Genomic DNA, 71,413 nt, shown 5'->3' on the forward strand with positions numbered 1-71,413 from the left:
AGGATGTTCATGAACGCTCCACACCTTGCTACTTAATTCATTAGTGGACTGCTCACAACTTTATGTATTAGGCCATCTTTATTTCAACTGGGGAAACAACAAGGGGTCCTCTTCTTTTTTCGGAAACCTTTCGCTTTTTATCTCTTTGCTTTTGGACATGTTTATTCGCCCATCTCACCTTTATTCTCATGTGACATGTAGAATAAACATGCTTCTTGCTAGTCTCAAAAACTTTTATTTCAAGAGGGTTTCAATTTCCCTTGCCACTTGCTCTAATTTATGCATTTGATTATATTTGAGTTATTTCTGTCAGTTGAACATTTAAGGGACTAGCACATGTAGTTGCATTCCTCCTCTAATCAATTAATACTAGTTATGTGGAAGACTTATGATCATCTCATTGGTGGTTATGCCCTACTACTTATATATAGATCATCATCTCATTCATTTCCCAACTACAGTCATGACACCAAACATCAAGATATCTAAAGCTCATCGTAAAAGAGTCTTCCCTTATTCAAAGAGGAATCGAAGAGTTCAGCCTTATTCAAATACAAATAACAAGCTAATATCGACTTATAGAAAGTAAAAACATGAAAGCAAAGATACAAAGTACTCTAGGATCTCCCCTAACCTTTTTATGCTTCATCCTTGGTGTCCTTGCAAGCGGCAGATCCTTGTCGTCGTCCCATGCTCGGTGCACACCATGAGATCTCCGCATGCCCCACGTCCTAGCGCGCCTCCGCCCTGTATGGTTCTGGGCTCTGCCACTATCTTGTCCCGATGGGGATCTGCCACGCGATGGCGCTGCCGCCTCGGGAGATTTTAAGTGCGTCAGGCCCAAGGGTAGCTAGAGTAGAAGCTCGGCAGTGAGGCATACCTGGTCCTCGCACTGACCGCGGCAACAACACAATAAGTTTCACTGGCTGATTCTTTTTCACTAGCTCCCACTATTTTTTAGTATTTTTTTGTGAGATGTCAGCAGTTTAGTGTTGTGTAATTATTATGCAGGAACTTTTTTGGTAGTAAATGAGATGCTAATTGACCAGATTCACATGGCAATTCTAGGAATCTACGGCCCATGGACACTCCCAAATGTATAGATGGCAATCAAATTATTATTTGCCGTTGAAACTCAAAATTTAGATTAGTTGCAATGGCAACTAATTTATTTATTTTTGCCATGGCAAAAAAATAGGACACATAATATGTTCCCTTTTGAAACTTAAAATATGGTTCCAGGTCTCAACTTCCGCATCATTTTGTCAAATTAAACCATGTTTTCGTTGCTATGGAAAGCTAGTCCAAGAGAATCAACTTTAGTTTGCCGTGACACAGGGTATGCATTTGTGCCATATCATTTTGCCTACAAATCAACCATTTTTTCTGTGGCAAAACATGGCACGTATGGCCCCGATGCAGCGACTCATCATATCTTTTTATCTCATGGCAAAATATATTTTTTGTATGATGGAAAATTTACTTCATGCACCAGGGCAATTTCATATATAATATCATGCAAATTTAATTCTTCCACCATGGCAAATTCTTTATCCGTATTATGGAATACCACTTCATGGGACCATGGAAGTTTTACTAAAGAATCATTTCTATATTGTGTATTTACTTTATCTAATACGACAAACTTCAAAAATCCTTTTCTGAGCCCGGGCTCTGCACCACTGTTGAATAAAAAAAATACTAGAAAAATTCAAAAAAATCTATTTTTTTTCTCATGGTAGACAACTTGATGCATGAGGTCCGCCCCAATTTTGAAATCATTTGGGCAACTAAGCAACTCTCGGCAAAAAAGACAAATTCAGGGTCTGTAAAATAGTTTACTGTTCATATATTGTTTTGACCCGATTTATCTCTTTTGCAAAGAGCTACTTAGATGTCTAAATGAGCTAAAATTTAGAGCGAACCTCACGCAATAAATTGTCTACCATGGGAAAAAAATGGATTTTTTTGTATTTTTCTAGTATTTTTTCTGAATTTTTTCTGGCCCCGTGCAGATGAGCCTGGGCACCGAATCGCTGCACTCGAAAACTTACTTTATGGACCATAGCAAACTTGATGTACGAACCATTTAATTCTAATTTAAATAGGATGGCAAATTTCTTGTGTCATATCATGCAAAATCATTTTACATACTCCCTCCGTCCACGAATAAGTGTACGTTTGACAATAAAAAAATCCCACAAAAGAGTATACTTAGATATTTCCACTGCACTTTAAAATAGAAAAAAAATGCTTCCCTCTCACCACACGGAAATCAAGACCAATAACATTCAACATATGGTCTCCTCACTTTCTACATGCACTTAGCACATTGGTGGTGAGGTAATTAAGAAGATAGATTGTGGCTTGCACCTTTTCAATGCATTTTTTTACTCCACTCCATAATACTCGTGGACGGAGGGAGTACATGGCATTCTTTTCCTTGTACAAAGCTTGATAATTAGAATAAAAATGCAACGGGAAAATTCCAATATACAGTTGCCATGGCAAAATAATCATATTTTTTAATATGTCCCTACAACTTATGTTTCGTTGAGCATTTCATGGCAAAAAAGTTGTGTGGATTGGTTGTATGGCAAATTTTTCGAAAAAGTGTGTCTCATACATCATAATAAAATCTCAAAACATTTTTTCTGGAATACTCAAACAACAAATGTATGAACAATTGACCTTCATACCTTTTTTTTACTTATTCAAAACATTCCAAACGTACTCTTTTATCGCTGTGGCAAATATTACCTTTATTGCCATGGCAATTTTACTTTTAATATACACAACAAATTAACTTTTACTTTAACATGGCAAAACAATTTCCTTCTTCAAAACATGGAAAATTTATTCTTTTATCGCCATGACAATTTTACTTTTATTTGGCATGTCAGATTTTAATTTATTTGTCATGATAATTTTTTATTATTTTCCATGGAAATTTTACTTTTATCGCTATGGCAATTTTATATATTGCCATGGCAATTTTACTTTAACATAAATGGCAAACTAACATTTTATTTTGCCATAGAATTTTTTATTTTTTATGGAAGTTTTTCTTTTTATTGTCATGGCAAATTACTTTTATCGACATAGCAATTTTACTTTAACATACACGAAAAATTAAAAAAAAATTGCCATGGCAAATTTTTTACATTCATTGTTCATGGGAATTTTTGCTTTCATGGGACCACGTTATATTTACTTTTTCATGGGACCACGAAACATGGCAATTACTAATAAACTATATATAGTAAGCTTTTTTTGTGTTTCACATGATTGCAATTTGAACCACATTTTTTATGTCTTTATGCATATAGTAAAGATACCTTGACAAATATAAGCCATATTTTTGCCACCATGTACGGATGCAAATTGCCTAGACTTCTTCTTTGGGGCCTTTGCAAAAAGAAAATCATGCCATGTTAATTATCATGTGCTTTTGGGACAATTTGGACCCTCCCGTCGCGATCGGGCAGCTCTGATTTAGGATAGATTTTAGGGGACGTCCTATGTGCCGCATTTTGCGGCGAATAGCCAATGCAATGCACAGAAGGGCGTGCGGCTGGACCGACCCACCGAGCGAGGAGGGTCTATATCGGTAAAAATCGCAAAAACTAAAGTGAGGCAGCCAAGAATCAAACCCATGAACGTCGCTTTCCTGTACAAGTGCAGCTAGCCACCAGAGCAAGTCACTGCATATTTAAGACTTACTACTGCAGGATATCCCCCCTTGAATGTTATTTTCTGTACGTGCAGTGTAGCATATAGATTTTAATCGAACACATGTTAGAAAACATAAAAATAATTTCTAGGATATGCAAACAAAATTTGAAATTTTAAACAGATTTTGAAAAAATTGAGAACATTTAAAAAAACAAGAACAAATTTGTGAAGGTGATTTGAAAAAATATACTTTTTCTGAAAACAATTTTGAGATTCTTGTTCCTTCTGAAAACACAAACAATTTAAAAAAACGTGAACAAATTTCGTAATTCCAGACATATTTCAAAAACAGGAAGAAATGGTGGATTTTTTTTGAAATCCTGAACTTTTTCTAAAATGCGAACAATTTTTGAAAGATCTGAACAGTTTTCCCAATACGTGGATTTTTTTCTCGAGCAGGTCAATTTTTGTCAAGTTTTTAAATTGTTTTGAAAAAATGAACAATTTTTAAAATTATGACTCATTATCAAAAAATGAACATTTTTTGAATTTGGGAATAAATTTTAAAACCATGATCAGTTTTTTAATTTGAGAACAAATTTTGTAATCACGAACATATTCTTAAAATCCGAACATTTTTAGAAAAAATTGTTTTTTGCTTTATACTTTTCTGAAAGGAAACAAAAAAGAGAAGAAAAAAGGAAAAATAAAACCAAAAAAAGGGGGGAAAATGAACATTTTTTAAAAAGGGAACGTTTTCGAAATCGCAGAACATTTTGTTTAAATTGCGATTTTTATTGAATTTATGAACAATTTTGGAAAACACCGCCATTTTTTTTAAATGAACGTTTTTTAAAAGTGGGAACAATTTTTTTAAGTTTACGAACAATTTTAGAAACATGAATTTTTTTCGAAAGAAACTTGAAAAGTAAAAATGAAACGGAATAAAGAAACAGAAAAGAGAAAATAAAGCAGAAAAATAAACGGAAAAATGTAAAAAAGAAAAACCAAAAGGAAAGAAAAAACCGGTTCGATCGCTATCTCTTATGCGAAGCCTCGACAGCGTGATGCAAAGAGCGTCAAATAGGATATTCCGATTTTAGGTGGGTGTGTGGGCTATGTTAGAGCTTAGGATAGAGAAAAATGAAAAGGCCCGGTTAGACGTTTTGTTTAGAAAAAACATCCGCACCATTAATCCGGCTATAGTGTCTTACTAGTTTAACGGTTCGAATGTAAAACGACCTCTAAATCAGATGAAAATTGACAGACAATATAAAAAAAGATGAAACTCATGGGCACTAGCACCCATGGTTTATTGATATAGGAGAAGCATCCCTTGTGAGAAACTAGAAATTCGTCCCCGACGTGGCTCGAACCCTGGTTGCTGGAGACGCCACTACGCTCCCTTGCCACTAGGCTACAGCCTAGTTCTCAAATTGACAGACAATATAGTTATAATATAATGTGACCTCTCGCAAACTTCTGACTCGTTAATAATCCCCACTTATATAAAATAATTTTAAAACTAACTCATGGTCGCGTGTCCGTTTGGTCTAATAAATTTGCACACAAAGTCAGATCACACGCGACTTTTACGGCACAACGACCGCTCATACCCTGCACCCAGCGTGCTAGGGTTTCTCCTACCTCCCATCGGCCCCCGCGCCGGTCTACCTCGTCTCCAATGATCTTAGGACCATGGAGGCGCAATGGATTTCTGGCCCTTACCGGCAGGAGAATTTTGTTTTTTTAGTTTTGCTAGGGTTTGTGTCCTACTCACAGATCTGACGTGGCAACAGTTCTCTGTAGATGGAATAAGGTCCTCCCCGTCTATCCCCAGCTCCAATGGTGTTTCTAGCATCATTGGAGGGCGTGTGAAAGTTTGTCTCTGGCGGATCTCACCGGCTTCGGTCGGTGTTTGTCTTTGATAGATCCACGTAGATCCGATTTTCGTTCGTCTGTGTTCGTATGTCTACATGTTGGGTTCTTTCGGTCTATGCTTCTCTTCATCAACGATGGGTGTTGTTCTGGTGCGCTGGTCCTATGGGGCCTTAACATGATGACTTTCTGACTGCCTACTACAACAAGGTTTGCCCGGCTCCTATGAGGGAGGGGCGATGACGACGGCGTGCCTTCGGCTCACTCTAGTGTTTGTAGTCGTCACTAGGTGATCTACGGATCTGAATGTATTTTTAATTCTGATTGTTCTTTATACTACCTTGACAGTCGATGAATATATCGAAAATTTCTACCGCGAAAACAAAACAGAGACAAAGGATAAAGTTCTCCTCTTCTGGAGAAGCAACATACACAAACGGAAATAAGTTTTATAAAAACACCCAGATAATTCCGGCACGACGACAAACGAATTGCCGGTGCAACGCCAATGATATCATGATGAATGTGATGATTAAATAACCGTGATATAATAATGATTATATCACAGAAAGAATATAGAGAGCTGGTCTCAGGTTGTTACATGTCCTATCCCGTCCAATGAACGTCTCTTCAGCATTGAACAGGCGGGGACACCGGGGGAGCGGCGCGGACGACGCTCTTGGTCGGCGAGCCGCTTGAATGTCGGCGCCAGCGAGAGGTCACGTCCGCTCTGGGCTAGCGTTAATGCGAAGTGACCTCTATAGAACGGCATGAATGTGAGCAGCTCGCTTCGGACGAAAAATGGCACGAGCGAGGGTGGGTTTTTTTATTGGCCAGAGCAATCAAAAGCGTGCATGGAAGTGATCCGGACGCCCGCATAGGCCCCGGTTGCTTCCGGTTTGCGGAGAAAAGACGTCCGCGTCGTAGATGCCTTCAATCACACCGTCTTCAAAATTGGTCGGGCTTTTTTCTTTTGAGGAGAAGGCCATCATAGCTAGCTTTATTAAAAATCAAACAACGCTTACATCGTCCGCTAAAAGTTCAAGGATAAACCCTCGAGACAGTCCAACCACATATTCGATGGATCAACACGACCATTTTGCGCTAGCACATGAGCAACCATATTGGCATCACTCAAAATCGGTCGGTTTAGGGGCCTTTGATCCGGTTTTGCTACTTCAGGTTCAGGGTTATTAAACGGACGATTCCCTCTCTCGTTGTCGGGGGTGATTGGTGAATCCTAGCCGTGCGATCATGCCGAGATATTTCTTCTACAGCGCCGTCCGGCTAAACCCGACCATCCGCTGCGCCGCCAATTTGGGAGTAGCAGGCAAAGGCCTACAGCAGGCGTAGAACCCTCTCCAGGTCTCGGCTCTCCGCCGTCGCCATGGGCAGCGCCTCCAAGCTGCTATCCTCCCTCTTGCTCACCTCCTCCCCGCTCCGTCTCCGGCCCTCCGCCGCCGCCTTCGCGCTCATCCTCTCCTCGCGCACCGCGGCATCCCGCCAACAACACCTGCCCTCCTCCCCCTCTCCCCTCCGCACGCTCTCCACCTCGGGCGCCGCCGCCGCCTCACCCCTTCCCTACAGCTCCAGCTCCAGCTCCGCCTCGTCAACCCCACCGCTCCACGCCCCTTTCCCGGAATGGTCCCGCCTGGTCGACCGCCTCGCGGCCGCCGGCTACGCCGCCCGCGCCCCCTCCCCCGCCGATGAGCTCGCCGTCGCCTCCGGCAGCGGCCTGTCGGCCGAGGCGGAGTCCGCTGTGTCCTCCTGCCTGGCCTTCGCGCGCGACCGGCCCGACCTTCTCAGGTGAAGTGAATCGCTTGGCCATCTGGCCGGCTGTTCTTTTTTTCCTCAAGTTGCTGATTGATTGGATGTGACCGCAGGTCGCTCCCAACGAAGGACGTCGAGGTTGTGGTGTCTAACGTTGCACCGGCCCTGTTCAAGGGAGGTGAGGAATCTGCGCAGCGGCTGCAGCAATACCTCGCGGGTGAAGAGGACAATGTGAGTTCTTATCCGTTTTGCAAGTTGGCCACGTCACGCTTGTTGAGTGGATATCTAGTACTCCGTTCCATAATTATTGTCAGACTTGTTTGCACTAAAACGACGACAAGAATTATGGAATGGAGGGAGTAGGTTACAGTAGATTTTACATATGTGTGATCATCAGTCAACTAGATAATTATTTTGGTTAGCTCAAGTCACCGCATATGTTGCTCTACCGGATTGTAGCCATATATTATTGTGAACGATACAGTAGAAAATATAATTAAGAAGGAAAGACCAAACATACCATTCAGTTCAGGGACAATCCTCTGTATAATTCCCATAAAATTTTGAGCATCTCAGTTTCCCATTTTCTCCCTGCACCTTTGTTGCATCCCTTGTTGCTTTTATGATGGGTGATGTTGAATGCCTGATAAGAATGCTGTATTTTCTTCAGTTCCGATTTCACCAGGGTTACAACTGTGGTTACATGACATTTTACAGAAAGTAATACAAGGATACAGTCAGTATATATGTAGTTAAGAGGAAAACATCCATCACACCTTAGCCTTACTGAATGCAACTTGCAGTCTAGCAAGCTGTGAACAACAGAGCTTAACTAGCAAATGCATACAACTTAATGCGTGACTTGTACTGTTAAAGACATCCAGAGGGGCACAGAGCTCAACTAAGAACTTATATAACTACGAAGTCACAAAACATAACTTGCGCCAGGTGGAGGCATGAAGGCGTGGCGGCTGGTGTGGAGGTTGCGTCATCGGAAGGAAGCGGTGGTGGCGATTAGGAGCCTCGGTGCTGTGGAGGAAGCTGGAGCTCTCATAGAACAAATTCAAATCCTTCCTTTTTGGATAGGGATTAAGTCAGAGAGATTTCTCATATATATATATATATATATATATAGGGAAAATCCATCCTACCACCCGGTGGTAGTTACCCCACATGTCTCATATACTAGCATGTGGTACTATATATACTATTTTTTTATTTTAAATATGTTTATATACTATATTTAAGATATTTCAAAACAAGTTACATGAAAAAATTGCATATGAGCCCATAGTTTTTGTTATATTTGTGAAATACGTACATATTTGTACGTAAAAAAGAGCATACTCAAAAAATGGTACATACTACCTAAAAAAGTGAGTTAGTTGACTTGGGCTTTGGTTTGAGATGTTCTGTGGTAGAAGCATTCCCATTTATTTCATTTCTTGAAATCGAATTCGAAAAGGGGGATTCTTGGGATAAGCCATAAGCATATCCTGTACGGGAACAACAGATTTCTTAAGTATTCTTGCAACAGGTTTCAGTTGCCAATTCACAAATGTTGACCCCACATTATGAAATGTGACAAAACTGTATTGATCAAGACACTAAAGATGTGATAACTTTTGCCAGGCAATTCAATCAGTCAGAGCGGTAACTGTGGACATTGTTCGGTACTTGCTAAGTTACACATACAGTTCGTCAAACAACTATTTAGAAGACAAAGAACTCACTGATTCAGCTGTTAGAAATATCTTGGCTGAGCTAGTTAATTCTAGTGGACTTCCCCACACCTCCAGTTTTGTGGAGTCAACAGTTGAGAGTCAACCTGAGCGATTCTCTAGGCATCCAGGGCAAAATGTTGAGATGAAACGTGGTGACTGGATTTGCACAAGGTATGTTATGGATATTTTTATTTACCAATTGAACAACATCGCCTTACTTTAAAGTGCCAACTAATTTCTACATCTTCTCTTCCTAGATGTGATACAGCTAAAATATACACACTCATTTTCTGTGCTGTAGCAGAATCTTGCACAAGCATGCATCTATGTAACAAATCATTTTTCGTTTTTGAACAATGCTGTTGTTGTCTCATAATCTTTTCACACTTGGCCTGTTTTACCTCTGTGTAAGTTTCCTCATCTATATTTTTAACCAACATTTAACTAACCATGACCAGTTATGTGCTATTCTCATAATTTTGTACAAAGAGGCACAAAACTCGCATCTGTAAAATAAATTCGCAACTACTTGTATTGTCGGAGACATTTGAAATTATTTGCTACTGGTTTGTTTACTACTCCCTCCGTCCCATAATGTAAGACGTTTTTTGACACTACACTACATTATGGGACGGAGGGAGTACTTATTTGAAATATTTTACCCATGTTCATATTTTTTGTAATGTTGACTCTAAATATGCTCTGCAACCTACAGATGTAGCTTTATGAACTTTGCAAGAAATGCGAGGTGCCTTGAGTGCAATGAGCATCGGCCAAAGAAGATGTTGACTGGCAGAGAGTGGGAATGCCCTCAGTAAGCTTCGACATGCTAACTTCATTTTTGTGATTTGAAATTATTTATGTTTCGAGATGGCTGACTTCGTATTGTCCTTTCGCCAAGGTGTGAATTCTATAATTATGGGAGGAACATGTCATGCTTAAGATGTGCTTGCAAAAGACCAGCGACAACTGCATCTGCTGGTGCTGGTTTAGGCGGTGTAGCAGAGCTTCTTAATGTAACTAATGCTGGTAGATCTGAAATTGAGAGAAAACTCGCTCAAAGTGATGAGAAGGCAGAAAGGTGGTTGAGCAAAGTATCTCAACTTGACGATTCTGCTGATTTAAGTAGTCTGGCAGCTGATGAGGATTTTCCTGAGATTATGCCTATGAGGAAGGGAGTCAATAAATTTGTAGTTAGCACACGCAAGACACCATTGGAGAGAAGATTGGCAAGTGCACAGTACAGCAGTAACAATAGCCCTCAAGCAACAGCATCCGACTCCAAGATTAGTCAAACTTTAGACAGGATACTTGGGCGTTCGGCATCTACTTCTGCCCCAAACAATCAGTCTGATAATGGGGGTGTAACTGCTGAGACTCCCAGGAAATTAACAGGCCATCTTGGTGATATCGACCCCGTTCCTTTTGTGCCATTATCTGCTGATCTGTTTACCAAGCCACAGAATGCAAAGACTAATGAACAGGCAGATAGGGACAGTCAAATAAATAAGGAAACTGGTAGTTCCGCACCCGATATCACACAGGCATCAACTGAGAGGAGAGATGTCGATAAGTCATTAGATACTGCTGAGAAATGGTCCAAGAAAGTCGCAGAACTCGATAGTGTAAATGACCTTTCAAGTGCTATTTCTGATGAAGACTTTCCTGATATTATGCCAATGAGGAAGGGTGAGAATCGGTTTGTTATTAGTAAGAAAAAAGACCGCTTGCTGACATCACCACAGTACCAGAGGCGCAGTGTGCTTGAGCAGGCTGACAATTCTGATTTCGTCCCGTTTGTTCCATTTCCTCCTGATTATTTTGCCAAGAAAGATGCGCCAGCAGAGAGTACTCCAGATACAGGAATAGTGTCAGAAAGTTCTCCATCAACTGATAAGCTGCCAGAAACAAATGCTTCATCAAGACATTCGGGAAATAGCCAAAACACCTCGCAGGTGATTGGCCCTCAGGGAAGTAGCATCATGAATAATGAGAACTCGAATAGGAATTACTCTCAGCAGAGCTCGAGTCCAGGTGGTTATACACGTGGTGGAAGCAGCAGCCAGCAGTATCAACAACAACCTTATGGGGTGGGTGATAGATCTGCTGGTACACCAAATTCAGGCGCCTGGAATCCAAACTACTCCCAGGGGACGTCTACTGATGTCAGAGGAGGATCTAGCAACTATCAGCATCAACAGCAACCCCATGAGGTCGGTGATCGATCTCGGGGAACTTCAAATACTGGTGCTTTGAACACAAACTACTCCCCCGGGAGGTTTAATGATGGCAGAGGTGGAGCTAGCAACTATCAGCATCAACAGCAACCTCATGAGGCGGGTGGTCGATCTAGTGGAACTTCAAATACTGGCGCTTGGAACACAAACTACTCCCAGTCCCAGGGGAGTTTTAATGATGGCAGAGGTGGATCTAACAACTATCAGCATAAACAGCAACCTCGTGAGGTGGACGATCGATCTAGTGGAACTTCAAATACTGGTTCTTGGAACACAAACTACTCCCAGTCCCAGGGGAGTTTTAATGATGGCAGAGGTGGATCTAACAACTATCAGCATCAACAGCAACCTCGTGAGGTGGGCGATCGATCTAGTGGAACTTCAAATACTGGTTCTTGGAACACAAACTACTCCCAGTCCCAGGGGAGGTTTAGTGATGGCAGAGGTGGATCTAGCAGCTATCAGTATCAGACACAACCTCATCAGGCAGGTGGTCAATCCAGTGGCTCTTCGAACACTCTGAACACAAACTACTCTCAGGGGAGCTTCAACGAGGGTCGAGATACATCTACTTACAATCAGGGAAGCTATTCTGCACAACCATCTTATTCGCCCGGCTATAGTAATCACAGCAACAGCAATTCTTGGAGCAGCAACAACAACCAAAATTGGAGTGGTTCACATCCTGATAGTAGGGTTTCTACTACTGGCATTGATTCCACTAACCCTAATCAAGGAACAGGCTACTCAAGCTACGGAGGTGGAGGTTATACTGGAAAGAGCTTAGAAGGCTCTGCTGTGAAGGACCCCGATCCCCTGGACATGTCCGAGGAAGCCAAGGCTGAGAGATGGTTCAGGAGGGCAGCGCAGATAAAGGACATCTCCGAGCTTGCCAACATTCCCGACGAGGACTTCCCCGAGATAATGCCAATGAGGAAGGGGGTGAACAGATTCGTGGTGAGCAAGAGGAAGACGCCATTGGAGAGGAGATTGACTTCTCCTCAGTACAGAAGGAACCTACCGATCGTAAGCTCCGAGCCTGACAAAGATGGTAGCTGAAAGCAGGCATATCTATTCTGATGAAAGAGCGAAGAGTTTACACAAGGATATATACTTTTACTTCTGATCGTGATAATAAGCAGCAAGGCGAAGAAATCCACGCGGAGGAAACAGCTGAACACCCAGAACATTTTTTCTTATATCCAAAAGTTTTGTTCTCGACCAGTAGGGATTTGCTGTTTAATTTGTTACGTGTATCAGTTGTATACATTTGTTGTTGTACCTGAAACCGTGAGTGCAATCATCAAATAATTTGCGCGTCGTTCTCCATGTAGTCATCTTGCTTTGAAGATCAAAGCCTTGAGTGAGGCTCGGGTGTTTATTTCTCAAAAACTTTATCGTAGTCAGAATAGAGTAACAGATGGCTGGTGAGATACAGCCGCACTGAATGTGCCACAGGGCTACCAGTGGCGACTGGCGAAGATGGGGGGCCCTAATATCTGGGATTTAGTGCATATTTGCTAATGAACAGTGAAAAATAGTGATTGTTTGATGCGAAAAATCAGTTTTTTCAGTGGTTTGGCCCTCCCTGATCAGTTTTAACCGCACTGATACAATTTTTCTGACTCCACCTCGTGGACGTATTCTTGTCTCTTAACAATAAATCTGTTACCCCTCAAAAAAAACAATAAATCTGTTATCATGAAATAAAACTTCTTTACCCCCGAAAAAAAACACACGAGGAGGCGTCACCCCTCGAAAAAAAAAAGAACAGGAGGCGTCGCCCAGAAAAGACGTTTTTTTAGGGATCGCCCAGAAAAGACGCGGCACGAGAAATGAGAAAGGGGCTACAAAACGAAAAACCCGGTCCAGCAACAGTGGGCTCCAATCAGCAACCCTACTCGAGCGGCCCATTAGCCCAACAACCCCGCGCCCACCCCACCCCACCCCTCGCGAGGTCATCAAAACCCTACCCGCGGCACACATCTCCCCCCACTTCCCCCCATCCGCCGCCGCCGCGCCTCCTCCTCGCCCAAGGTATCCCTCCCATCCTCTCCTCCCTCTCCTCCGACCCATCTCCCCCGTCCTCCTAGGTCAATCCGTCCGGCCGCCGCCCCTCCTTCCGCCGCGCCGCTCCTCCGCCAGTTCTTCTTCCGTTTCGTTTCGCAAGGTCTGGTTGGTTTGGATCCGATGATAGGCGGCCGCGTCTCTCGATTCGTAGCCTAGGTCACCGGCAGTAGCTTTGTTCCTAGGGTTTCGCCGTCGCGGGTGTCCGAGATGCGTTCGTTTTCCGTGAGTCCAATCTTTAGTCGCGGTGGAGCGCGCAATGGGGTTTGTTGTTCCGTGATCTGGACGCGTCCATTAGTTTCATTGGTTGAGTGAGTATCTGCCTGCTGTTCGTGAGATCTTGCACAGGTACTGGGGCACCCGACACAGATTTGCTGTTGTAGTTTCCGGCGGCCTAATCTTTACTGTGCAAGATGTGCATGGGTACGCAGTATGCAGCAGTTGCTTCTTTGTGTTTGTGCTGCCGGTGACCCAATAATCACCCAGCCTTTTACGCTTCAGGTGTTTTGTTATTCTATGTTTGTGTAAAGTAGGATCCAGAGCACAAGTACTGAGGCACGGTAGCCGTTCTGGTTGCTCAGTTGCCATTTATTTGTTGTGCAAGAGAGACATGGGAACCCGCTTTGCAGCAGAGATGGACCTCTACTTTCTGCCGCCAGTAGTCGCCCAACATCACCCATTTGATTCTTGTGCGGGATGCACATCTGACATTGTTTGTGTCAAGAGTTTCTTCTATGAGTACAGCTAACTCATGGGCCTAAGGTCGTAAGAGATTCAACTTCTCGTGACCAGTAGGTTCGCTCGTTTGGACCAGAGCACAAGTACTGAGGCATGGTAGCCGTTCTGGTTGCACAGTTGCCATATTTTTATTGTGCAAGAGAAACAGGGAACCCGCTTTGCAGCAGAGATTTACTCCACTTTCTGCAGCCAGTAGTCGCCCGATACCACACACTTTAGTATGAAAGATGAACATGGGTACACAATTTACACTCTGGTTATGAGGTTTTGATGATCGTGCTTTGTGGTCATTCTATGCTAAAGAGCCTGCTTTGTTGTTGATTGTTCTTTTGTGTTACTTGCTTTATGTACTTATTAAGTGTTGCTCATGTTTGTTCTCATCTCATTTTTAGGTAGGAGCTTGTGAAAGTTCTCTAAGGCTGAGAAGATGGTTCTGAAGTAAGCTATATGTTTTTGCAAATTAGCTTGTCTTCTTTTTAGTTTGATAGCACTGTGCTCAAATTGTTGTTTCATTTGTTCTACAGGACCGAGCTCTGCCGTTTTAGCGGCCAGAAGATTTACCCTGGGAAGGGTATCAGGTTCATTCGTTCGGATTCGCAGGTAAACTTTGTTATGTTAAGGTCACTTATATTGTTGTTGAATGGTCTAGGTCATCAGTATTAAGCCTAGAAGTTTTTTATGTTGATTCTTCTTCAAACAGGAACAACCGACTAATGATTCAGATATTTTGTGCTGCAGGTTTTCCTCTTTGCCAACTCAAAATGCAAGCGCTACTTCCACAACCGCCTGAAGCCTGCAAAGCTTTGCTGGACAGCAATGTACAGGAAGCAGCACAAGAAGGTATCACATTTTGGCTGCTAAGTTATTCATTTTTAGACCATCATTGTCCAGCATGCAGTTCTGTATTATCCTTTTTTATGCCGAAGAAATGTTGCTAGAATTAGCTCGCATGAACTTGGTTATTTTGTAATTTGCATTTCACCTGTCATTAATTTGAGGGCAAATTCCTCCCTACAGTTTGATATGCTTGTGCGTTGGTATTTATAACAAACAATTAGATCACATTTGTTATGTTATTTATAGATCACTGCTTCTGTTAGCATGCCTGTATTCATGCGTGCCATTCCTTCTGTAATCTTAAGCCTCATGATATGTGACTTCTTGTGTTTGCTGCAACAAAGGATTATTTTTTGTTTTTGGGTACTGATTTGTCCTGTCATGCATATTTACTGGGATGTGCTTTGATGTGTCAATAGGACATCCATGCTGAGGCTGCCAAGAAGAGGCGCCGCACCACCAAGAAGCCGTACTCACGGTCGATTGTTGGTGCCACTCTGGAAGTTATCCAGAAGAAGAGGGCTGAGAAGCCTGAAGTCCGTGATGCTGCCCGAGAAGCTGCTCTCCGGTAACATATTCAATCTCTTTATTGCTGTTCCTGCATTGTGTCTACTCCTAAATCTTCTGTTGCAAAAACTGATATCTTTGGATATTCTAGCAGCTGTTGATATTATTGTTTGCTTTTCAATCATCTTACCCTTGATTCATCATTTTGCAGTGAGATCAAGGAGCGCATCAAGAAGACCAAGGATGAGAAGAAGGCCAAGAAGGCAGAGGTGACCAAGTCCCAGAAGTCACAGGGGGGCAAGGGCGCCGTGCAGAAGGGTTCCAAGGGCCCAAAGATTGGCGGTGGCGGCGGGAAGCGTTGAAAGTCGATTACGCCATAGACATAGAATTGTGCTGCCTAGCCTTGTTTCCTATCCTACTATCATAGACCTTTGTCAAGTTATTACCCCGCCATCTTGAATTTGCACCTTATCTGTGAGGCTGAATGGTGTTAACGTTTTGGATTGTCTCGATGAGTTTATTTATAATGAATGGTACTTATGTTGGTTCTTGTCACTTGGCTAGTTTTCTCATTGCAGCGGGCGCTTGCTCATTATTCGAAGTTCCTAGTCTCCCGTCCTAATTCAATAGCTTTTAAGTCTTGCTGTATATACTTAGAAAATCAAAACAATGAGATTTATAGGAGCAAGAGCATCGAATGGTTTCACCTGCATGGCACATTGTGAATAGAAGTGAGGCGGTGATTTCGTCGCTCCCCTTCCTCTCCTATCATCGTATTGGCATCGTGAGGGGGAGGGGAGCTCCGGTCTCTCTCGTCCAGGCATGTTTTAGTCTTATAGAGGTTTTCGAGCACTTGTCCAGGCATGTTTTTAGAGTGGTTTTCGAGTTTCCTCTGCCGATGTCATGGTGCTCATACGAATTTGAGGAAGATGGTGGAGAATACGACCGCCTGTTGAAGGGCGGGTTGGCGTTGACCCTGAAGCTGGCGTTGAAGAGGCTCGGACTCCGATTGGTGTTTCTTATCGGGCTAGATCCAGCCTTTAGCTCATTAACGGACTCCGATTGATGTTCCTTATCGGGCTAGATCCAGCCTTAGCGCATTAACGGCTCCTGGCTAGGGATGCTTTCCTTCTCTGGCAACGGCGGTATGCAGTTTTCTGTTGTTTATATGCATATATCAATGTTGTTTGTATGCATATCATCTATGTATCCTTAAATAAAAGTAATGTGTGCCTACGGGCGTGCATCCTTTCTTCTGGCTTTGCATTATTCACATCGTTATGACAAAATTGGCTACAGAATAATTAACATCATTCTCTCGGTCCATGGACCCGAGCATCACTCTATAGCTAGCGGGGTCAGCAGTCCACGACACTGCAAGCGGGCGGTTTCCTCACACGACTATCTTCCATCCGCTGCCTGACCTCCATGGCGTCGCCCCATCTATCAGCCCCCGCATACGCATTGCTCATCAGCGTGTAGTCCCCGCTGTTCCCGTCGTCCAGCTCCCTGAGCCTCTCGGCGGCCACCTCGGCGATCCCCAAATCACCGTGCGTTCTGGCCGCCCCCAGCAGTATCCTGTAGACGACGGGCTCAGGAGCGACGGGCATCTCGGCGATGAACCTCAGCGCCTTGGTCAGCCGACCGGCACGCCCCAGGAGGTCGACGACGACGCCATAGTGCTTCATCCGCGGCTCCACGCCGTGGACCGACCTCATGCTCTCGAAGTGGCCGAGCCCCTCCTCGACGAGCTTCTTGTTGGCGCAGGCGATCAGCACGCCGAGGATGGTGACCTCGTTCGGCCTGAACCCTTCGGCGATCATGGCGTGGAAGGCGCCCAGGGCTTCCTCCTCGGCGCCGTTGTTCGCCAGCCCCATTATGATCGAGTTCCATGATAGGGTGTCCTTCTCTTTCATTTCTCTGAAGACCTGCAGAGCCTCCTTGGTGCTTCCGCATTTCGCGTACATGTCGATCAGAGAATTGTGCAGGATGGTGTCGGCTTCGATCCCGTGTCGCCTCACGTAGTCGTGGATCCACTTGCCGAGATCGAGAGCGCCTAGGTGCGCGCAGGCGGAGAGTACACTTGCAAGCACGATCGCGTCCGGTTTCACCTTGGCTCTCTGCATCTTCCTGAAGAGCTCCAAAGCATTAGAGAACTGACTAGCTTGTGAATAGCCAGATATCATAGAGCTCCACGAGATCAGATCTTTGCCAGGAATTTCCTCGAATAACCTTCTTGCCGAAACCAGATCTCCAGCTTTTGAATATGCGGTGATCATTGCGTTCAGTGTCACGGCGTTCCTATCCTTCATGTTAAAGAAAACCTTTTCTGCTGATCGGAGCTGACCACGCCTGCCATAGTAATCTATCAGAGTATTGCCCAAGTAAATATCCACCTCTATGCAGTAATCCTCTATGTATCTAACCAAGCAATCCGCCATGCTCCAATCTCCTAGACGAGTGCACGCAGAAACAACCTTGACCATAGTGACCTTATCAGCTCTCACTCCTGCATCGTGCATCAACTTGAATAACTTCAAAACCTCTTTCAATCTATTGCACCGGCTATATCCACATATCAAAGAGTTCCAGGACACCACATCCTTAACTGGCATCTCATTGAAAACAGATCTTGCACAGCACAAATCACCACAGGCAGCATACAGATGAATCAGCGAATTGGAAACAAAGATATCTGAAAGAAGCCCGAACTTCAGTACATGGCTGTGCATCTGTTTCCCTTCATTAAGAGCACCAACCCTTGCACAAGCCTTCACTACGAACGGAAACGTCAGGTTGTCCGGCTCCATGCCTTTTCCTCGAGCCTTGTTGTAGAAAGCGATTGCATCTTCTGGTGCATCGCTTTGAGCAAGCCCCCTGAGTATGATATTCCAAAGGTAAGTTGTTGGCGCTTCAATCTGCCCATATACTTTATGAGCAAGAACCAAATCTGGTTGTAGGATAGCATAGAATCTGAGAATCTTAGACATTGCATATTGGCAATTGTACAGCCCAGAAACAATGAGATGGCCATGAAGCTTCTTTATGGCTTCCATCATTACAATGCTGAAAGAAAACTGGATTTTTTCATGAACTGTGGATCAGTGAGGGGAAATGCAGTACAGCACATGTCACTCAACACCTCTGCTTCCTGCAAGGGATTACCAATATTAGTAAAGAAGCAACAAAAAGTAATACTGTGAACTAGTACAAAAGCGACAAACAATAACACCGTGAATTAGTCTTTTTGAAAGTGGAATAAATGAGCACACTGTCGATGCTTATTAACAACATATATAAAAAATAGCGAGCATTGGATAACGAGATGGTGGTGTTTAAATACAAGGTATACAAAGGTCATATGATTCAACAATCATTCAGCAGCCAAGAAGAAATAAACTGACTTAGTTCTTTTAACTTTGCATGAAAGATAATAGATAAAAGGTAAAAGAACACAATAAACCCACCATAAAGTAGGAAGGCTATTTGGTATAATGCAGGGAGACAATTCTAATGATGGAACATAAACTCTTAAAACTATGTGGAGCTTCTTCCCAATAATTTGGTTCCGACTTACTGACTCTCGCCAACCAAAGCAAGCCCAGGAACCTTAACAGTATTCATCTCATCTACTAGCTTCCGTGCTCTTTCAGCATCACTAAACCTTCCAAGCTCAGTGAGCATATTGGATACCACCACAAAATCACCTCCAGATTCTCTTTCGATGTCTAGTATCTTCTTCATTGCCCTCTCCCCCATCTCCACTTCCCCATACTTGCTGCAACAACCCAGCAGTGTCCTCCACACGACTGAATTAACCTCTATTGGCAGACCACTTATTACTTGCTCGGCCTCATATAACCGTCCAGCCCTCCCTAGCATGTCTATGATACACCCAAAATGCTTGATCTCTGGAGTTAGACTGTATTCAGACACCATGCTTTTGAAAAACTGTACTCCTTGCTCGACCAGCCCACCATGGCTGCAAGCATTGAGAACGCTCAAGAAGGTGACTCTGTTAGGCCTGATTCCAGCTCTTCTCATCTCTGCAAACAGTTCAACAGCCTCAGTTGACAACCCGTGCATTGTGAAACCTGAAATTATTGATGTCCATGACACCAAGTTTCTCCTATCCAGCATTTCATGGAAAACCTTCAGTGAGTTCTGTACAGACCCAACCTTGGCATACAAGTCTATGAGCGAATTACCAACTCGGATATCCAACACAAGAAGACCCTTCTTCTCACAGTAGCCGTGCAAGGCCTCACCCAAAAGAATCCTTCCAATATTAGATACCGCAGGTACAACCGCTAACACAGTTATCTCGCTTGGATCAACACCTTCTGCCATCATGCGGCGAAAGAGAGCAATGGCCTCTACCGAGCGACAGGAGCGCGTGTACCCATCAATCATCCCGGTCCACGAGACAACATTCCTACAGGGCATCCGCTCAAAAAGCAGCCTCGCGTACTCAACCTCGCCCCGCGCAGCAAACCCGGTGATCACCACGTTCCAAGTAACCGCATTCTTGGCCGGCATCTCGTCGAACGTGATCCGAGCATCCGCCAGGCACCCGCACACGACATAGGCATTGACGAGGGCGGTGTGCACGTAGGCGTGGAACTCGAACCCCTTCCGGACAGCAAGCCCGTGCAGCTGCACGGCAGCCCGCGGCCACGCCAGGGCCGCGCAGGCCCCGAGGGCGTGCACGAAGGCGTAGGTGTTGTCGGCCGCGTGCCGCCGCGCGTCCCTGAAGAGGCTCAGTGCCTCCTGCGGGAGAGGGCCGCGGGAGTAGGCCTTGAGGAGCGCGTGCCACGGCGTGGGACGGCGGTCGAACACCTGGCGGGCAACGAGCTGGGCGTGGATCTGGAGGAGCGGGCGCCTCTCCGCCTGGTATCTCAGGAGGAGGGCCACCAGGCCCCGGACGTGGGCGGCGGCGGCGTCGTGGGAGGGCGCGCATCCCTGCCTCCAGAGGTCAGCCGGGAACCGCGCCATGAGGGGCTCCGTCTCCTCCAGACCTACTACCCAACGCCTCTCTCGTCTGCTTAGAATTATTATGTCATGGTGCAATGGAGAGAGATAGAGAGAGAGGGAGAGGCATACCCTTGTCTAGCGAGAAGGTGGAGCAGTGGAGGAGGCTGGACTCGAAATCGTCCGAGGCTTTCTCCCTCCCGCGCCGGCGTCCAAGACAAAAAGATTGTGTTTTGCTTGCCCTTGCCGGGCGTACTACGTTGCTCTCTTGTCCTCACTCCTCGCTCCTCCTCCATGTTGCGTAGGGTTCTCGCGGGAGCGATCGTGCGCCTCTCCGGCCCCGGATTCTCCAACCCGCCACCGAGGAGTCGGCCTGTCCTTCTGCCCATTGCCCCGCGCCTTTCCACCGCGCGGGAGCCGGCCGGCGGCGAGAGCGAGGGGGAGGAGGACGACCCGTTCTCCTTCCCGGACCAGCAGCAGCTCCCGCCCGACGTGGCGCGGGGCGTGGACGCCGTCGTCGCGGCGGCCGAGGGCGCCCACCTGGACGCCGCGCGCGCCGGGGCCCTCCTGGAGCAATGCGGCGCCGCGGCCTCCGAGACGCTCGTGGTGGCCGCGCTCTCGCGCCTCCGCAACAGCTGGGCCGCCGCGCACGCCGCGTTCCGGTGGGCGGCCGCGCGGGCGCGGCAGCAGCCCGGGTACGCCCCCGGGCGCCACGCGTGCCACTCCATGCTCGCCATCCTCGCCAGGCACCGCCGCTTCGACGACGCGCGCGCCCTGCTCGACGAAATGCGCCGCAGGTCGCTCGCGTCGCCGAGGGCGGTGCTCCTCCTAATCCGGCGATACTGCGCCGCGCGAGACGTTGCTAGCGCGATCGCCGCGTTCCGCGCGCTCCCGAGCTTCGGCATTGAGCTTGGGGTCGCCCAGTTTTCCATGGCCTCCTCAGCGCCCTCTGCCGGTACAAGAACGTCAAGGACGCGGAGCACCTGCTTCTGTCCAGCGACAAGGAGTTCCCGTTCGAGACCAAGGGCTTCAACATCGTGCTCAACGGCTGGTGCAACATGGTCTGCAGCGTGCGGGAGACCAAGAGGTTTTGGACCGTCATGGAGCTCAGGGGCGTCGCGAGGGACGTTGTGTCCTATGGGAGTATGATCTCGTGCTTCTCAAAGGCTGGGAGCTTGGATTCGGTCATGAAGCTCTTTAACCGCATGAAAGAGGCCGGCATTGTGCCAGACCGGAAGGTGTACAATGCAGTTGTGCACGCGCTCGCCAAGGGGCGGTGTGTGGATGAGGCAAGAGCGCTCGTCCGGAGCATGGAGGAGAAGGGGGTTGCACCAGACACGGCCACTTACAACTCCCTCATTCAGCCTCTTTGCAAGGCTCGTCAGATCCAGGAGGCAAGAGAGATGTTTAATGAGATGGTAGGAAGGGGGCTGTTGGCATCAGTGAGGACATTCCATGCATTGTTCGATGTTGCTACGAGCCCCACTGAGGTCTTTGATCTCTTGGATAAGATGAAGGCACTACATTGTGAGCCAGAGATGGACACTTATATTATGTTGATCCGGAAGTTCTGCAGGTGGAAGCAGCACGACAGTGTGGAGAAACTGTGGAACGCAATGCCTGCAAATGGGCTGACCCCTGATCGGAGTGCGTACATTGTGTTCATACATGGATTGTTCCTGAATGGGAAGTTAGAGGAGGCTGCAAAGTATTATTAGGAGATGAAAGCCAAGGGATTTTCACCAGAGGAGAAGACTGAATCAATGATACAGGCGTGGCGTTCAGGCAGAGAGCTTGCCAAGGCGTCAGCTTCTGTCGGTTCAAGACGTGGTGCAGTGTCTCTCAAAGTAACTCGTAGAGAGTGGTAAAGACGAAGACCACTTGGAAGTGGTCTATAAAGAGGGACACGGGTGTTGTTTTGGAGTAACTGGTAGAAACTTTGGAGAGAGATTATTTGGTTATTCAGAAAGATGAGTCTGATTACCCTCAAGTGATCTTCATCTACTTTGTTCTGGCCGGTTTGGTCAAGGAAGCCACGCGCGCAAGGGCCTTGCTTTCGTTAAGAGTTATTGTCAGCGATGACCTCAGCTGAGGGTATGCTGTTTGGTTTCCTTTGTTCCAGTCTGTAATCAAACTTTGTTCCTTCTAACAAGAAGGCGCAGAGCTCCTGCCGTATTTGAAAAGAGTATGTTTACCCAGTTATTTTCGTTCTCACTAGATTGCTTGGCTGTAGATCGGAAGTAGAAAGTGCAACCTAGGGTTTATTCTGTTTAGACTTGGATAGGCATCACTTTGCTGTAACCCTTCTTTTGTAGCTCATAGTTTGTACTGGGTACATGTTTGATGATTGGTTCACAACATATAATGAGTGTCCACCATATTCATACTGGTCCGACTCCTATACTTTCGCATTATAATATGTGCAGAGATTTTACAAAATAATGAGAGCTCATTTCATATGGTTTGATACTAAATACACATTTTCAATATGTAGTTGTATTCAATATTAGCAGTTTCATTTTCATGCTTACAACAATTCCCTTAGTGCACTGGCATATTTATTCACATATAACCATTTAGTGACCGCTCATCCCATTGCAGAATCGGCCGCCGTGTGAAGTTTTAGGTTATATAATTTTCTTCTTGACAAACATATTGTTCTCTTTCTGCCAGCCAGCCATTGCAACCTTTCTGATAGCATTAATTCAGTGCATGTGCACACTAAATAGTCCAGCTACAAGAGCACATTGGATCGAAGCTGGAGCGGGTTGCTGCCAGCCTGCTTGTAATCAATGAATCTGTTGATTCTGAGGTGAGCGTTTACCAGACTTCCAGTTATATCTGATCAGTTAGGTGTTATTTTCTCTGGTATCCTGTGGCTTCAGTTAGGCCTAGTAGCTGTAGGTGATTCGATCATACCGACGATAATATGGTACGCGTCAAAAATTTATCTTCGCATGTGATGTTTCAAGACCTTTCTGTAATATCCTGTAGGATATCCCTGCTAACAGCAAGTAGCTTGTTCTGTCAGTTGTCACTACATATATCCTGATCTCTGTTATGCAAGTCCAGTCTCCAAAAGATGGTGTTGATGCAAAGTTGCTTTAAATTTTGTTGATAAGACGATGACAGGTAATGGATACAGTTATGGTGAAAACAACTTACTTTGGCTGTACAAGATACAGCCAACTGAGCCATGCTTGTCATACTAGTGTCCACTGTCAATTTCATGGCGTCTTATAGCTGCTAGCCTGCAAGTGTCGCTAACTCATATGACTCATGATGCAGACTAACATAGTGCATGATCACGTCCCAACTTTAACCGATAGCTGCGTGGTCGACAACCAGTTGCAGTCTGCCTGTTCATGTATGCACTGAATGTTACCATTATACTGTTAATATCTGAACCTTCGGATAAACACCAAATATTTTTTTTAAACAATTGGAAGTGGTGAAAAATGAAATATCAGCTGTGAAATAATCATATATTACCTCTGTCTAACACTAAAACTGTCTAGATACATCCGTATCTAGACAAATCCAAGACAAGTAATACGGGACGGAGGGAGTATATGTTTCAGATTTGTTTCAGATTGATCAAAGGTCAGAAGAACAAGTTTGGTGTTTAGACTTGAGAATTTGAGATTATTATGAGAACAAAATCACATGTTTGTTCAGAATACCAAATTTATAGATCGAAACCAAAGAATAAATACTGCTACAAGCCTACCACCACATCTTCAGAATCATGCCTGGGAAATCTCTATCTCTTTCTAGTTCAACAAAGTAAGTATATTTGTCTAATCACTTCTATTTCCAATAATTTACACCATATCTTTCTGGTTCCATCTCAGAATGGTGGCAAGATTGTTTGCCACATCGGCCTCATCATCTGCGGTGAGCTCATCGACTGTAAGTAGCCGCTGCCGTCCTGCCCAGGCATCGTCGCCGGGTTCACCATCTGCCCCATGTTCATATAGCAAGTCTGCAGGTCGTCCATGCTCAGGCCGGTGAACCAGTCGCTGTCCTCCTTCACCGTCACCATGCCGCCTCTCGGCTGCCCCTGCGCCATGTCCGTGAAGACGCGCTGCTGCAGGCCGGAGGCGCTGTCGATCTCCGAGGAGTCGTGCGTCTGGAAGCTGTCGGACATGGCGTCGGTCGCCAGCGCGTCCATGACCTCCCCGTTTGGCCCGGCCTCCACAGCCATGTCCTGCTCCACCTTGACCTTCTCCCAGTTGTTCTTCTTGTTGTACAGCCGGCACAGCACCCATTCGTCCAGCTGCAATAGCCGCACATCACATAGAGAGAAGGATCAGTATTCAGTATCGATCGATGAATCAGTATTGTTGGTGAGCAAACTGCGAACTGGAAGACGTTGGGGTTACCTTGAGGGATCCCTTCTTGCCGGGTGCGCGGTCGGCTTCGGCGATGCGGTACTCGTGCATGATCCAGTCGGTCTTGACGCCCCTGGGCGCCCTGCCGGAGTAGAAGACGAGCGCCTTCTTGATGCCGACCGTCCTGCCGCCGCTCTCCTTGGGCGCCACGGGCTTGTCGGCGCCGGTGGCCTTCCAGTAGCCGGTGCCGGCGGAGCGGTTGGGGCGCGAGCCGTTGGGGTACTTGCGGTCGCGTGGCGTGAAGAAGTACCACTCCCTGCTCCCGAACAGCGCCCTCTCTGCACGAACGAACCCGCGGCCAAGGTCAGCGCGGCACAGCACACATTGAACCACCAAGAAGGAGGAAGAAGGAGAAGAGAAAACAGGGGAGGGGAGAGAGAGGAAGAAGAGAAGGCGCACCGGGCAGATCCCAGGGGTTGAACTTGTAGAGATCGACCTCGGCGATGATGGGCACGGGCTGCGGCTGGCCCGCCACCTTCCTGCAGAGGTAGTGCACGACGAGCTCGTCGTCCGTGGGGTGGAAGCGGAAGCCCGGCGGCAGGTTGAGCTCCGCCTCCGCGTCCCTCCGCCCGCTGCTCCCCTCCGCCGCCGTCGGCTCGGCCTTCACCATTGCCGTCATCATCCTCCCCCTCCTCGCGTTCGCTCGCCCGCTCCACCACCTTGGAGAAAAGAAAACCCCGGCCGCGCCCGCCCGGTGCTGGAAGAGAAGAAGAAGAGAAGAGAAAGGCGGCTGCAGGTTGTGATACCGCCTCCTGGGACCTGGAGCCTTCTCTTTTGTTGATGGCTCGTTTCCTTGGCGACCAAGTACGTTTGTAGGGCGGGGCGCCCGGGTCGGCTATATACGGGCCCCCGCCCGCGCCACGTGGGCCGGGGCGGGCCCGCGCGTGTCCCCGAGCTGCTCGTGGGCTTCCGTTGTTTGGATGAGGAGGACGGCCGTGCGCTGCTGCGCGGAAGTTTCCCGCGGCGACAAGAGTTTGACCCTCCCGGCGGCTGGGCTGAAAGGGACGGAAGAGTCAAATGCGCGACAGCCGGGAGGGATTTTCCGGCGGGAAAATATATCCCCGCGACCACCTCGGCGGCTCGTCGAATGGCCGCGCGTCTAGGTGCGTCGGCAGGCGCGGGCTGCTCCTCTCTGTTCTGGACCTCTCATCCGCATTGCACCACGTGCGGATTGCGCTTCTTGGCTATCTGTGAGCTGCGGCAGCCACGTACCATGTCGTAATACGTGGAGGAAGGTATGAGGACATGAGCTTACGACCCGCGCATGCATGCATGAAGGTTTTCCATCGCGCCTTGGATTTTTCTCCGGGGAAAACTTTTAAAAGGTTTAGGGATCACGCTAGCTAAAATGCTAGTACGAGTAGATGACCCTTCAAAGATGACATTGTTTAGTTTCAGCATATAAACGTGGACATATGACCACGTCAAGTCCTATCCCCTATAAAAGAAAAAAAAACGTGGATATGAACCATCCTCTACCACGGGCTGCTTAAACATGAGCGAATGCAAGCGCGCCTATTATGTTTAATTAAGTGATTATTAAGCCATTGGATGTACATCTGATTCAGATTTTTTTAAAGATCTTATATATTTGTGAATGGAGAAAGAACATGATATTCACGGCATGACATTTGTATCTCATCTACTAGTATGGATCATCACGGTGCTACTGACCAGCACAGTTAATTCCCATGCGGCCAGAGGCGGAGCTAGCATCGGATTACACCTAGGGCTAAGTACCTTGAATGATGCACTTTGATGATTTTTTCATACTTTTTAAGAAGAAATTATAAGGGTCATTGTTCCTAGGCCTAGGGCTATAGCCCTACTTGCCATAGGCCTGTCTCCGTCCCCGATGCGGCCACAGAAGGATATGCTTGGAACATTATTTATCTTCACAATTCATAATTCCCATGCCGATCGACAGAACAGAAGGATATGCTCGGAACAACACAACATTTAAACAATTCAAGTTCCTCAAAAGGAAAATTTAAACAATTCGAGAGGATAATACTCAAGCTTGGCCTGTTCATACCGAAGCATACATAGGAGTACCTAGTACCGCCATTTGTTTACCTAGTCAGGGACACCTAGAGAGACAGAGTAGGTGTATCTCCTCTTGTCTGTAGTACAGTAAAATAAAGAAACCTGGCCCCAATCTGCACGTGCCTCCCTCCTCCTGGATGGCCACCTACGTGCACTGAATCTGAACCTTACCCGGGTGCGCCTCCAGCCGCGACGGCGGGGTGGGGTGGCGAGCAAATCCTCGACCCGGCCGGCGGAGGTGCGGTTGGTCGGCCAGCCGTACAGCAGATGAAAGAAAAAGGATAGCGCCTTGTCGACGGCCGAGGTTTCTCATTCCCCCGGCGGTGGACTACGGTATGAAATTCCAGCCGAAAAGGACGGACGGGCGGGCGGGCGGGCAGCCAGTTCCGGGGAAAGCGATGGACTTTTTGTCGTGGCTGACAGTGAGCTTACGTTTTCCCATGGGCGAGAACTGGGTTGGGCTGGGGATTTTCTTCGACTTAATAACTGACAGATTGTTATGTTAATTTGCTGTCAGGTTACCGCACTTGGTATCGCACAGCTGGTGACTGCCGGGATTAGCTGTGGTCCGGTGAGTAGTATATATGTCGCGTTGCATACATCACTGGCCGTGTCTCAGCTATCGGAATGACAGGGAGCACTCGAGATATTATCCGCCGATACTTTGGTGGGCCCTTGATGGATTTCTGTGGAAGCTTTGTTTCTGTTTTGTTCCGTAAACTATTGCGAAATTTGAAATTAAGACATGTGGGAGGAGGTGTGTGGGCAAGTTAACAGGATTTCGGCATCGTAGTTGATTTTACATGTGGTGTGCTTTTAGAAAATGATGACAATTGGGTGCGTTTGGATCCCGTGCTAGTTTACCTCGCTAGGGAAGGCTGGCCTTTCTGACGGAGGCTAGCCGAGTTGGCTCGCTCACTGAACAAAAGAGAAGTCTGGAAATCACAGGTAACGAGGCAAGCTAGCTCAGGAACCAAATTCATCACTTCCTTGTTGTGCCGGGCTAAGCGAGTGCTTGACGGATAACCAAACGCTCCCTAAGTTACCACCATCTTGCCAAACAGGGGAGTATCCAAACTCCACACCACAGCCAACAGTGTCAATGTTGGGGCTATAAAGCCCAGTCCCGCCCTAGGAGTGACGGTTCTGTAATTGATAAAGTCATGATCAGAGGCGGATTCGGTAGGACATTCTCTCTCTCTCTCTCTCTCTCTCTCTCTCTCTCTCTTGCGAGTAAGACTTGTATTATTCAAGGATCCAGGGAATTACAATCCAGCTTACACAAGTCATTCTCGACTATTTTCTCTAGCTAGGGTTGATCCAGTCTTTCCAATTCAGTGTCCTAGTGTTTTCTTTGTTGTCCAACTCCATCACCATGCGCTTGTGTCCTTGTTTGCGATCGTGACCCTCGGTACCATCTCTCGGGATCGGGGTGTTCACCAACGTAAGCCTTTGGCGTGTGCTAAGGCATGTGGCCGTACACCACCCCACCTAGGTCGTCTATGAGCGTTCCATGGAGAATGTGATTGTCACATGCGGAGAAGAAGGTCGTAGGAAGGATTGTCATTGCAGACCAATCTATGGTTAGATCGTTAGGAGAACAGTGGTATTCCAAGCCCACCAGGTTCAAGTCCTAGGCTTGAGATTGGTACTCGCATTATTTTTGGATTTAGGATGTGTTTGGTTGTTGTCCTGGATCAAATGTGCCTGGCCTGGCGTCTGCCTGAGACCTGCCTGTAGTTTCTTTGGTTGGCATCCTCAATTGTTGAACGCCAGCCTGGCCCAGAGAAATGTCGGTTGTCATTAGCCTGGGCAAAAACTGGAGAATGTAGTTAGCTTGGTCCAGGCATCCAGAATGGGATGCCTAGGCTGTTGGTGTGCTAATCTTGCTTTTGAAAAAAAAACTAGGAGAGACAGATAGTACAGTGGGCTGATGTAACATATTTAATACTCATCAACCAAACACCATGGTACGTAGATTGCCTGGCTAAGCAGAAAACAACGATACCCCAGGCGCATTCCAGGCACACGATTTTGCCAGGCATGGTGTCGACGACATCAACCAAACACATCCTTATTTCAGGCTTTCGACGATGTTCGTTCAATGGGAGGAGACGTTCCCGCTGACCGCTAGGCGCCTGTTGTGATTTCGTAAAATCTGAAGATGCTATGCCGGCTCAGTCTCTCGAAGATGGTCATAGAGGTAGGGTGTGCGTGCGTGCGTTCATAGGGGTGAGTATATGCATGTGTATGTGAGCGACTTCGATTGTATTGTGTTCAAAAAAAGAAAAGATTGTCATTTATGAAATGAGACTCAAGGATAAGGAAGATATTCATTGTCAATCATCTCAAACACAAAGATTACTGGAGCTTACAAAGTCACATGTGATAATCAGAAGACTCCAAGCGAGAACAACCCCAAGGAGGTATCTAGTGAAGAATTTGGTCTTATAAACCACAACTTCAACAAAATGTACTCCAAAAACAAGTTCAAGACCAACGACCGTAATTACTCAAGATCAAGGAATGAGCAAACGAGGTCTAGCCTAAAGGAGAGGCATTGTAATAGTTGTGGACAATCCATACTCTTCATTGCCAATTGTCGTGAATCTACCAAGAAGAATGTATATGAAAGTGCAACAATCCCTAGGTGGTTTTGGTAATTCCTAACAACATATAGCTCACTGAGCTAATACTATTTCAAGACAAATATTTGAGGAAAGCTCAATGAATGGCATGGCATAGATGAGGAAAGTGGACCCCTCAAAATACTAAGGATAAAAGGATTTGCTCAAGCTCAAAAGCTCAAGACTCTACATTTTATATTTTAGTGATCCAAGATCACATTGAGTCTATAGGAAAAGCCAATACTATCAAGGAGGGATGAGGTGTTGCTTAATGAGTTTCTTGCTCCATAGTGCTTAGTGATATGCTCCAAAACCCTCAACTACTTTCTCATATCCACATATGACCCAAACCAAAAGTCAAACTCGGCCCCACCGATTATTTCTATCCGGCGCCACCGAGTTTAGATGTCATAGCCACTGCCACAAACCCTAGGCAAATCGGTCTCACCGATAGGGATCTCGGTCTCACCGAGATGGGATTGTAATCTCTCTATTTCCCTTCGTAACGTTTCGGTCTAACCGAAGTGAGCGATCGGTCCCACCGAGATTGCAATGTAAACTCTTTGTTTCCTTTTTGTAACATTTCGGTCTCACCGAAATGAGCGAATCGGTCCCACCGAGTTTACCTGACCAACTCTCTGGTTAGCTTATTACCAAAATCGGTCCCACCGAGTTTGTGTAATTGGTCTCACCGAGATTAGTTATGCCCTAACCCTAACCATATCGGTCCTACCGCGTCGCATATCGGTCCCACCGAAAACCCTAATGGTCACTAGGTTTACTAAATCGGTCTGACCGAGTTTGTTGATTCGGTCCCACCGAGATTGGTAAATCGTGTGTAACGATTAGATTTTGTGTGAAGGCTATATATACCCCTCCACCTCCTCTTCATTCGGAGAGAGAGCAATCAGAACAAACCTACACTTCCAACTTACCATTTCTGAGACAGAACCACCTACTCATGTGTTGAGGCCAAGATATTCCATTCCTACCATATGAATCTTGATCTCTAGCCTTCCCCAAGTTGCTTTCCACTCAAATCTTCTTTCCACCAGATCCAAATCTTGTGAGAGAGAGTTGAGTGTTGGGGAGACTATCATTTGAAGCACAAGATCAAGGAGTTCATCATCAACACACCATTTGTTACTTCTTGGAGAGTGGTGTCTCCTAGATTGGCTAGGTGTCACTTGGGAGCCTCCGACAAGATTGTGGACTTGAACCAAGGAGTTTGTAAGAGCAAGGAGATTGCCTACTTCGTGAAGATCTATCGCTAGTGAGGCAAGTCCTTCGTGGGCGACGGCCATGGTGGGATAGACAAGGTTGCTTCTTCGTGGACCCTTCTTGGGTGGAGCCCTCCGTGGACTCGCATAACTGTTACCCTTCGTGGGTTGAAGTCTCCATCAACGTGGATGTACGATAGCACCACCTATCGGAACCACGACAAAAACATCAGTGCCTCCAATTGTGTTTGAATTCTCCAAACCCCTACCCTTTACATTCTTGCAAATTGCATGCTTTACTTTCCGCTGCTCATATACTCTTTGCATGCTTGCTTAAATTGTGTGAAGATTGCTTGACTTGTGTTAAGATAGCTAAAATCTGCCAAAGACTAAAATTGGGAAAATGTTAAGTTTTTAATTGGTCAAGTAGTCTAATCACCCCCCTCTAGATATACTTCAAGATCCTACAAGTGGTATCAGAGCTTTGGTCTCCATTTGCTTTGATTTCCATAGCTTTTGGTGGTCATAGCCTTGGTTTCACAACCTAGGAGAGTATGGCGTCTAGCAAGGGAAATTATCACCGTAGAGGTCCTTACTTTGATGGTACTAATTTTGCTAGTTGGAAGCATAAGATGAAAATGCATATTCTCGGACATAACCCCGCCGTTTGGGCTATTGTGTGTATTGGCTTGCAAGTTGAATTCTTTGATGGGAGAGAACCGAACCGTGAAGCTAGCGTGGATGAGTTGAAGATGCTACAATACAACGCTCAAGCTTGTGATATCCTCTTCAACGGATTGTGCCCCGAAGAATTCAACAAAATCAGCCATCTTGAGAATGCAAAGGAAATCTGGGATACTTTGATTGATATGCACGAAGGTACTGACTCCGTCAAAGAATCCAAATTGGATGTGCTCCAAAGTCAAGTTGACAAGTTCAAAATGAAGGATGGTGAAGGTGTCGCTGAAATGTACTCTAGGCTTGCTCTTATCACAAATGAGATTGTGGGCTTAGGAAGTGAAGAGATGACTGACAGATTCATCATCAAGAAGATCCTAAGAGCATTGGATGGAAAATATGATACCGTGTGCACATTGATCCAAATGATGCCCAATTACAAGTGAAAGAATCGATATGGTTGACTAGAGGGGGGGGGGGGTGAATAGGCAACTAACAACTTTTAAGCTTTTCTTTAACAATTTAAACCTTGCGACAAAATAGGTTGTCTAGATATGCAACTAAGTGGACAACCTATATGATGCAATGACAACTAGCACACAAGCAAGCAATATATACAACACAAGTAAGCTTGCAAAAGTAAAGGCACGAAATAACCAAGAGTGGAGCCGGTGAAGACGAGGATGTGTTACCGAAGTTCCTTCCTTTTAAAGGGAAGTACGTCTCCGTTAGAGCGGTGTGGAGGCACAATGCTCCCCAAGAAGCCACTAGGGCCACCGTAATCTCCTCACGCCCTCACACAATGCGAGATGTCGTGATTCCACTATTGGTGCCCTTGAAGGCGGCGACTGAACCTTTACAAACAAGGTTGGGGCAATCTCCACAACACTTGGAGGCTTCCAACAACACCACGAAGCTTCACCACAATGGAGTATGGCTTCGAGGTGACCTCAACTGTCTAGGGTGCTCAAACACCCAAGAGTAACAAGATCCGCTAGGGATTAGTGGGGGGAATCGAATATCTCTTGGTGGAAGTGTAGATCGGGCCCTTGTCACCCAATCCCGAGCAAATCAACAAGTTTGATTGGCTAGGGAGAGAGATCGGGCCAAAATGGAGCTTGGAGCAACAATGGAGCTTAGAGGTGGAAGAGGTAGTCAACTAGAGGTAGGAGAGACCCCTTTTATAGTCATGGAAAAGATCCAACCATTATCCACATGTTCAGCCTGCGACATGCGGTACTACCGCTCCAGGAGCGCGGTACTACCGCAAGGCCACGCGGTACTACCGTGGAGGACCACGGTACTTCCGCGGCAGCAGCAAAGGCCGGGACTTGCCTGACTGAGTGCAGTACTACCGCTTGCGCGGTAATACCGCTCCCCCTTGCGGTACTACCGCAAGGCAGGAAAGTCAAAGCCTACGAAGAGCGCGGATGAAATAAAATACATCCGTGCCTACTTCCGCTGAAAATGAAACAGTGCAAAAAATCCGACGCGGTACTATCGCGCACGAGGCGCGGTACTACCGTTGAGGCGCGGATGTAAAAAATTACATCCGCTCCTACTACCGTGACGCAGCGGTACTAGGTATGAGGGCCACAGTACTACGACTCCAGGGGAGCGGTACTACCGTGGCCTCCCGCGGTACTACCGCGCAGGACGTGCGGTACTGCCGTGTGGGCGCGGATGTAAAAAATTACATCCGCCCCTACTACCGTACCGGAGCAGCACTAGGCCTGGGAGCCACGGTACTAAGGCTCCAGAGGAGCAGTACTACCGTGACCCCCAGCGGTACTACCGCAGGTGCTTGCGGTACTACCGCTCCATAGAGCAGTACTACCGCAAGTACAATAGTAGCCGTCAGATTAAGCACAACTAGGATAGCGGAGAGACGCTCCAAAGTGCAAAGGAAAGGAAGGACATGTGTACGTGTTGATTCCACCTGAACCTTTCCGACGCGGACCCCCTCTTAATAGTACGACTCTCCTACGACTCAAATCCACCAAAGAGAAACGTAGAACAACGCCGTCTTCAATAGTCTTTGAGGGGCACCGAATTGTCTCGTGCCTAGTGATGAAGCGTCTGAGAAACTCAAGGCACACGATTAGTCCGCAAAAGAATTGTCATCAACCACCAAAACACCTAAGGGATAAATATGCCCTTACAATCTCCCCCTTTTTGGTGGATTGATGACAATACGGGATTTGCACATAGATGAGATAATATAGGGCAAAGGCAAACCCCACCTCTCTAGAATATAGACGGGCTCCCCTAGATGTGTGCAATCTAGATAGATGCTTTGGACTGCATAGCACACACGCTAGGATCAACACTCCCCCTATATTTTAGAGACAAAGGCACGATGACTAACATCTAAGCAGATCATAGCATAAAGGTAGCACAGTATATCACGAGCTTGCTAAGATAGATAGAGTGCATATGTCTTACACCATATGATGTAAAGCAACCCAAAGCAACTGAAACGAGGTTCAAACGAGGTTCAAACGAGAAAGCAACAAACACACCGAACACAAACGACGACACATGACTCGCAAATCCCTACACTCTCTCCCCCTTTGGCATCGAGACGCCAAAAAGGCAGAGAGGACACCTACACACAAGGGGTGGCTCAAGCAGGGAACTCATCCCAACCCTCTCCGTCGGACTCCTCGGCAGCAGGGATGGTCTCCTCGACGTCCTCCTCAGAATCAGTCCACCTGTAGCCTTGCTTCTCCATCCACTCGGCCTCTGGAGTGATGCGATCCTCAGAACCGCCAGACACATCCTCACCATAGAGCTGCAAGATCTTCTTGTCCCGGCGACGACTCTCCTTGGATGCCACGTGAGTCCTGTACTGGCCCTTAGCTTGCATGCAGAAAAGAGTCTTCATCTTGTCCTTCAGCTTCTTGGCCCATGAGGGCATAGAGGAACTATGGGAAGGCCTGGCAGCACGGTCCTCAGCAACATCCTCTGCGCCAACATCCTCCCCATCAACAGCAGCCCTAGCAGCAGACGCCTCAGCACGAGTAGTAGTGTTGGCCCAGTTGGACTTGACACGGAGACAGATGGGATCATGACGAATCCAGTCTGGAGCAAGGAACTCCTCACCAGGGAACATCTTCTCCCAAGTCTTCGAGATCAGCAGAAACAGATAGGGCCCATAGATAGGCACCTTGCGGTTGAACACTGCAAACCGAAGCTCACACCACATGATGTGTGAGACATCAAGTGGCTGAGTCTGCGACACACGAGCCTCCTCGCATAGGAGCATCATATCCACCATATAGGCATGAACCTTGTCCTTGTCACCAATGCGAGGGAACAAAGAGTTGGGGAAGATGCGATACATGATATCCAGAAAGGAGTTGAGAACCCACCCTATCTTGTCATTGGGAAGCGCCTTCTCAACATAGAGTGGCTAAAGCTTGTCCTTGTTAGCAGACTCAGGATTAGCATGGGGGTGAACACCCACGGGAGTGTCGAGCCCGTCATCAGGAACATGTAGCAAATCCATGAACTCCTTCCAGGTAGCAGTCAACTTACGTCCATTGGTCATCCAGGTCATCCTCCGCTCCTCATCAGGGTGAAAGTAAACTGAGGCAAAGAACTGACAAACAAGCTCAGGGTCATAGTCGAGGTGAAAGGAGATCACATGTTCAATACCAAACTGCTCCACCAAATCCAGAGCTTCTCCAAAGTACTGACGGAACTTGTCCTTCATCAGGTGATGCATTTCTATCCATTTGACATCCACGTAGGTATTCTGCTTGTTCTTGATGACATCCAGATAAGTGAGAGTCTGTTGCTTGTTCCAAAACAGTTCACAACCTCTAACAGTAGCACGAGGATGCACATACGGGTTGAGCTTCCTGAGACGGACGAACTCAGATAGGGGAATCTCGTCCATGCCCTTGCTGGGTTCCTTGTGCTTACTAGCGGATGTCTTGACATGGCGCTTGGGGGCAGAGGAGTCCTCTGGTGCTTCACCTGGATTGCGCAGACGCTTGGAACCAGTGTCACGACTAGGATTGGAACGGCGAGAGCCACCACCTGAGACACAAACGCAAAAACACCCATGACAAGCAAAAATGATCAATGCAAAGACCATGGCAAAGCACAAGAAACACATAAAAAGTATACTTAAAAGTTGCCATGAGATAGAGGTGAACCACGGTAGTACTACCACCTGCGGTACTAAAATTTTAGTACCGCTCCAAGTCGCGGTAGTAACGTGCGAGGTCACGGTAGTACCGTGGTGGGAGCGGTAGTAAAACTTTAGTGCTGCAACGAGTGCGGTAGTACCGCGCCAGACGGGCGGTAGTACCGGACAAGCGGTAGTACCGCACCACGTCAGATCCAAACGACGGTTTGAATCTGAAACGAACCGCAAAACCACAACGGTGCTACGGTGATCAAATCTAGCACATGACAAAAGACAAGTATAATTCCTACGCAATACTACGCTCCTTCATCCTACTCTTGCATAGATTTAGCCTAAGAATCTCTAGAACACACAAGTCTCCCCCAAAAACCTAGAGACAACGAACACAACAAAAACGAGAAGGAGTTGGGGAAAGACCTTGGTACATAGCAAGAGCACGTGGTGGGGAACGATCCCACCGGACGGAATCACGAGAGGGCAGCCGGAGGCGGAGATCCGGCAACGGACGCCGGCCCCATTCTTGAGCGAGGGAGAGAGAGAGAGACGAGGTGGGGAACTGGCGAATGGGTATGTGGGAGTTAGAACTCCCCCTGTCCGTCCTTATCCCCACGTGTCTATGATGTCGCGGTAGTACCGCATGTCATCGCGGTAGTACCGCTTGGGCGGAAGTACCGCACCGAAGCGGTAGTACCGCTCTCCCAGGCGGCAGTAAAAAATTACTGCCGCGTGGGGGCGGTAGTACCGTGCTCCCCTCACGCGGTAGTACCGTAGCTGGCTACGGTAGTACCGTGAGCTCAAGAAAAAGCAGGTTTCAAACAAAAGAAGAAGGTCTTTGCAAGGAAACTTTTAGCACAAAGGACACCACAAGAACACGCACAACCCAAAGGCAGAAAGACAACAAGAAGCAACCACGCAACACAACCTCTCAAAAGTAGAGGGCGGTGGCCGGAGCCACCTATGTTTGAGTTAGTTGGTATGGCACCGCGAAGAATTATCCTTGGGCCCATGACCAAAACTCGTCTTTGAAGCACAAGTACCATCAAAAATGGCTAATGTGAAAGAGTTGATCGATTTATGCATAATGGGGGGAGGGAGAGTTCATTGAGAGAACAACACTCCCCCTACGTCCATGCCTGCACCTAAACTAGACAACAAGTTGAGTGTGGTGGGGGGTGCAAGGGTTCAAGTCACATTGCTCGAATCAATGATATTTAGCTCATGCCTTAACTCGCGAAATCTTGCTTCATCCAAGGGCTTCGTGAAAATATCTGCAAGGTTATCATGAGTGTTGACATACTTGAGCTCGATCTTCCCTCGCCTAATGTGATCCCGGATGAAGTGATACCAAATCTCAATATGCTTCGTCTTGAAGTGTTGCACCAGGTTGAGAGAAATCTTGATGGCACTTTCATTATCACACCAAAGAGGCACTTTGTCACAAATGACACCATACTCCTTTAAAGTTTGCCTCATCCATAAAAGTTGTGCACAACAACTACCGGCCGCCACATATTCCGCTTCGGTGGACGAGAGAGACACACAACTTTGCTTCTTGGAAGACCAACTCACCAAAGAGCAACCAAGAAATTGGCACCCTCCGGAAGTGGACTTCCTATCCACCTTGTCTCCCGCCCAATCAGAATCCGTAAATCCTTCAAGCTTGAAGTTAGCTCCTCTTGGGTACCATAGGCCAAAGTTTAGGGTATGAGCCAAATATCGAAATATTCGCTTGACCGCCACAAAGTGGCTTTCCTTTGGTGTGGCTTGGAGCCGTGCACACATTCCCACACTCAACATGATATCCGGTCTAGATGCACAAAGGTAAAGCAAGGAACCAATCATAGAGTGCTTTACCATTGGGATCAATGTCAAGTTGGCACTTGGTGGGCATCGGAGTAGAGGCCGGCTTGGCATCACTTAGCTTGAATCTCTTAAGCATGTCTTGAGTGTATTTGGCTTGGTTGATGAAGGTACCTTATCTTCTTTGTTTGATATCAAAACCAAGGAAGAACTTCAACTCTCCCGTCGAAGACATCTTGAACTTAGAGGTCATGAGAGCGGCAAATTCTTCATTGAAAGCATTGTTAGGGGAACCAAAGATAATGTCATCAACATATAGTTGGCACACAAACAACTCCCCTTTGACCTTCTTAGTAAAAAGAGTGGGATCGATTTGCCCAACTTCAAATCCACGATCTTGTAACAACTCGGTAAGGTGGTCATACCACGCACGTGGGGCTTGTTTAAGGCCATAGAGTGCCTTATCGAGTTGATACACATGATCCGAGAAGTAAGGATCCTCGAACCCGGGGGGTTGCTTGACATAAACCAACTCATTAATAGGACCATTAAGAAAAGCACTTTTCACATCCATTTGTTGTAACTTAAAGTTGTGATGGGAAGCATAAGCAATCAACAAACGAATGGATTCAAGGCGAGCAACAGGAGCAAAGGTTTCACCATAGTCGATACCCTCGACTTGGGAGTAGCCTTGTGCTACCAATCTTGCCTTGTTGCGAATGATGTTCCCATGAGCATCTTGCTTGTTATTGAAAATACACTTGGTTCCAATGACGTTATGGTTCCCCGAAGGCCTTGGCACCAACCTCCACACCTTGTTGTACTCGAAGTTGTTGAGTTCTTCATGCATGGCATTGAGCCAATCCGAGTCTTGAGCGCCTCATAGACCTTTTGGGGTTCAACACAAGAGACAAACGCGTGATGTTCACAATAGTTTGCTAATTGTCTACGAGTGCTTACCCCCTTTCTTAGGCTTCCAACCACATTCTCCATGAGATGGCCTTTGTTGGTGAGTTTGGAAGCAATCTTCGTGGCACGACGCTCTAATTCCTCCTCGGATGTGGAAGGAGGAGGATTAACTTGATCATCTTGAGCACCATCTTGAGCTTGTTCTTGATCTTGAGCTTGCTCATGATCTTGAACTTGCTCGAGGGGGAGAACTTGACCTTGGGAATCATTTGGAGGTTCACCACCATCTTGAGTTTGATCTTGCCCTTGGTCTTGTTCCCGAGGTTGAGGGCCTACACTTTGTTCTTCGGAAGCGTGTGGGTCTTGAGTAGGTGAAGGCTCCACTTGAGTGGAGCATTGTCCTTCTCCTTCGGCCACAAGGGGTTCCTCAATGGGTAGAATATGAACAATACCCATTCTTATTATGGCTTGGGGAGGAATTTCATCACCTACATCACAAGTACCACTTTGCTCCACTTGGGAGCCATTATTTTCGTCAAACTCCACATTACACGTCTCCTCAATGAGTCTGGTGGACTTGTTGAGAACACGGTAAGCATGAGAGTTTGTAGCATAACCAACAAATATGCCCTCATAAGCTCTAGCCTCAAATTTAGACAAACGAACACCTTTCTTGAGAATAAAACACTTACACCCAAACACCCGGAAGTACTTGAGATTGGGCTTGTTTCCGGTGAGTATCTCATAAGGAGTCTTGTTCAAGCCTTTGCGAAGATAGAGCCGATTGGATGCATGACATGCAGTGTTGATGGCTTCGGCCCAAAAGTTGTCTGGAGACTTGAACTCCGCCATCATGGTCCTTGCCGCATCCATCAATGTCCGGTTCTTCCTCTTCGCAATACCATTTTGTTGAGGGGTATATGGTGCAGAATATTGATGCTTGATCCCCTCATCACTAAGAAACTCATCCAAGGTGTAGTTCTTGAACTCGGTGCCATTGTCACTTCTTATTGTCAAGATCTCTGCATTATGTTGATGTTGAGCTTCATTTGCAAAGTCGATGACGGTTTGTTGAGTCTTACTCTTCCTCTTGAAGAAGTATACCCAAGTGTATCTTGAATAATCATCCACAATCACCAAGCAATACTTTCTACCCCGAAGACTATCAAATGATGGAGGCCCAAAGAGGTCCATGTGCAGGAGCTCCAAGGGTCTCTTCGAGTAGATGATAGTCGTGGGAGGGTGAGCCGTCTCATGAAGCTTTCCTTCGATACAAGCACTGCAAGCACGATCTTTGGCAAAACTAACATTTGTTAGTCCATGGACATGGTCCCCCTTGATAATACTTTGCAAAGATCTCATATTGACGTGGTCTAAACGGCGATGCCAAAGCCATCCCACATCAACTTTAGCCATTAGGCATGTCGCGGTCTTAGTGGGTTGCTCCGAAAAGTTAATCACATAGAGACCATTCTCGACATGCCCAACAAAGGCTACTTTAAGAGTCTTGCTCCACAAGAGGGCCACAGTATCAATATCAAAGAAGGTGGCAAAGCCCATGAGTGCAAGTTGACGAACAGAAAGTAAACTGAACGCAAGGGACTCAACAAGCATGACTTTCTCGATCGTTAGATCATGAGAAATGACAACCTTGCCAAGACCCAATACCTTAGAATGTGAGGCATCACCCCACTCGACATTGGTGGGCATAGATGGGATCTTTTGCACGTCCACCACCAAGTCCTTGCTCCCGGTCATATGATTTGTTGCTCCACTATTGAGCAACCATGATCCCCCACCGGAAGCAAACACCTACAAGAGATCAATGCTTGGTTTTAGGTACCCATTTAGTAATGGGTCCTTTGATGTTAGTAACAAGGGTCTTAGGAACCCAAATAGACCATTCAATGTACTCATAAGAAGAACCAACAAATTTAGCATAAACATGACCATCACTAGCACGGCACAACACATAAGAGGGGTTAAAGTCGCCGACTTTGTTGGGAGAGATGGCTTTGCCCTTTTTGGCATCACCACTCTTCGCATTGTTCTTCTTCTCCTTAGGAGCACCCTCTCCCTCCTTCACAAAAGTTTGCTTAAGCAGGGGAGGTCGTTTAGTCTTGTTATTCTTCTTCTCGTTCTTCTTCTTGTTCTTGGACTTGGGTGAGAACCCAACTCCCTCCTTGCCCACAACTTCCATTTGATTGCTCAAAAGGTCATTTAGGTTCTTCTCACCTTGTATGCATGACACAAGACCTTTCTCGAGTTGTTCCTTCAACTTGGCATTCGCCTCCACAAGATGCACATGCTCACAACACGTGTTAGTAGCATTTGCATTATCAATTAAGAACATGTGAGGAAATGTGGCCTTTTCCTTGGTTAGCTTAACTTGGAGTTGAGCACGAGACTCCTTGAGGTTTGCATGAGCACCTTTCAAGACCTTATGGGCCTTGTCAAGTACATCAAACTCCTCCTTGAGTCTAGCATGATCAACCCCAAGTTTAGCCTTCTCGGAAGTTAGTACACGAGACACAACAAGAGCATGATAAGATCTTTCTTTAATTTGGCATGGTCATCGTTGTGTGACTCCTCAAGAGCCAAACGATGCCCACGCTCTTCCTCAAGAGCATTAGAGAGACCCGATATCTCATCGGCATAGTCACGACTATGACCTTCCACCTTAGAGATGGTTTCTTCGTGAGCCTCGATCATGTCATTGGCTTCACCAAGTTGTTCCAAGAGAGCAACGAAGTGCTTCTTGGATTTGCCCTTGAGCTTACTCATGAAGGACTCAAATTCATTTACCTCCTCATTTGACCCCTTACCATCATCAAAGCCAACTGTCGAAGAAGGATTAGGAATAATGGTGGTTTTGATGTTGGGGGTTACCTTGTTGGTGGCTTTAGCCATGAGGCACTTGGTGGTGATGTTCTCGTTGGGTGAATCGAAGAGACACACCCAGGGAGTTGTGGCAATGGCAACGGATGCCATAGCCATTGCTTCACTATCTTCATCATCATCGTCATCCTCACGGTATTCTTCTTGAACTACCAACCCGCGAGTAGGAGTCTTCTTGGTGAAGTTGTTCTTGTTGGGGAAGGACTTGGCTTTGTCTTTTCGGATGAACTTGCCACCATTGTCTTCCCGCTTCTCGTAAGGACAATCCGCAATGAAATGGCTCACATTGCCACAGTTGAAACAAGTTCTAACTTGTTGCTTGCCCTTGAGGCCACTTGAGTTGTTCTTGTTGAAGTTGGGTCTTGTATTCTTCTTGCTCCAAAATTGTCTTGAGGCAAGAGCCATGTGCTCATGATAATCATATTTTGTGTCTTCGGGGTTGCTCTCCTCATCTTCTTCTTCTTCCTCTTCTTCCACACTAACCTTGGCCTTCAAGGCAAGGTTGGGCTTCTTTGCCCTTTGAGAACGGAGCACCGCATTGTCGGCGGTCTTGTCCAAGATGCTCATTGCAACGAACTCATCCAACACTTCACTTGAGGTCATGGTGTAGAAGTCCGGTCTTTGACGAATGATGGAGGACATGGACTTGTTGTAGGGCATCATGGCCTTGAGGAACTTGCGCTTGATCCAATTGTCATCCGTGTCCTTGCTCCCATGATCTTGGAGTGCGACCGCGAGTTTGGTCACTCTTCGAAAGAGCTCATGAGGTTCTTCATCTTCTTTCATTGCAAACTCACTGGATTCATCTTGCACCACTTCATAGTTGGAGCGTTGAATGCTAGCACTTCCTCGATAGAGAGACACAACACATTGCCATGCGTCTTTAGCCATGGCATGAGGTCGAAGATGAGGGAGATCTTCGGGAAGGATTGCATCTTGGATGATGAAGAGAGCACTCTCATTGAATTGATTATCCACGGCTTCTCGAGGGGTGAAGTTGCTAGGGTCATGTGGATAGAAACCTTCTTCTATGATTCTCCAAAGATTAGTATTCACATGTTTTAAATGATGCTTGAAACGATAAACCCAAGCATCAAAATCCTCATTTTTCACAATCTTAGGAGGAGGACCGACATGATTTAAATGAGTAGAGGGAATCGGTCCACCATAAGTAGGAGGTTCCACATGGGCATAGATGCCAGTGCCATTTCTACCACTAGTAGAAGGACCCTTTTCACTATTAGCTTCCCCCTTGTCGGAGTTAGCATCCGTCACCTTGTTAGTGGGATCACCCACTTTCATCGGCGAGGTGGATAGTTTAAGTCCTTCTAGGAATTTAGTAAACATGCTTTCAACCTCGGTCGTCATGGAGGTTTTCAATGTGTCTAAAGCCACATTGAACTCCTCACGGGAGACCGAGGTTCCCCCATCGGCCGTAGACGAGATAGGATTCACACCGGAGTGCTCCTCCGCACTGTCGTTGGTGTCAACCATACTCTTCGGACGACAAAGTCCTTAATAAAGAGACGAGGCTCTGATACCAATTGAAAGGATCGATATGGTTGACTAGAGGGGGGGGGGGGTGAATAGGCAACTAACAATTTTTAAGCTTTTCTTTAACAATTTAAACCTTGCGACAAAATAGGTTGTCTAGATATGTAACTAAGTGGACAACCTATATGATGCAATGACAACTAGCACACAAGCAAGCAATAGATACAACACAAGTAAGCTTGCAAAAGTAAAGGCACGAAATAACTAAGAGTGGAGCCGGTGAAGACGAGGATGTGTTACCGAAGTTCCTTCCTTTTAAAGGGAAGTACATCTCCGTTAGAGCGGTGTGGAGGCACAATGCTCCCCAAGAAGCCACTAGGGCCACCGTAATCTCCTCACGCCCTCACACAATGCGAGATGCCGTGATTCCACTATTGGTGCCCTTGAAGGCGGCGACCGAACCTTTACAAACAAGGTTGGGGCAATCTCCACAACACTTGGAGGCTCCCAACAACACCATGAAGCTTCACCACAATGGAGTATGGCTTCGAGGTGACCTCAACCGTCTAGGGTGCTCAAACACCCAAGAGTAACAAGATCCGCTAGGGATTAGTGGGGGGAATCGAATATCTCTTGGTGGAAGTGTAGATCGGGCCCTTGTCACCCAATCCCGAGCAAATCAACAAGTTTGATTGGCTAGGGAGAGAGATCGGGCCAAAATGGAGCTTGGAGCAACAATGGAGCTTAGAGGTGGAAGAGGTAGTCAACTAGAGGTAGGAGACGCCCCTTTTATAGTCATGGAAAAGATCCAACCGTTATCCACATGTTCAGCCTGCGACATGCGGTACTACCGCTCCAGGAGCGCGGTACTACTGCAAGGCCACGCGGTACTACCGTGGAGGACCATGGTACTTCTGCGGCAGCAACAGAGGCCGGGACTTGCCTGACTGAGTGCAGTACTACCGCTTGCGTAGTACTACCGCTCCCCCTTGAGGTACTACCGCAAGGCAGGAAAGTCAAAGCCTACGAAGAGCGGAATGAAATAAAATACATCCGTGCCTACTTCCGCTGAAAACGAAACAGTGCAAAAAATCCTACGCGGTACTACCGCGCACGAGGCGCGGTACTACCGTTGAGGCGCGGATGTAAAAAATTACATCCGCTCCTACTACCGTGATGCAGCGGTACTAGGTATGAGGGCCACGGTACTACGACTCTAGGGGAGTAGTACTACCGTGGCCTCCCACGGTACTACCGCGCAGGACGTGCGGTACTACCGTGTGGGCGCGGATGTAAAAAATTACATCCGCCCCTACTACCGTACCGGAGCACCACTAGGCGTGGGAGCCACGGTACTAAGGCTCCAGAGGAGCAGTACTACCGTGACCCCCAGCGGTACTACCGCAGGTGCTTGCGGTACTACCGCTCCATGGAGCAGTACTACCGCAAGTACAGCAGTAGCCGTCAGATTAAGCACAACTAGGATAACGGAGAGATGCTCCAAAGTGTAAAGGAAAGGAAGGACATGTGTGCATGTTGATTCCACCCGAACCTTTCCGACGCGGACCCCCTCTTAATAGTACGACTCTCCTACGACTCAAATCCACCAAAGAGAAACGTAGAACAACGCCGTCTTCAATAGTCTTCGAGGGGCACCGAATCATCTTGTGCCTAGTGATGAAGCATCTGAGAAACTCAAGGCACACGATTAGTCCGCAAAAGCATTGTCATGAATCACCAAAACACCTAAGGGATAAATATGCCCTTACAACAAGAATCTCAAGCCAGCGGAAGTCATTGGAAGAATTATTGCTCATGAGATGTCACTCAAGGATAAGGAGGAACTTCACAACAGGTCAAGTGATGTTTACAAAGCCTCATGTGAAGCTCCTACATTATCAAGTGAGAAACAAACCTTCAATGAAGAATTGAGCTTAATGGTGAAGAACTTCAACAAATTCTACAAGAGTAGAAGCAAAGAAAGAAGCTCCAAGTCAAGGTCCTACAATGACAAAAGATCTTCCAGTCAATAGCGCAATTGCTACAATTGTGGGAGACCCGGACACTATTCCAATGAGTGTACGACACCCTACAAAAGAAGAGAAGATTCTCCCAAGAGAAGAAGTAGAAGAGAAGAATCACCGCCAAGAGAGAGAAGGAGTAGAGATGATCGTTATGAATGAAGAACATCCCGGAGAAGCAAGGATTCGAAAAGGAAGGACAAGTCATCAAGGAGCTACATAAAACGAAGACATCAAGCTCATGTTGGTGAATGGGTATCCGGTTCCGACTCTGAACATCACTCAGAGAGAAGCTATCACTCCGACTCCAAACATACTCAAGATGAAGGTGTTGCCGGTCTAGCACTCGTGTCGACCAACTCCTACGACATATTTGATTCACCAAATGAAGGAATTGGGATATTCTTCATGGCTAAAGGCCCTAAGGTAACACACCTCGAGTATGTTGATTTCAATAGTGATGAAGATGACTTGTTAGGTGATGATGATTTACTTGTTGACAACTCTAGTGATGAATACTACGATGAAACATCAATTAATCATGCTAATCAAGATAAAACAAATGACAATGATAAGGAGAATATTGAGCTTCTAACTAAAGAACTAAACACTCTTAAGTTAGCTCAAGAAACTATCTTAGAAGATCATCGAGAACTTTTAAGGGCTCATGAGAAGTTACGCTTTGAAAAGCTCAACCTTGAGCAAGAGCATGAGTTTTTAAAGGCAATCAATGATGATCTCCGTAAGAAAAGTTCTTCTTACATTGCCAAGCGTTTACTCTTATCTACTTACAGGCCTCAAGTCAAGTCTAGTAATAAAAACAAGAAGGATTCTCCCTCTAGTAGTAACAATAATCATGCTAAATCCAATATTGTTGCTTCCAGTAGTTCTCTTGATTCCACTAATGATTCTCTTAGCCAAGTAACACTTGAGCAAGAAAACAGCTTATTGAAGGGAATTATAGAGAAAGGTGTTTACAAGAGCCTTGCCGGGAGTAAGCAATTTGAGGAAATTGTACGCAAGCAAGGAAGGCACCGGAAGAACCAAGGTGTTGGTTTTGAATGAAAGGTCAATGCCAATGGAGTTGAGTGGGAAGAAGATCAATATCCCAAGACGAAGTTTGTTCCTCAACAAGAGAAGTATGATCCTACTTCCTTCAAGGGAACACAAGCTCAAGATGATCTTCCGCCTCAAGACCACAAGCAAAAAGGCAAGGACAAGCTTCAAGAGGAGATTGATGCATTTGAAGAAGCCCCTAAGGCCTTGGTCAAGTGGGTTCCCAAGACTACATCAAGTTCTACTTCATCAAGTACGACTACAACTCCAAGGATTCCCATCAAGATGATGTGGATCCCAAAGAAGAAGAACTAGAGAGTTCTTGAGGGTGACTCCACCAACATTCTTCACTCATATCATTATGGCAAGGACAAGTGCAATCAACTTCCACATCTTGCACTAGTTCAAGGAGTCACAAACCCTCTTGTTGGTAAGACAAGGGACAAGGTAACCTAATGCTTTCATGGACATCATCTTGTGTGTGCATCACTCTATGTCTATGGATATACTTGTTTGTTCCTTATGGGACTAACCCGTCTAGGTATTGAAAGTGCAACTCGCTCCAAAGGATTGCTCCAAATGATCTTCATCAACATTGAGCATCCACATCTTCAACACCTACATGAAGTCATCATCGACAAAAACCAAGGTTAGTTCATCCCTCTTAGGGGGGATCTCACATCTAGGGGGAGCTTAACTCTAATAATTGAGTCAAAGCAACTCTAATGATGTGAATACATCAATGCATTATGTAAAAGTGGTAACCCCACTTGAGCTTAAACGATGAGTATGACCTATGATCAAATGTTCTCATTTGACTCCTAAGTCAATATACTCATATATAGATGACCTAGTCATCGCCAATTGTTTGATAGATGCTAGAATTGGTTGTGCATGCTTTGCCACATATTTCATTTGCCATTTTATTGTGTGAGCATGTTGGTTGCATATTTTACTCATTCGAGGACATCCACTTGTTGCTTTGATTGATTGGCTTCTTTTTCTTTTGCCAAGTGGATGAACAAGAATGCCTAAGAACCTTCTCTATCTATCTATGCTTTTCTTGTCTCAAACTCTATTCATGCTACATCACAAAATTTGATCAAGTCAGATTCGAACCACTCTGTGTGAGGAGCACTCGGAGTCCCCGATTCATCATAGACTTAAACTTCCAAAACTTCTTTGTGTGTTTTGGTCTGACCGATTCTTCCATTTTGGTCATACCGAGATCACTAAGTCGATCTAGGTTTTCAATCTCGGTGCAACCGATTGAACTTTTCGGTCTCATCGAGTTGCTGTAACTGTCAACAGTTATGCATCTCGGTGCCACCGAGTTCTTCCACTCGGTCACACCGACAGGGTCGGGCTATATATACTCACGGGCAAAAATTTGGAAACCTTCTCCAAACCCCTTCGCCCGCGCATAGCTCGCTCTGCCTCCAAGGTCTCCAGATCATCGACTTCGTCGCCATCCGGCTCCAGTCACTCGTCTCCGCCGCCGTCAACGGAATTCATCCCTGCTGTTGCCGCTGTAGCGAGTTCATCGCCAAACTAGGGTATGGACTCGATCACAGTGCTATCCCCGTCCAATTCCTAGCACATTGTGTTCGTTATGATTCTTGCCACGATTGAAACGCATCTATCTAGTCAAAACAATCCTTAGATTAGATGTGAATTGAAAATTTAGGGTTAGGTTTCCGCCGAAACCATCTCGGACCCACCGAGTTGAAAAACTTGGTTCCACCGATTCGGCTAAAGCCATTGCACAAGTGATTCTCGGTCTGACCGAGAATTGCAAATCGGTGTGATCGAGTTTAGAACTTTGTGAAACCCTAGCAGTCTCGGTGCCACCGAACTGTGACTTGGTTTGATCGAGTTCACTAGTTTAGGTTCCAAAAGCTGCTTCGGTATCACCGAGTTTGCAAATCGGTTGATCCGAAATGCTTTCTGTGGAAAACTAAAACTAAGTTTTTGAATCATTCTTTTGCAAAAATCTCTGCATTTTGTGATGCTCATCCATTCTATCTCAACTACATCTATTCACAGGGTCAGCAGTCAGTGTTTGCAACATGTCAGACCAAAGTGACAGCCAGAACAGGGAAGAGGAGCAGATTCACATGAGTGAGGGCACTAGTCCCTCTAGCACCTCAGATGATGGCAGCAGGAGCACTCCTAGCAATTTGCCCAAAGCAGCCACCAGGGCCGGAAGGAAGAGAACCTCAGACTCTGAGGATGAAGACTATGTGGCAGCTGAAGATGAGGCTACTTCCAAGAAGATAGTGCTAAAAAAGGAGTATGGCTCAGCTAAAACTACAAAGCCAGGACTAAATAGGAAGGTCCCTGCCAAGAGGACACCTATGCTGAAAGTCAGAGCTTCAACTCAAGAACCTGAGAAACCTGATCCCAAAGAGGCTGCTGCAGAAGGGAAGAAGAGGAAGGAAAGGGTCAAGAAGACCATGGCCAGAGTTGTTGGACAACCTTCCATGATGGAAGAGGAGGAGGAAGAAGAGGTTTCTGTACCAGCACCCAAGGCACAAAAGCTTATGGGTGATGCTATAAGGTCAGGGGATGCAACATCAAAGCCCAAAGAGCACCCAAAGCTTCCTCCAAGGCCAAGTCTGCACCTAAAAGGAATACCAGGAGCATACCAGCTGCTGAGAAGAACAAGGCCCCAGTGCCTGAAGTTGCTGAAGAGGAAGAAGATGAAGGACAAGTTCTGAGGAAGCTGAAACCCGAGATTCCAGACCACAATGATGCTCATCCAATGGCTGAGAACATGAAGCTGAGAAAGGATGCAGGGCTCAGGCAGTGGAGATTGTCTGATCCTTATGCAATCAGGAGGAGGACTGCTGTTGACTACAGGTTCCACACTAAGGAACATCAGGATTTCTATGAGACTGTGCTGCTGGACAAGAAACCCATAGTTTGTGATATGAGGTGGGTAGACTGGAAATAAATGAAGGCAAATGAGAATCACTACCCAGGAGTGTTTGACAGTTTTAAGGCTTGTGGAGTTGATGAGTTTGTTGGACAGAAGTTCACAAACTGGAATGATGAGCTTGTAATGCAATTCTACTCCATAGCTCACTTTTATCCTGATGGCAGAATAGTCTGGATGTCTGAAGGTACAAGGTACCAATCAACTATTGAGGAATGGGCAAATCTGATCAATGTCCCAGAGGAGAGTGAAGATGACTTGGATGTCTACTCCAAGAAGAAGAAGGATCACAATTCTATGTCACACATGTATAAGGAGATACTAGATAAAGCACTTGAGACTTTCAAGTTTGGGTCTGTCCATTTCCTTCTGTCAGGGCTGCCAACGATCAACTGGATCCTAAGGCACACTCTCTTGCCCAAGTCAGGTGACCACAACATGATTAGAGGGCATGCAATAAACTTGCTACACATATTTGATGTGCCTCAGAAATTCAAGGTCATGAGCCTCATAGTTGAAATGATCAAGAGGACAGCAGCAGACCAGAAGGGAAGCTGTGGGTCTGCCCCACAGATCCAGGAGCTGATTAACTCCAAGATGGGCACATGCAAATACTTGTTGGACAAGGAACACTTTGCTATCTACCCAGATTTTGAGGACAATCAAGTAGTCATGAATGAGAATGAATCATCTTCAGTGCAAGCTCAAGAGAAGAAGGAGAAGGCAAAGAAAGAGAAGGCTGCCAAGATGCCAACATTAGAGGAGGCATCTGAGTACTTTTTGAAGAGCAAGCAGGACCAGCTTGGTTACTTAATAGAATCAACTCTGAGGATTGAGAAGGGGTTGGCCACCCTAACTCAAAACCAGGAGAGCCTGGAAAGAATCATGGAACAAAAATTCTATGACCTAGATGTGAAAGTAACTGAGATCCAGTCTGTTGTGGAGCAGCTTCAGGATGACATGGAGGAGAGGAAGGGCAGGACAACCACTGATGCATTTGCCAGAGTGCCTCGAGCTCAGAGATCAGTTGCAGAGCCTGTGACAGACACCAGAGCCACTTCATCTGCACCAGCTACAGCTCCAGTGCAATCAGCTCCAACACCAACTCCTCCAGCTCCATCCACATCAACTGAAGTCTTTGTCCAAGGAGCCATCTCTACACCACCACCTGAAGATCAAGCCTGAGAGGTGAAATAGTACTATGCATTTTCAAGGAACTTTTTGGTAACTTGTTGCCAAAGGGGGAGAAAAATGTATACATCATAGGCTTCGAGAGAGAGAGTTTGCTTTTGTTCTCTCTTGTCTTCGTGGTTGAACTTTATTTGCTTTTGCTTGGTTGAGATACTACGTTATTGCCTGTGAGACATTGATGATCATGTGTTTGATCATAAGCTACATTTATGCTTGTTAGATGACATTATCCCATTTACCTTTATATGATCATTCACTTTGCTTGAGGATGACCGCATGTTTTCAATCTTTAATATTTTGAGCGCTCCACCAAGATGTATGTGACATGGAAGAGTAACCCATGAGCCTAACTCCTTGTGCATTTGTAGTCCAAAGCAAATATTTAAATCATGCACAAATTTAGGGGGAGCTCTTGCTTATCACATACTTCTCAAAGCGACGATGTTTTTCAATCTTATTATGATTTGTCAAAGCTTTGATCTATATGTTGTCATCAATTACCAAAAAGGGGGAGATTGAAAGTGCAACAATCCCTAGGTGGTTTTGGTAATTCCTAACAACATATAGCTCATTGAGCTAATACTATTCCAAGACAAATATTTGAGGAAAGCTCAATGAATGGCATGGCATGGATGAGGAAAGTGGATCCTTCAAAATACTAAGGATAAAAGGATTGGCTCAAGCTCAAAAGCTCAAGACTCTACATTTTATATTTTAGTGATCCAAGATCACATTGAGTCTATAGGAAAAGCCAATACTATCAAGGAGGGATGAGGTGTTGCTTAATGAGTTTCTTGCTCCATAGTGCTTAGTGATATGCTCCAAAACCCTCAACTACTTTCTCATATCCACATATGACCCAAACCAAAAGTCAAACTTGGCCCCACCGATTCTTTCTATCCGGCGCCACCGAGTTTAGATGTCATAGCCACTGCCACAAACCCTAGGCAAATCGGTCTCACCGATAGGGATCTCTGTCTCACCGAGATGGGACTGTAATATCTCTGTTTCCCTTTGTAACGTTTCGGTCTAACCGAAGTGAGCGATCGGTCCTACCGAGATTGCAATGTAAACTCTCTGTTTCCTTTTTGTAACATTTTGGTCTCACCGAAATGAGCGAATCGGTCCCACCGAGTTTACCTGACCAACTCTCTGGTTAGCTTATTACCAAAATCGGTCCCACCGAGTTTGTGTAATTGGTCTCACCAAGATTACATTATGCCCTAACCCTAACCATATCGGTCCTACTGAGTTGCATGTCGGTCCCGCCGAAAACCCTAACGATCACTAGGTTTACTAAATCGGTCTGACCGAGTTTGTTGATTCGGTCCCACCGAGATTGGTAAATTGTGTGTAACGGTTAGATTTTGTGTGGAGGCTATATATACCCCTCCACCTCCTCTTCATTCGGAGAGAGAGCCATCAGAACAAACCTACACTTCGAACTTACCATTTCTGAGAGAGAACCACCTACTCATGTGTTGAGGCCAAGATATTCCATTCCTACCATATGAATCTTGATCTCTAGCCTTCCTCAAGTTGCTTTCCACTCAAATCTTCTTTCCACCAGATCCAAATCCTGTGAGATAGAGTTGAGTGTTGGGGAGACTATCATTTGAAGCATAAGAGCAAGGAGTTCATCATCAACACACCATTTGTTACTTCTTAGAGAGTGGTGTCTCCTAGATTGGCTAGGTGTGACTTGGGAGCCTCCGACAAGATTGTGGAGTTGAACCAAGGAGTTTGTAAGGGCAAGGAGATCGCCTACTTCGTGAAGATCTACCGCTAGTGAGGCAAGTCCTTCGTGGGAGACGGCCATGGTGGGATAGACAAGGTTGCTTCTTCGTGGACCCTTCTTGGGTGGAGCCCTCCGTGGACTCGTGCAACCTTTACCCTGCGTGGGTTGAAGTCTCCATCAACGTGGATGTACGATAGCACCACCTATCGGAACCACGACAAAAACATCTGTGTCTCCAATTGCGTTTGAATTCTCCAAACCCCTACCCTTTACATTCTTGCAAGTTGCATGCTTTACTTTCCGCTGCTCATATACTCTTTGCATGCTTGCTTGAATTGTATGAAGATTGCTTGACTTGTGCTAAGATAGCTAAAATCTGCCAAAGACAAAAATTGGGAAAAGGTTAAGTTTTTAATTGGTCAAGTAGTCTAATCACCCCCCCTCTAGACATACTTCAAGATCTTACAGTAGAATCTCCAAGAAGAGAAAGAATGGGCAATGATGTCATGAAAGAAAGAAGATACCAGACAGACAGGGATGCATAGAGAAAGGTGAACACCCCTAAGATATACTCCAAGTGCAAGTCAAACACAAATGTTAGGAATGGGTATCCAGCTCCAAATCCGAGTCGAACTACTACATTGGTTTCTTTAGTGATGATGAAGGTCTTGCCGTAATTGCACTCACCACCATCAAGCCTAAGAATTTATTTTACTCTCCAAATGAAGGTGGTTGATCTTCAAGATGCTTCGTGGCCAATGGCCCTAAGGTAACACATCCCCAAGTTCATTGATTTTTAATAGCGATGGAGATGATTTGCTTGATGAAGAAGAAGTTGACATTCTGAGTTACAACACACTTGCTAAAATGTGTGAGAAGCAAGAAGAGTTGCTTATAATGCGATGAGCAAAAAAGAGGCTCTCACTAGTGATCTTGAAAAACTCAAGTCAAAATACCAATTCATGCCCATGGTCATAAAAAGACATTGGAAGATTGAGAGGCTAGACCTCGAGATGCTCAACTTGAAGCAGAAGCATGATTGCCTCAAAGCCCTTAATGACAATCTTTGGCCTATGGGTGCATCTCATATTTCTAAGAAACTCCTAGCCACCCAATACACACCACAAGCCTCAACTCAATCACTTAAAATGGCTTAAACCATGCACCTACTTCATCCCCGAACATAATTCCACACATTTCTACATCCTCACATATCATGACACCAAATGTGCATGTTTCTATGGATTCACCTAACTCTTGTCTTAACCAAGTTGCATTTGAGAAAAATGCTATATTGAAGGGAATCCTAGAAAAGAGATTTTACAAGAGCATCATAGGAAGCCGGAAACTCGTTGGGATTTGGTGCAAGCAAGGACAACATCATTGCAATGAAAGTGTTGATTTTGTATGTCTATTCAAGTAAAATGATGCTCCGTGGGATACTGAACAATACCACAACTCATAATTTGTGCCTCAAAATTATAAGTATGACCCTCCCACCTTTTAGAGACCCATGTGCAAGTTGACCAAGAATGAAGAAGGGAAACCAATTTCTACATACATTGGTCAAACTCAAGATCATTGTAATCTATATGAGAAGTTTATTTTTTTTTTGAGCTTCGGGAACCTTATTCAGCTTTGCTAGTGAAGCTGAATATCGAATCTGAAACAAACAACTATGGTGAATCAGCTTTGCGAGTGAAGCCAGCTTTGGTCTTGAAACTGGATCTAGAATATGAAACAAACCGCCTTTTGGAATTAGCTTTGCGAGTGAAGCTGAATCTGGATTCAGCCCATTTTAATTGCAATTTGTGGAAGCACCTCAAAGTGTACTTCAGTGGTGAAGTTGATTCCTCGAATCAGATTTGTCACTGAAAAGTGAATCTACAGGTGATTCGAATCCTATCAAAGCCGAAACATTATATCACTACGAATTAGCTTTGCTACTTAAGCGAATTCACAACTGATTGGAATCCAATCAAAGGCGAAACGAATAGGGACTATATATTGTAAAATAAATATCCACAACGAAGTCATGTGATGAGAAATTTAGGGCATGTACACTAATATAAATTTGTAAGGGAGAAATATTTGTAAGCTTTAAAATGAAAACATATATTTAGTTGGGTCAAAAGTCTCCATTATATATGTGACACCCCATTTATGTCCTAATAACATCACCATTTGCGTGTAGCTAAAAATGGAATTTGAAGCGACTCTTTTCGGTCGAAGTCGTATGCTTGGCTCTAACTTAACGAGGCCCCAAATGACTCATGGATATAATATGCTAAAGAAACAACTTACAAGACAACTAACATAGCAAACTAACAACTAAAAGGACACACAACTTGATTGTCGAGATCCACATCAACAACACAATCCCCAATGGACCCAAGTTGGATGTTGGTAGTCAAGCCTAAAGGGACGCAAAAGAAAGACCACATATTTTCCACCATAGAATGGCCATCCCACATTGTGCTAGCAGCAAATCTCCCTACTTTTGCCATCCTCGACCCGTTGTTGTTTACTAGAGAAGAACCATATCCCAGGGATGAAGCTAGGAAAAAAGTTTGCTAGGGTCATGTCTATGGCAGTGGGATCATCCTCAATAAATGGATAGTGTTTAGTACTTAATTAATGAAGCGTTTCCTAATTTCATTGGGGTCAATTGATCCTAATGCCTACAAGGGAGCTTCGTCCCTGCCATATCCCTTCTTTCCCAGTGATGGTACCAGTCAATAAGGGTCAAAGAGCACTCAAAGATGTAGGTTGGGAGAGACACAGGGGCCAAGCCACCGTTGTAGCCACTGCGCATGACCCTTTGTCTCAAGGAGGATCCTAGAAGAAGGTTACCATGTCGGAGCACTATTGCCAACCAATCTGAGAAGTACTTTGGGTTTTCACCCCAGAGTCACGGGAGGGGGAAGGGATCTTCGATGACACCTCCAAGAAGAAAAGGCCACCCATTGAGCATCACAGTCAAAACCCTAGCAACATCACCCTATCCCCCGGGAGTGATCCACCCTAGTCCTTATCCCAGATTTGGTGGCCAAAAGCACAAATTTGAATCCGTGGAGCAGAAGAGCTTGGTGGAACGACGACTGATGTCTACTACACAACTTGTTCTTGTAGACTCATGTTTGGTCTCCAAGCACAGAGTATTGTGGGACATTAGCAATTTTCCCTCAAGTGGATGACCTAAGGTTTATCAATCAGTGGGAGCCATAGGATGAAGATGGTCTCTCTCAAACAACCCTGCAACCCAATAATAAAAAGTCTCTTGTGTCCCCAACACACCAAATACAATGGTAATTTGTATAGGTGCACTAGTTTGGCGAAGAGATGGTGATACAAGTGTACTAATGATAGTAGATAATGATTTTTGTAGTAGGAACAATAAAAAAACAGCAAGGTATCAAGTAACAAAAGTGAGCACAAACGGTATTGCAATGCTTGAAAATGAGGCCTAGGGTCCGTACTTTCGCTAGTGCAATCTCTCAACAATGCTAATCTAATTGGATCATATAACCATCCCTCAATGTGCGATGAAGAATCACTCCAAAGTTCCTATCTAGCGGAGAACATAAGAAGAAATTGTTTGTAGTGTACGAAACCACCTCAAAGCTATTCTTTCAGATCAATCTATCCTAGAGTTCATACTAAAATAACACAAAGCTATTCTTTCCGATCAATCTAACCAAGAGTTCATACTATAATAACACCATATGATACATATCAATCAACTCTAATGTCACCTAGATACTCCAATATCGCCGCGAGTATCCGTGAGTTGATTATGCGATATGCATCAAACAATTTCAGATTCAGAATATTCAATCCAACACAGAGAACTTCATGAGCATGCCGAGATTTCTATTGGAGAAAGGAATAGGAAAACGTGCATCAACCCCTATGCATAGATTACCCCAATGTCACTTTGGGAATCCATAAGTTGATAACCAAAACATACATCAAGTGGATCAATAGAACATCCCATTGTCACCACGGATATCCTATCGCAAGACATACATCAAGTGCTCTTGCATCTAAAGATTCAATCCGACATAACAAAACCTCAAAGGAAAAGACTCAATTCATCACAAGGAGATAGAGGGAGAAACATCATATGATCCAACTATAATAGCAAAGCTCGCGGTACATCAAGATTGTGCCGAATCAAGAACACGAGAGAGAGAGAGAGAGAGAGAGAGAGAGAGAGAGATCAAACACATAGCTACTGGTACATACCCTCGTCCCCGAGGGTGAACTACTCCCTTGTGAGAACCTGGATTTGCCTTCTCTCTTTTTCCGGACTTCCTGTTGCCTTTGCTTTGGAGTTTTGAATCAATTCAAATGGACGTGAACACTTCGGCCTACCCTTGATTTTAACCCAAGTGACCCATCAACCCCTAGCTCAACTTTCTTTCTCTGAAAAACTCCAAAAATAACCCACGCAAGTCCCTCGTACCTACAAAAACAAACAAGAACCTCACAACCAACGCGATAAAGGGGTTGTCAATCCCTTCACGACCACTTGCGAAAGTGAGATTTGATAGAGATAATAAGATAAGATAAATATTTTTGGTATTTTTATGATATAGATTGAAAAGTAAAGATTGCAAAATAAAGTAGATTGGAAACTTATATGATGGAAAATAGATCCGGGGGCCATAGGTTTCACTAGTGGCTTCTCTCAAGATAGCATAAGTATTACGGTGGGTGAACAAATTACCATCGAGCAATTGATAGAAAAGTGCATAGTTATGAGAATATCTAGGCATGATCATGTATATAGGCATCACGTCCGCGACAAGTAGACCAACTCCTGCTTGCATCTACTACTATTACTCCACACATCGACCACTATCCAGCATGCATCTAGAGTATTAAGTTCATAAGAACAGAGTAACGCATTAGGCAAGATGACATGATGTAGAGGGATAAACTCAAGCAATATGATATAAACCCCATCTTTTAATCCTCGATGGCAACAATACAATACGTGCCTTGCCGCCCCTGCTGTCACTGGGAAAGGACACCGCAAGATTGAACCCAAAGCTAAGCACTTCTCCCATTGCAAGAAAGATCAATCTAGTAGGCCAAACCAAACTGATAATTCGAAGAGACTTGCAAATATAACCAATCATACATAAAAGAATTCAGAGGAGATTCAAATATTTTTCATAGATAAACTTGATCATAAACCCACAATTCATCGGATCTCAACAAACACACCGCAAAAAGAGTTACATCGAATAGATCTCCAAGAAGATCGAGGAGAACATTGTATTGAGATTCAAAGAGAGAGAATAAGCCATCTAGCTAATAATTATGGACTCAAAGGTTTGTGGTAAACTACTCAGAACTCATCAGAGAGGCTATGGTGTTGATGTAGAAGCCCTCCGTGATCAATTCCCCCTCCGGTGGAGCGCTGGAAAAGGCCCCAAGATGGGATCTCATGGGTACAGAAGGTTGCGGCGGTGGAAATAGGGTTTTGTGGTGCTCCTGGATGTTTTCAGGGTACGTAGATATATATAGGCGAAGGAGGTCGGTCAGGGGAGCCATGAGGGGCCCACGAGGGTGGGGGGCGCGCCCACCCCCCTATGGCACGCCCTGCACCCTCGTGTCTGCCTCGGCTGCTTCTTGACGTCCACTCCAAATCTCCTGGATTGTGTTTGTTCCAAAAAGATCGCTCCCGAAGGCTTCATTCCATTTGGACTCCGTTTGATATTCCTTTTCTTCAAAACACTGAAATAGGAAAAAAACCCAGCAATTTGGGTTGGGCCTTCGGTTAGTAGGTTAGTCCCAAAAATGATATAAAAGTGTATAGTAAAGCCCATAAACATCCAAAACAGGTAATATAATAGCATGGAACAATAAAAAATTATAGATACATTGGAGACGTATCATTATGGTACCTTGTCCCTGTTTGGGACTGTTTTGGTTTGCCACGACGGTGTCTATTTTGCCTTTGGTAGGCACGGGGCCACCCATGACTTAGCCAAGTGGGGAGTTGGTCGGAGTGGCCGAAAGAGTGTCATGGCAAAGGGGGAGTTCTGTCGGAATGCTGTTGGTCCACCCGAATGGGAGTGGGAGGCCATGGGTTCCGTGGTGTGGGTACTGTGCGCTACCTCTACAGAGTGTATTAAATCTATCATTAGCCGCACCCGCGGATAATGGCCCAGTTCATAAGTAAGTCACACCATGGATCAACTTTTATAAAGTAATCTTGCACACTAAGTTATTTGCATCGCACTGGTTGAATCATGATGATGTTAGTAAGATTGACCGTTGTGATCTGTAAATGATCACCGTGTGGTTACAAGGTAACCCATTGAACCGAGTATGGTTCCGTTTGTGATCCATGAATGATCACCCTTTGGTTGCAAGGCAACTCATTGGTAAGAGAGTCCGAGAGATTCGGTGCACAAGATTGGATGCATGGCATGAGAAGCATGTTGTTGTTTGCATTTAATTTGAATAAATTTCATGATATTGTTTGTCATTATGTTTATGCTTGTTGTGAGCTTGCAAGTACATTCAATGTACTAACCTGGCGTGTTATGCCAGATTTCAGGAAAGTCTAACTGGATCGGAGTGCTGCCGTGTCCACATTGGTGTCCCTGTGCTATGGAGTCCCGCCTCATCATCGTTTTGCTGCTGCGTAGTTGTTGTGATCGAGGCCCCTTTATGTTCAATAAATAATGTACATATTGAGCAGCCGCACCGAGTGTGCCGCTTGGCCTCGCTACTTGATGTAATATCGCCCTATGCTTCCACTAGTATCAATGAAGCGGTTGTTTTCTGTACCAAGATGTTGTGTATTGCCAGAAGACGTGATCTCTGGGTTGGCAATGCAAGGTAAACTAGTTGCTCTGAGCCGAGGTGCCACAACGCTTGGTATCAGAGCCATGCTGACTGTAGGACACACTAGACCTCGACACATTAAGTTAAACGTTAGCTAGCTTGCTAATCGAGTGCCGATAGTGTTTGCATCTGAATGCTGCATTACATGCATTAGATTTATTGTTATTTCTAACCGGTTAATGATTGTGAGTTTAGATGGCTCCGATGCCATATCCGTGCCAATTGGAGCTGATTTCATACACTTCACCGCATCTCCTTCGTCACGTATGGCATCGACTGTACCCTCACGGCGACGACCCAGCATATCAGGTGTACCGGGAGCCTCTAGCCGACTCCATGTATGAGTATCACGCCATGGTTACTCTGCGCACTAGTTTGTCATCAGGCTCTTACACTCGTACCTCTCGGAGCGGTTATGCATCCACCGCCGCTCAGGCCGTCCAGTTTGCTGCGTTCAAGATTCTTGTTGAGTTACGCTATACCGAGGTTTGCATGCAGAATCACCCAGGTTTTTGCTACTACCCATCTCTGCATGACGATGGTCGTGTTCGCTTTCCTATCATTGATCCGGCGTCTGATAGTGACACTAGCCACCTTTTTCGATATATCACTGCTAGTTATCTTCTGATTCACGAGCTAGCTCGAGAGCTGACTCACGCTCATACTGCTTTAGCCGCCGCTAGACCCTACTGATACGTCTCCAACGTATCTATAATTTTTTATTGTTCCATGCTATTATATTACCTGTTTTGAATGTTTAATGGGCTTTACTATACACTTTTATATCATTTTTGGGACTAACCTACTAACCGGAGGCCTAGTTAAAATTGATGTTTTTTGCCTATTTCAATGTTTCGCACAAAAGGAATATCAAACGGAGTCCAAACGGAATGAAACCTTCGGGAGAGTTATTTTTGGAACAAACACAATCCAGGAGACTTAGAGTGGATGTCAAGAAAGAAACGAGGCGGTCACGAGGCAGGGAGGCGCGCCCCCACCCTCATGGGCCCCTCATGGCTCCCCTGGTCGACTTCCTTCGCCTATATATACTCATATACCCTGAAAACATCCAGGAGCACCATGAAACCCTATTTCTACCACATCAAGCTTCTGTACCCATGAGATCCCATCTTGGGGCCTTTTCTGGTGCTCACCGGAGGGGGAATCGACCAGGGAGGGCTTCTACATCAACGCCATAGCCTCTCCCATGAAGTGTGAGTAGTTCACCATAGACCTTCGGGTCCATAGTTATTAGCTAGATGGCTTCTTCTCTCCCTTTGATTCTCAATACAAAGTTCTCCTCGATCTTCTTGGAGATCAATTCGATGTAATTCTTTTTGCGGTGTGTTTGTCGAGATCCGACGAATTGTGGGTTTATGATCAAGATTATCTATGAACAATATTTGAATCTCCTCTGAATTCTTTTATGTATGATTTGTTATCTTTGCAAGTCTCTTCGAATTATCAGTTTGGTTTGGCCTACTAGATTGATCTTTCTTGCAATGGGAGAAGTGCTTAGCTTTGGGTTCAATCTTGCGGTGTCCTTTCCCAGTGACAGCAGGGGCAGCAAGGCACGTATTGTATTGTTGCCATCGAGGATAAAAAGATGGGGTTTATATCATATTGCTTGAGTTTATCCCTCTACATCATGTCCTCTTGCCTAATGCGTTACTCTGTTCTTATGAACTTAATACTCTAGATGCATGCTGGATAGCGGTCGATGTGTGGAGTAATATTAGTAGATGCAGAATCGTTTCGATCTACTTGTCGTGGACGTGATGCCTATATACATGATCATGCCTAGATATTCTCATAATTATGCACTTTTCTATCAATTGCTCGACAGTAATTTGTTCACCCACCATAATACTTATGCTATCTTGAGAGAAGCCACTAGTGAAACCTATGGCCCCCGGGTCTATTTTTTATCATATAAGTTTCCGATCTATTTTATCTTGCAATCTTTACTTTCAATCTATATAATAAAAATACCAAAATATTTATCTTATTATCTCTATCCGATCTCACTTTTGCAAGTGGACGTGAAGGGATTGACAACCCCTTTATCGCGTTGGTTGCAAGGTTCTTATTTGTTTGTGTAGGTACGAGGGATTTGCGTGTAGCCTCCTACTAGATTGATACCTTGGTTCTCAAAACTGAGGGAAATACTTACGCTACTTTGATGCATCACCCTTTCCTATTCAAGGGAAAACCAACACATGCTCAAGAGGTAGCAAGAAGAATTTCTGGCGCCATTGCTGGGGAGGTCTACGCACAAGTCAAGACATACCAAGTACCCATCACAAACCCTTATCCCTCACATTACATTATTTGCCATTTGCCTCTCGTTTTCCTCTCCCCCACATCACCCTTGCCGTTTTACTCGCCCTCTTTTCGCCTCTTTTTTGCTTGCTTCTTATATTTGCTGCCACTATGTCTGAAACTGGGGAGGTTATCGTTGATAAGGATAACGTGGGAAACTTTGATGCTTTTGGTGATCCTGCTAAAGAACTCACCATCTTACATACTAAAAAGTTTCGAATCGGTAGTGGTAATATTATTGGAAAAGGGGTTATTCAATATTTCTTTACTTGTGCTGGTGCTTTGCCCACTATGGGTGGATCTATTCTTCATAGAACTAGTAGTCTTGCGGATGCTATATCCTTGCTTATAGTTGAACTTGAAAGACATTTTAGGCATATGCATCCTTGCATACAAAGGATTTTCCTAGAATTTTCCAATATTGAGCATTCTTCTGTTAAGCGTGCAACTACTATCTTTTTGGCACATGAGTTTAGATTTATAATGAAAGAAGCTAAAGAAATTTTTGCGCACTATAGGGTGGACGGTGGTCATCCTCCCATAGAGGCGATCCTTTTTAATCAAGAAGACATAATGTGTTTACAATCTTTAGATCATGTTGCTTATAATGAAAACCTTGGAAAAAAGGTTACTACCGATATTCTAGTTGATAGATTCTCCGAACTTAATGATGATTTTGCTATTCAAAACAATGGGTTAGGATTTTCTTTTGAGCAAAGGCTCATGACTTTTTTGCCAAAAGAATGCTTATAAAGATGAATTGGTTGTGCAATATGAGGGGCCAAAGGAGGAACCCATACCTCCTGAGCTTGATCTTGGGGACTTCTGTCCCATTAAATTTAGCCCTTTTGATTACTTTTTCCTGCCACAAAGAAAACTTTCTGCTGAATGTAGGGAATATGAGATGAGTTTTTGTGATTTACCTTATCATTATGGCAATACTTAGATCTATTCTCGCTTTATGCCTAGCTAGGGGCGTTAAACGATAGCGCTTGTTGGGAGGCAACCCAATTTTATTTTTGTTCCTTGCTTTTTGTTCATGTTTAGTAATAAATAATTCATTTAGCCTCTGGTTAGATGTAGTTTCATGTTTTAATTAGTGTTTATGCCAAGTAGAACCTTTAGGATAACCTACGGTGTTAGTTAATTTGATCTTGCTGAAAAACATAAACTTTTGCGCGCGCGAGAATAATTTTAATAAATCACAGAAACGTGATTTTCAGTTGATTATTTTTTGCAGAAGATTGATAGACAAATTACCTATAACTTCCTAATTTGGTAGAATTTTTGAGGTTCCAGAAGTATTCGAAAGTTATAGATTGCTACAGACTGTTCTGGTTTTGACAGATTCTGTTTTTCGTGTGTTGTTTGCTTATTTGATGAATCTATGGCTAGTATCGGGGTGTATGAACCATAGAGAAGTTGGAATACAGTAGGTTTAACACCAATATAAATAAAGAATGATTTCATTACAATACCTTAAAGTGGTGGTTTGTTTTCTTGTACTAACGGAGCTCATGAGATTTTCTGTTGAGTTTTGTGTTGTGAAGTTTTCAAGTTTTGGGTAAAGATTTGATGGATTATGGAATAAGGAGTGGCAAGAGCCTAAGCTTGGGGATGCCTAAGGCACCCCAAGGTAAAATTCAAGGATAACCAAAAGCCTAAGCTTGGGGATGCCCCGGAAGGCATCCCCTCTTTCGTCTTCGTCCATCGGTAACTTTACTTGATGCTATATTTTTATTCACCACATGATATGTGTTTTGCTTGGAGCGTCTTGTATGATTTGAGCCTTTGCCTTTTAGTTTACCACAATCATCCTTGCTGTACACACCTTTTGGAGAGACACACATGAATCCGAATTTATTAGAATACTCTATGTGCTTCACTTATATCTTTTGAGCTAGATAATTTTGCTCTAGTGATTCACTTATATATTTTTAGAGCACGGTGGTGGATTTATTTTGTAGAAATTATTGATCTCTCATGCTTCACTTATATTATTTTGAGAGTCTTTTAGAACAGCATGGTATTTGCTTTGGTTATAAAATTGGTCCTAATATGATGGGCATCCAAGATAGGTATAATAAAAGCTATCATATAAAGCGCATTGAATACTATGAGAAGTTTCATACTTGATGATTGTTTTGAGATATGAGGGTGGTAATACTAGAGTCATGCTAGTTGAGTAGTTGTGAATTTGAGAAATACTTGTTCTAAAGTTTGTGATTCCCGTAGCATGCACGTATGATGAACCGTTATGTGATGAAGTCGGAGCATGATTTATTTATTGATTATCTTCCTTATGAGTGGCGGCCGGGGACGAGCGATGGTCTTTTCCTACCAATCTATCCCCCTAGGAGCATGCGCGTAGTACTTCGCTTCGATAACTAATAAATTTTTGCAATAAGTATGTGAGTTCTTTATGACTAATGTTGAGTCCATGGATTATACGCACTCTCACCCTTCCACCATTGCTAGACTCTCTAACACCGCGCACCTTTCACCGGTATCATACAACCACCATAAACCTCCCTCAAAACAGCCACCATACCTACCTATTATGGAATTTCCATAGCCATTCCGAGATATATTGCCATGCAACCTTCCACCATTCCATTTATTATGACACGCTTCATCATTGTCATATTGCTTTTGCATGATCATGTAGTCGACATCGTATTTGTGGCAAAGCCACCATCCGTAATTATTTTATACATGTCACTCTTGATTCATTGCATATCCCGGTACACCGCTGGAGGCATTCACATAGAGTCATATTTTGTCCTAAGTATTGAGTTGTAATTCTTGAGTTGTAAGTAAATAAAAGTGTGATGATCTTCATTGTTAGAGCATTGTCCCAATGAGGAAATGATGATGGAGACCATGATTCCCCCACAAGTCGGGATGAGACTCCGGACTTTATGAAAAATAAAAGAGGCCAAAGAAGCCCAAATAAAAAAAGAGACCAAAGAAGCCCACCAAAAAAAAGAAAAAGAAAAAAATGAGAGAAAAAGAGAGAAGGGACAATATTACTATCCTTTTACCACACTTGTGCTTCAAAGTAGAACCATGATCTTCATAATAGAGAGTCTCCTATGTTGTCACTTTCATATACTTGTGGGAATTTTACATTATAGAACTTGGCTTGTATATTCCAATGATGGGCTTCCTCAAATTGCCCTAGGTCTTCGTGAGCAAGCAAGGTGGATGCACACCCACTTAGTTTATTTTGATGAGCTTTCATACACTTATAGCTCTAGTGCATCCGTTGCATGGCAATCCCTACTCACTCACATTGATATCTATTAATGGGAATCTCCATAGATACGCCTAGTTGATGTGAGACTATCTTCTCGTCCTTTTTGTCTTCTCCACAACCACCATTCTATTCCACATATAGTGCTATGTCCATGGCTCACACTCATATATTGCGTGAAGATTGAAAAAGTTTGAGAACATCAAAAGTATGAAACAATTTCTTGGCTTGTCATCGGGGTTGTGCATGATTAAATACTTTGTGTGATGAAGATAGAGCATAGCCAGACTATATGATTTTGTAGGGATAACTTTCTTTGGCCATGTTATTTTGAGAAGACATGATTACTTTATTAGTATGCTTGAAGTATTATTATTTTTATGTCAATATTAAACTTTTGACTTGTATCTTTCGGATCTGAACATTCATGCCACAATAAAGAAAATTACATTGAGAATTATGCTAGGTAGCATTCCACATAAAAAATTCTGTTTTTATCATTTACCTACTCCAGGACGAGCAGGAATTAAGCTTGGGGATGCTTGATACGTCTCCAACGTATCTATAATTTTTGATTGTTCCATGCTATGATATTACCTGTTTTGAATGTTTAATGGGCTTTACTATACACTTTTATATCATTTTTGGGAGTAACCTACTAACCGGAGGCCCAGTCCAAATTGCTGTTTTTTTTGCCTATTTCAGTGTTTTGCAGGAAAGGAATATCAAACGGAGTCCAAACGGAATGAAACCTTCGGGAGAGTTATTTTTGGAACAAACGCAATCCAGGAGACTTGGAGTGGAAGTCAAGAAAGAAACGAGGCGGCCATGAGGCAGGGAAGCGTGCCCAGGGGGGTAGGCGCGCCCCCACCCTCGTGGGCCCCTCGTGGCTCCCCTGACCGACTTCCTTCGCCTATATATACTCATATACCCTGAAAACATCCAGGAGCACCACGAAACCCTATTTCCACCGCCGCAACCTTATGTACCCATAAGATCCCATCTTGGGGCCTTTTCCGGCGCTCCGCCGGAGGGGGAATCGATCACAGAGGGCTTCTACATCAACGCCATAGCCACTCCCATGAAGTGTGAGTAGTTTACCACAGACCTTCGGGTCCATAGTTATTAGCTAGATGGCTTCTTCTCCCCCTTTGATTCTCAATACAAAGTTATCCTCGATCTTCTAGGAGATCTATTCGATGTAATTCTTTTTGCGGTGTGTTTGTCGAGATCCGATGAATTGTGGGTTTATGATCAAGATTATCTATGAAAAATATTTGAATCTCCTCTAAATTCTTTTATGTATGATTTGTTATCTTTACAAGTCTCTTCGAATTATCAGTTTGGTTTGACCTACTAGATTGATCTTTCTTGCAATGGGAAAAGTGCTTAGCTTTGGGTTCAATCTTGCGGTGTCCTTTCCTAGTGACAGCACGGGCAGCAAGGCACTTATTGCATTGTTGCCATCGAGGATAAAAAGATTTGGTTTATATCATATTGCTTGAGTTTATCCCTCTACATCATGTCATCTTGCCTAATGCGTTATGATACGTCTCCAACGTATCTATAATTTATGAAGCATTCATGCTATATTACTATGTGTTCTGAATGATTATGGGCTTTATTATACACTTTTATATTACTTTTGAGACTAACCTATTAACCGGAGGCCCAGCCCATATTGCTGTTTTATTGCCTGTTTTAGTATTTCAAAGAAAAGGAATATCAAACGGAGTCCAAACGGAATGAAACCTTCGGCAACGTGTTTTTTCGGAAGATTATCATCTTGGAGGCTTGGAGATCAAGTCAGAAGATCCTCGAGGAGCCCAGAAGATAGGGGGGCACGCCCCCCCTACAGGGCACGACCCCCTGTCTCGTGGACCCCTCGAGCACCCCCCGACCGACTTCTTTCACCTATATATGCCTACGTACCTTAAAACCATTGAAAATCAAGATAGATCGGGAGTTCCGCCGCCGCAAGCCTCTGTAGCCACCAAAAACCTCTCGGGAGCCCGTTCGGGCACCCTGCCGGAGGGGGAACCCATCACCGGTGGCCATCTTAATCATCCCGGCGCTCTCCATGACGAGGAGGGAGTAGTTCACCCTCAAGGCTGAGGGTATGTACCAGTAGCTATGTGTTTGATCTCTCTCTCTCTCTCTCTCGTGTTCCCTCTATGGAACGATCTTGATGTATCCCGAGCTTTGCTATTATAGTTGGATCTTATGATGTTTCTCCCCCTCTATTCTCTTGTGATGAATTGAGTTTCCCTCTTGAAGTTATCTTATCGGATTGAGTCTTTTATGAGAACACTTGATGTATGTCTTGCCGTGCTTATCTGTGGTGACAATGGGATATCATGTGCCACTTGATGTATGTTTTGGTGACCAACTTGTGCGTTCCGCCCATGAACCTATGCATAGGGGTTGGCACACGTTTTCTTGACTCTCCGGTAGAAACTTTGGGGCACTCTTTGAAGTACTTTGTGTTGGTTGAATAGATGAATCTGAGATTGTGTGATGCATATCGTATAATCATGCCCACGGGTGCTTGAGGTGACAATGGAGTATCTAGGTGACATTAGGGTTTTGGTTGATTTGTGTCTTAAGGTGTTATTCTAGTACGAACTCTTGAATAGATTGATCCAAGAGAATAACTTTGAGGTGGTTTTGTACCCTACCATAATCTCTTCATTTGTTCTCTGCTATTAGTTGCTTTGGAGTGACTCTTTGTTGCATGTTGAGGGATTGTTATATGATCTGTCTATGTTATTATTGTTGAGAGAACTTGCACTAGTGAAAGTATGAACCCTAGGCCTTGTTTCCTATCATTGCAATACCGTTTACGCTCACTTTTATCGCTTGCTACCTTGCTATTTTTATAATTTCAGATTACAAAAACCATTATCTACTATCTATTTTGCACTTGTATCACCATCTCTTCGCCGAACTAGTGCACCTATACAATTTACCATTGTATTGGGTGTGTTGGGGACACAAGAGACTCTTTGTTATTTGGTTGCAGGGTTGTTTGAGAGAGACCATCTTCATCCTACGCCTCCTACGGATTGATAAACGTTAAATCATCCACTTGAGGGAAATTTGCTACTGTCGTACAAACCTGTGCACTTGCAGGCCCAACAACGTCTACAAGAAGAAGGGTGTGTAGTAGACATCAAGCTCTTTTCTGGCACCGTTGCCGGGGAGGCTAGGTAAGCGGCACTCACTCACACCCCGTCAACTAAGCTCTTTTCTGGTGTCGTTGCCGAGGAGGAGAGTGCTTGAAGGTATATCTTTAGATCTTGCAATCGAATCTATTTGTTTCTTGTTTTATCACTAGTTTAGTTTATAAAAGAAAATTACATAAAAAATGGAGTTAAGTTTGTCTCATACGCTTCGTCTTTTTAATATATTTCGTGAGAATGATGGAAAGGAAAATTGTGCTCAATTGCTAGAAGAAGAATGCATTAAAATTCTTGGTACTGAATCTTTGTATGATGAGCATGATTGCAATGTTGTTAGTATGAATTCCTTGAATATCCATGATGCTAATGATATGCAAAGCCACAAGCTTGGGGATGCTATGTTTGATGAAGATGATATTTTTTGTCCCCCAAGTTTTGATGAGCAAATTTATTATGATGAAAGCATGCCTCCTATTTATGATGATTATATTAATGAAAGTGGGTTTGGAAGACTGTCAACTTTAGGAAGTAGTGATCCCATTATTTTGGAGGATGTTGAATCTTATTGTGATGAACATGAAAGTGGATTTGGAAGTCTGTCAACTTTATTTAGTGATGATTCCACTATTTTGGAAGAGGTTCCAATTGATTATGAGAACAAAGTTGCTATCTATGATGATTATTGTGATGACTTGTATGCTATAAAGAATAATTATAACCATGAAACTTGTCATCATGATTTTAGTTCTCAATTGGATTATGCCTCACATGATAATTATTTTGTAGAGTTTGCTCCCACTACTATTGATGAGAAGAATTATGCTTATGTGGAGAGTAGTAAATTTTCTATGCTTGTAGATCATGAAAAGAATGCTTTAGGTGCTGGTTATATTGTTGAATTCATTCATGATGCTACTGCAAATATTATGAGGGAGGAACATATGCTTGTAGGAATTGCAATAATGTCAAGTTTCCTCTCTATGTGCTTAAAATCTTGAAGTTATGCTTGTTGTGCCATCCTATGTTAGTTGATTATTGTTCCCATAAGTTGTTTGCTCACAAAATCCCTATGCATAGGAAGTGGGTTAGGATTAAATGTGCTAGTCATATTCTTCATGATGCTCTCTTTATGTTTCAATTCTTATCTTTTATGTGAGCATCATTGCCATCATCGTGCCTAGCTAAAAAGGCATTAAAGAAAAGCACTTGTTGGGAGACAACCCAATATTTATCCTTACTGTTTTTGTGTGTCCACATGATTATGCTAATGTAGTAATCATGTTTTATAGCTTTTGTTTCAATAAAGTGCCAAGTAGAGCCTTTGGGAAGACTTGGGTGAAGTCTATGTGATCTTGCTGTGAAAAAAGAAACTTTAGCACTCACGATATTAGCTGCCATTTATTACTGGAGAGTGCTTTTAGGTTGATTCGTTTTGCAGATGATTAATAGACAAAGTCCTCAGGTCCACCAATTTATTTCATAATTTTTGGGGTTCGAGAAGTATACGTTTGATACAGATTACTATAGACTGTTCTGTTTTTGTCAGATTCTGTTTTCATTGTGTTGTTTGCTTATTTTGATGCATTTATGGCTAGTATTAAGTGGTATGAACCATAGAGAAGTTAGAATACAGTATATATTACACCAATATGAATTTAGAATGAGTTCATTACAGTACCTAAGTGGTGGTTTTATTTTCTTATACTAACGGAGCTTACGAGTTTTCTTTTTGAGTTTTGTGTGGTTGAAGTTTTCAAGTTTTGGGTAAAGATTCGACGGACTATGGAATAAGTATTGGAAAGAGCCTAAGCTTGGGGATGCCCAAGGAACCCCAAGGTAACATTCAAGGATAACCAAGAGCCTAAGCTTGTGGATGCCCCGGATGACATCCTCTCTTTCGTCTTCGTTCATCGGTAACTTTACTTGGAGCTATATTTTTATTCACCACATGATATGTGTTTTTCTCGGAGCGTCATTTTATTTTGTTAGTGTTTTCTTTCTGTTAGTTAGAATAATGTTTTGCACCTTTAGTTTCAATAAAAGAGTCAAGGATAGCCTTTGCCATGCTTATTTTACTAGTATACATGTTACTATTTGAAAACAGAAAGTTTACCGCTGTTGCAAAAATTCCCTAGAAAAGTCAGAGAATGATCTAATGTTGAATCTTTTTGCATATTTATATATGATAAATTAATTACAGTGGTAATTTTAGTTCATAATTTTTGGAGTCAGGGAAGTATTGATACTCTTGCATTGTTTACAGACTGTACTGTTTCAGCAGATTGCTGTTATGTTTGCATTGTTTGCATATGTTTGCTTGTTTAATGATTCTATTTGAGGATAGGAGTATTAAATATGCAGAGATATTTAGTATTAAATGTTTAATAATAATTTTAGTGATTTGTTACAGTAGAAGATGATATGGTTTTGCATTGGTTTATACTAACCTATCTCATGAGTTCTTGTTGAGTTTGGTGTGGATGAAGCTTTTGATAAAAAGAGAAACCTTGATATGAGAGGAATTAAGGAGACACAAAAGTTCAAGCTTGGGGATGCCCAAGGCACCCCAAGATAGTATTTCAAGAAGTCTCAAGGATCTAAGCTTGGGGATGCCCCGGTAGGCATCCCACCTTTCTTCTTCAACAACTATCGGTTAGTATCGGTTGAGCCTAAGTTTTTGCTTCTTCACATGAGTTGTGCTATCCTTGCAATGTCATTTTATTTTGTTTTGCTTGATGTTTGAATAAAATACCAAGATCTGAAATTCTTAAATGGGAGAGAGTCTTCACATAGTTACATAATTATTTAGCTACTCATTGATCTTCACTTATATCTTTTCGGAGTAGTTTGTCATTTACTCTTGTGCTTCACTTATATCCTTTGAGTAAATGGTTGAATGAGTTGAATGTCATAAATCTGAATTTATATATGTCTCATTTGCTTATCCCATGGGTAGAAATGACTTCACATCTAAGAAGTAGAGGTTGTAAATTTATTGACGGTTAGCAAGCATTGTATTGGTCATTTGAACAATTCATGAAAGAATATTGAAGGAAGAGAGATTTCACATATAAATATACTATCCTAGACATCTTTTATAATTGTGAGCACTCATTATGTATGACATGCTAAAGAGTTGATGTTGGACAAGGAATACAACGTAATGGGTTATGTTTTCTCGCATCTCAATTAAAGTATATTGTCATGGATCATTCAAACATGTTGAGCTTGCCTTTCCCCCTCATGCTAGACAAAATTCCTAGCACCAAGTAGAGAAACTACTTGTGCTTCCAAATATCCTTAAACCCAGTTTTTGCCATGAGAGTCCACCATATCTACCTATGGATTGAGTAAGATCCTTCAAGTAAGTTGTCATCGGTGCAAGAAATAAAAATTGCTCTCTAAATATGCATGACTTATTAGTGCGGAGAAAATAAGCTTTGTACGAATTTGTTATGGAAGCAATAAAAGCGACGAACTGCATAATAAAGGTCCATATACAAGGGGCAATATAAAGTGATGTTCTTTCGCATAAAGATTTTGTGTATCCAACCCTAAAAGCGCATGACAACCTCTGCTTCCCTCTACGAAGGCCCTATCTTTTACTTTATGCAAGAGTCAAGGTGATCTTCACCTTTCCCTTTTTCATTTTATCCTTTGGCAAGCACTTTGTGTTAGGGTGATCCTGATATATATATCCAATTGGATGTACATTAGCATGAACTATTATTATTGACATCACCCAAAGGTGAATACGTTTGGAGGCAACATTATAAGCCCCAATCTTTCTCTGTGTCTGATTAAAACTTCATAACCACAAGTATTGCGTGAGTGTTAGCAATTGTAGAAGACTATATGATAGTTGAGTATGTGAAGTTTGCTAAATCAAAGCTCTGACATAGACTCTTCCTGAAAGTAAGATGAATTGCAATTGTTTGATGACTAAGAATAAAGTTTGCTAGTTTTCAAGAAAGTTTATTGTCTATGTTTGACATGTGAATTGCTTGTTACTAGTTCGTGAAAAGTTTTATCAGATGAACTACCGTTATGACATATTATCATGCTAGAAATGGTGATTGAAATTATCAATGATCAAACTTGTGCACCTCTAGCATTCACACTTCATAAATTCTTTCTTTTATCATTTACCTACTCGAGGATGAGCAGGAATTAAGCATGGGGATGCTGATACGTCTCCAACGTATCTATAATT

General features: G+C 44.5%; 4 protein-coding genes and 1 pseudogene across 4 annotated transcripts; 3 read left to right on the forward strand and 2 right to left on the reverse strand.

Annotated features, from left to right (window-relative positions):
• Positions 1 to 6,862: 6,862 nt before the first annotated feature.
• LOC119277374 (zinc finger protein VAR3, chloroplastic-like) lies at positions 6,863 to 12,617 on the forward strand. Its single transcript, XM_037558657.1, has 5 exons — positions 6,863 to 7,359; positions 7,437 to 7,554; positions 8,956 to 9,218; positions 9,763 to 9,861; positions 9,949 to 12,617. Exons 1-5 carry the CDS (start codon positions 6,941 to 6,943, stop codon positions 12,341 to 12,343), a joined length of 3,294 nt encoding a protein of 1,097 aa, XP_037414554.1. The 5' UTR covers positions 6,863 to 6,940; the 3' UTR covers positions 12,344 to 12,617.
• Positions 12,618 to 13,220: 603 nt separating this feature from the next.
• On the forward strand, positions 13,221 to 15,988 carry LOC119277375 (60S ribosomal protein L24). The gene is made up of 6 exons (XM_037558658.1): positions 13,221 to 13,321; positions 14,482 to 14,527; positions 14,614 to 14,689; positions 14,828 to 14,929; positions 15,346 to 15,494; positions 15,645 to 15,988. The coding sequence occupies exons 2-6, from the start codon at positions 14,517 to 14,519 to the stop codon at positions 15,793 to 15,795; spliced, it is 489 nt and encodes a 162-aa protein (XP_037414555.1). The 5' UTR covers positions 13,221 to 13,321; positions 14,482 to 14,516; the 3' UTR covers positions 15,796 to 15,988.
• A 672-nt stretch (positions 15,989 to 16,660) lies between these two features.
• LOC119279707 (pentatricopeptide repeat-containing protein At2g22410, mitochondrial-like) lies at positions 16,661 to 20,448 on the reverse strand. The gene is made up of 2 exons (XM_037560859.1): positions 19,009 to 20,448; positions 16,661 to 18,527 (listed from the first exon to the last, which is right to left on the reverse strand). The coding sequence occupies exons 1-2, from the start codon at positions 20,426 to 20,428 to the stop codon at positions 16,792 to 16,794; spliced, it is 3,156 nt and encodes a 1,051-aa protein (XP_037416756.1). The 5' UTR covers positions 20,429 to 20,448; the 3' UTR covers positions 16,661 to 16,791.
• Positions 20,449 to 20,698: 250 nt separating this feature from the next.
• LOC119279708 lies at positions 20,699 to 22,780 on the forward strand (annotated as a pseudogene).
• Positions 22,781 to 24,073: 1,293 nt separating this feature from the next.
• Positions 24,074 to 25,591, reverse strand: LOC119277376 (NAC domain-containing protein 68-like). The gene is made up of 3 exons (XM_037558659.1): positions 25,198 to 25,591; positions 24,790 to 25,076; positions 24,074 to 24,683 (listed from the first exon to the last, which is right to left on the reverse strand). Exons 1-3 carry the CDS (start codon positions 25,418 to 25,420, stop codon positions 24,255 to 24,257), a joined length of 939 nt encoding a protein of 312 aa, XP_037414556.1. The 5' UTR covers positions 25,421 to 25,591; the 3' UTR covers positions 24,074 to 24,254.
• Between the last annotated feature and the right edge of the window lie 45,822 nt (positions 25,592 to 71,413).

Source organism: Triticum dicoccoides, chromosome 3B (assembly GCF_002162155.2).
Source record: "Triticum dicoccoides isolate Atlit2015 ecotype Zavitan chromosome 3B, WEW_v2.0, whole genome shotgun sequence".
In the NCBI taxonomy this organism is placed as follows: domain Eukaryota; kingdom Viridiplantae; phylum Streptophyta; class Magnoliopsida; order Poales; family Poaceae; genus Triticum; species Triticum dicoccoides.

What these genes read in the sequence shown, in the direction of transcription:
- LOC119277374 (XM_037558657.1), top strand. Translation starts at nt 6,941, where the DNA reads ATGGGCAGCGCCTCCAAGCTGCTATCCTCCCTCTTGCTCACCTCCTCC. An exon ending in GACCGGCCCGACCTTCTCAG is followed by an intron (nt 7,360 to 7,436) that starts GTGAAGTGAATC and finishes ATGTGACCGCAG; the next exon opens with GTCGCTCCCAACGAAGGACG. An exon ending in AGAGAGTGGGAATGCCCTCA is followed by an intron (nt 9,862 to 9,948) that starts GTAAGCTTCGAC and finishes CCTTTCGCCAAG; the next exon opens with GTGTGAATTCTATAATTATG.
- LOC119277375 (XM_037558658.1), top strand. An exon ending in ACAGGAAGCAGCACAAGAAG is followed by an intron (nt 14,930 to 15,345) that starts GTATCACATTTT and finishes ATGTGTCAATAG; the next exon opens with GACATCCATGCTGAGGCTGC. An exon ending in GCCCGAGAAGCTGCTCTCCG is followed by an intron (nt 15,495 to 15,644) that starts GTAACATATTCA and finishes ATCATTTTGCAG; the next exon opens with TGAGATCAAGGAGCGCATCA.
- LOC119277376 (XM_037558659.1), bottom strand. Translation starts at nt 25,420, where the DNA reads ATGATGACGGCAATGGTGAAGGCCGAGCCGACGGCGGCGGAGGGGAGC. An exon ending in CAACCCCTGGGATCTGCCCG is followed by an intron (nt 25,077 to 25,197) that starts GTGCGCCTTCTC and finishes TCGTTCGTGCAG; the next exon opens with AGAGGGCGCTGTTCGGGAGC. An exon ending in GCAAGAAGGGATCCCTCAAG is followed by an intron (nt 24,684 to 24,789) that starts GTAACCCCAACG and finishes CGGCTATTGCAG; the next exon opens with CTGGACGAATGGGTGCTGTG.
- LOC119279707 (XM_037560859.1), bottom strand. Translation starts at nt 20,428, where the DNA reads ATGGCGCGGTTCCCGGCTGACCTCTGGAGGCAGGGATGCGCGCCCTCC. An exon ending in TTTGGTTGGCGAGAGTCAGT is followed by an intron (nt 18,528 to 19,008) that starts AAGTCGGAACCA and finishes ACTGATCCACAG; the next exon opens with TTCATGAAAAAATCCAGTTT.